The 69895-nt window shown below is 51.8% G+C and overlaps 2 protein-coding genes across 5 annotated transcripts; one reads left to right on the top strand and one right to left on the bottom strand.

Annotated features, from left to right (window-relative positions):
* Nucleotides 1-1247: 1247 nt before the first annotated feature.
* On the top strand, nucleotides 1248-21654 carry SEC22C (SEC22 homolog C, vesicle trafficking protein). 3 transcript variants are annotated; one of them, XM_080934091.1, is made up of 7 exons: nucleotides 1248-1315; nucleotides 8533-8739; nucleotides 10527-10690; nucleotides 11913-12092; nucleotides 14657-14775; nucleotides 16514-16579; nucleotides 17559-21654. In XM_080934091.1, the coding sequence occupies exons 2-7, from the start codon at nucleotides 8558-8560 to the stop codon at nucleotides 17757-17759; spliced, it is 912 nt and encodes a 303-aa protein (XP_080790217.1). In that variant the 5' UTR covers nucleotides 1248-1315; nucleotides 8533-8557; the 3' UTR covers nucleotides 17760-21654. The 3 variants fall into 3 exon arrangements, with proteins under 3 accessions (XP_080790217.1, XP_080790218.1, XP_080790216.1); XM_080934092.1 differs by having other exon boundaries at nucleotides 1312-1421; nucleotides 17712-21654; XM_080934090.1 differs by having other exon boundaries at nucleotides 1312-1421.
* Nucleotides 21655-31421: 9767 nt separating this feature from the next.
* VIPR1 (vasoactive intestinal peptide receptor 1) lies at nucleotides 31422-56035 on the bottom strand (the record flags this gene model as incomplete). Of its 2 annotated transcripts, none has more annotated exons than XM_080934166.1 (13): nucleotides 55937-56035; nucleotides 46219-46324; nucleotides 42224-42331; nucleotides 40202-40308; nucleotides 39518-39624; nucleotides 39103-39235; nucleotides 36196-36349; nucleotides 35654-35714; nucleotides 35339-35408; nucleotides 34949-35040; nucleotides 32371-32500; nucleotides 32129-32170; nucleotides 31422-31613 (listed from the first exon to the last, which is right to left on the bottom strand). In XM_080934166.1, the coding sequence occupies exons 1-13, from the start codon at nucleotides 56012-56014 to the stop codon at nucleotides 31422-31424; spliced, it is 1380 nt and encodes a 459-aa protein (XP_080790292.1). In that variant the 5' UTR covers nucleotides 56015-56035. The 2 variants fall into 2 exon arrangements, with proteins under 2 accessions (XP_080790292.1, XP_080790293.1); XM_080934167.1 differs by having other exon boundaries at nucleotides 39518-39621.
* Between the last annotated feature and the right edge of the window lie 13860 nt (nucleotides 56036-69895).

Raw genomic sequence — 69895 nt, 5'->3', positions numbered from 1 at the left:
TAGGAGAACGTGCTCACGTGGTGACTGAGGCTGAGAACCAGGGGAGCCAGTTCTGGGGTTCACTGACTTGCATTTGGCCTCAGAATCAGGAAAGCTGGGACTGGGGATGTTGCTCAGTTGGTAGTGCTCTTGTCTAGAAAGCAGGAAACCCTGGGGTTGAGCTCCAGTACCACACAAGCTGGCTGTGGAAGCACACATCAGTAATCCCAGCACCCAGGAAATGGAGACAGTGGGGTCACCTTAAGATTCACAACCTTCTACACAGTGAAGTCAAGGTCAGCTTGGGATACATAACATCCTGTCTCAAGGAATAGAAATGAAGTATCCGCGAAGCTGAAGGTGCAACGTTAGTGAGAAGCTGAGTCCTGGAGAACCAGAGACGGGGTCACTGAAGCGAGTTCCAAGGAGAGCCTGGAGTTCGGATGTATGGAGAGGGTGGCAGGGCTGACCCGGGGTTTTGTAGTTCAGGTATTCTATCAACAGAGATACATCCTCAGCCCCACAGGGTACTGTGCACAAGTCAATGTCTCTGAAACGCATCAATTCTCCTTTGCCAACCGCCTGAGACTCGGGGAAGCTTCCCCTGAGCCCGAACTCCAAGCCAAGTATTCCTGTAAATTCTCTTTGGAACCTATGCTTTTGGGAAGCATGACTCGTGTTTAGACACCCGCTTTCCTGCCTGGTCCCCTGCCCCCTTCTCTCGATTTGGTTTCTGTGCTTCCACTTGCTGTGTACACAGTGAGAGGCACACAGCATTTCTCAGAAACAGTAAGGGCTTAACTTTGCTACTCAGTCTTCCTCCAGTAGCGAGGGTGTGTTGCCCGGGGATCGGACTTTGGCACTTTCTCCAGGCTGGCAGAAGGCTATGCTCTTCGGATCCTCTATCTCGGGCCTCCAGCGTAGCCTGCAAGAACCCACGCCCAGGGTGTGTCACTCAGTCAAGGGGCCTGGACGCCTCTGGAGAACAGCCCTGTCCGCTCCTGGCCAGGCATCGAGGGGATATCGGAGCCTCTTCACGCCGCTGCAGGTGAGACTCACACGGGGGCTAGAGGAGACGCGGGCCGTGGGGAGAAAACGGGGCACTAGCCCTGGACGATTCACTCAATTTCCGAGTCCGAACAACCAGACAGCAGAGGCGCCCCACGATTGGTCTGTTTGGGTGTGAGCGTCGCTTAGCAGCAGCGAATGGGAGCTCACGGTGTGCGCATGCGTACTACACCCTACCTCCTGCAGCCCGGCCGCGGGTAAACCTGCGCCCCGCCGGCCGCCGGGGTGGGCTGCGGTGGCCGAGGCGGAGGTCGGCCGCGGGGGCGAGGTGAGGCTAGCGGGCCAGGAGGGCGTGGAGAGGTAGGGTCGGGGTCCAGGCCACCGGGCTGCAGCCCGGGCGGGTGGGACTCCGCCGAGGCCCGGCCCCCTGCACGGTGCGTACCTGCTGGGATGCGCTGCCGGCTGTGCCCGCTGCTCGGGGCGGGGTCGGGGCGTGTCTCGGGAGGGCGGGGCGGTGGTTCCCTTATTCGTAGACCTGTGCTCTCTAGTTCTGGCGCTTGCTTCTTTTGAGAGCAAACTTTCCTTAGCCTACTGGTCTTGCTGGTCTTGCAGGACTTGGTTTCTTCAAGGCCTGGTCACCCCTGCATCAACTTTCCAGGACTTGGATAACCCGGGACAAAGAACCTGCAGAGCGGGTGTGGGTGTGGGGCTCAAGCTTGCAAAAAGCCAAATTCAGGGAAGGAACAGTGTTGCCTCTGATGAAAGAAGTTGGTACAATTTGCGGTTTTGTGAGACAGGGCCCCATGTAACTCGACTTTGGCCTTGAGCTTGGTATCCTCCTGCCTCCACACACCACCCTCACCCCCAAGTTCTGGGATCACAAGTGTGTGGCCTCCATGCCCAGCTCAGTTGGTGTAGATGGTGACAAGATCAGAGAAACTAAAGCAGCCCTCAGCGCAGAGCCAATGGCAGGGCAAAGTGTCTGTAAAAGTCTACACAGAGAGTTTATTCAGGTAAAGAACCTGTCAGGGAAATGAAAACAGGGACAGCTTTGAGTGATTCAGTCCCACCACAGCGTTCTCAGGAAGACAGTTGTAGACAGGTCCCTAGAGGTTCCATTTAGATGTTTTATGGCAACTTGAGAGAAGATCTTGATGTCCCATAAAGAATTTCAGATCAAGCTGGGGTTGGCGGTGTACGTCTTTAATCCCAGCACCCAGGTGGCAGAGATAAAGGCAGCATAGCCAGACGAGACAGCTGCTTTAGAGTATAATACACTAGGTACAGAGAGGTGGTTTTTACTTTACTTTAGAGACAGGGTCTCACTGTGTAGCCCTGGCTGGTCTGAAACTTACTGTGTAGACCATGCTGGCCTGGAGGTCTGCCTGCCTCTAAGTACTGGGCTTAAAGCTGTGTGCCACTGAGCTCACTGCAGCAGTTCACCCACCCCCTTGGCTCATTTTTTTAGACAGGGTGTCCTGTAGCCTAAACTGACCTTTAACATGCCCCTTAGCTGGGGGTGACTTTGAACTCCTGACCTTCCTGCCTCTGCCCAGCAAGTGCTGGTATTATAAGCATGAGCTACCACACTCTGCTTTTTAAGGGGCACTTGTACAAGTGTAGCCCTGGCCCCCTCCCTCTCTCAGCAAGTCTGATTAGGGGGTGCTTTGTTTGCTTGTTTAGCCCTGGCTCTCCAGTGCTGGGATCACAGGTTTGAGACCCACACCCGCCCCTGCGTAGGTGTTGGTCCTGCGGTAGAGGAGGATGTCTTTAGAGAGATGATAGCTGTGAACTCAAAAGTTTGGTTTAGAGGTCCACAGGCCAAGGAGAGACTATGGAAGTCAGAGATTGAAACCTACTTCTACCTCCTGATCCTTAGTGTTTTCCTCACCCATGGGTTCAAGGAAGCTCTGAACACTAAGTGGCATTGCCCACACGAAGTTCCTAGTCCCTTTGCACCCTTGGGAGGCTGGGCTGGATCCATTGCATACAGAGGCTTTGCGTTTTTTGTAATCTGTGCACAAGCCCCGGTGTGCCTCAGATAATATCTGCATTAATTACAGCATTGACATAGTGTGCTCCGTGTGCGGTTGCTGCATATTGTTTGGGAAATCATTACAAGTCAGTACATACTCAGAACAGATGCAGTTATTTAAAAAATGTTTTCCATCTGGGGTTGGTTGCATCTGCAGGTGCAGCGCCCACAGATACAGAAGGTGGGTTGTGCTGCTGCTCGGCCTCCTGACTAAGACCAAGTGCAAAGGGAGCTCCCGGTCCCGTGCAGCTTCCTTCTGTTTTCAGCTCTTAGAGATGCTGCAGCTGGCCCCTGTATGCCATCCACAACTCGGAGCCCAGAGGATCCCAAGCTGGGAATCGGGTCTCAAACCTTAGATCAGAGAGTGAATCCGTCACGGGCTCACTGTACCCTTGGCATACTTTCCTCAGCACTGTGCCTATGATGGGGGCTTGTACTTGACTGTACTAAATCCAACACCTTTTGCTAATTTAAATCTATTTTGCGCCTTGCCTAGGTCCTTATATTGGGGGGATTTGATGGGAAGTTAAAGAGTAAATGTGAGAGGAAAATGAGAATAAAAGAGTTGCTTCGGTTATAGGAACCAAGTGTGGGTACAGCAGGGGCAGTCTGTGCTGTACACACAGTAGGACAGTCTGTGTTGTATACACAGTAGGACAGTCTGATGTACACACAGTAGGGCAGTCTGCTGTATACACAGCAGGACAGTCTGCTGTTTACACAGCAGGACAGTCTGTGCTGTATACATATAAGGACAGCCTGTGATGTATGACAGGGCAGGACAGCCTGTGATGTATGACAGGACAGGACAGCCTGTGATGTATGACAGGACAGGACACTTGCAAACCTGGTAAAGAGAATTTAGGGAGTGTGGGAAGAAGATTAAGATGTGTATGTAAGTTAGGCATTGGTGGCGAACACGATTAATCCTAGCACTTGTGAGTCTGAGGCAGGCAGATCTCTATAAGTTCAAGCCCAGCCTGGTCTACAGAGTGAGTTCCAGGGCAGACAAGACTGCACATAAAAACCCTATTTCAAAACAAACAAACAAACATACAAATGAAACAACAAACCAAAAAACAAGCAACCAAACAAAAACCCAAAACAAGGAACAGAACAAACAGTTGTGTTATATAAAACATGGGCATGGGTGTTTGGTCCTCTTCCGTGGGTCCGCTTCCGAAGACAGCGCTGCAGAAACCTTTCTCTCTCTAATCATTGTGTAGAATCTTCAGAGTATGACTCAGAGGTATGGCAAACACCCTGCAGACATACATTTCTTGTTACAGTGAGCAGAAACAAGGTAACTTTCAGTTCCTCTTCTGTCTGCTCAGCAGGTTTATTTTGTTTATGTTATTTGTGTTTCTCTATGTAGCCCTTGGTGTGCTGAAACCCGCTGTGGTCCATCCATCACCACTACCCAGCTAATGTACTTATTGTCACTTGTGCTCCCGGTGGCCAGGCAACAGCAAGCACCTTTATTCTGAGTGAAGTGTCAGGGCTTTGTTCCAGACCATCCTTGAACTCGTCATCCCACCTCCGCCTCTCAACTAGGATGGCCGGCATCCTCTAGCCCTGGTTTGCACCCCTGTCTTAAATTGAACACTGGCTATTTCTGAGGTAGCTTTGTGTAATGAACCCTGGATGTTACCACAGTATCTTCCAATTTAAAAATGCCCTCTAGGCGAGGAGCCGCTGGGAATAAAGGTCTCTCGGCTCTCATAGTCATCTGAGCACAGTTGTGAGCAGAGAGGGCTGTCACATTGATGATCACATTTAACTATGATAAATATTTAATGAAATATGACTCTTATAGAAAGAAGCCCACGATGGAGACCCGGTGCTAAGTTCTGTTTTTTTACAGTTTCTGAAATACAGTCACAGGAAGTTTCAAAGAGAATACAGAGAGAGATACCATAGGTCCTTCACCTGCTTTTACTTAACTTATTTTGTGGTACCGAGGATTGAAACCAAAGCCTTGTGCATCTAATTCTGACCTACATCCCAGCTCCTTGTATTTGTGACAAGGTCTCACTGCATAGCCTAGGCTGGTCTTGAGAACATTATGTAGAGGAGTTTGTGCAGTATGCAGCCCCATTTTTTCTTTTTCTTTGATGATGATGATGGTGGGGTGGTAGTGGCAGTTCTGAAACTCAAATATAAGACCTCACACTGGTGTTATTCAGCATTTCCACCTAGTATGTGTCCTTTGGATACCAGCTTTTTTCAGTCAGCAGAATGCTCTGATGGTTTGTGTGTGTGTGTGTGTGTGTGTGTGTGTGTGTGTGTGTGTGTGTGTGTGTGTGTCCTCTGCCTCTCAAGTGCACCACCACCACGAGGCCCTCTGCATTCTTTTTATTTTAGATGTATTTTATTTTTGCCTGTGTGTGTGTGTGTGTGTGTGTGTGTGTGTGTGTGTGTGTGTCTATGTAAGTATGTGCACATGAAGGCAGAACCTGGAAAAGCCAAAAAATGGGACTGGAGTTAGGTTGCAAGCCACCATGTGATGCTGAGAATTGAATGCAAGAGGGAGCTGGTATTCTTAACTGCCGAGCCATCTCTCCAGCCTCTAGACTGGTTTTTAATGTGACGTTTTTCTGGTTTTTAAGGCTAAACCACTCCAGATTCTGAGTAAAGTGAGCTGGTTTTGTCGTAGCGATGAGAGATGTGCTCTCTCTGTATTGGCTGCTTTGAGGCGCCAATTCTTCCAACACCAGGTCTGAGATGTGTGTCACGGAAGGGCCCTGTGATCCCACCTTTCTGATTCCTTTTAGAACCTCCTGATGTTTGTTCTATACCGGATTTCCAGGGTTTCATTTGCACTTAGTAGGGCCTGGAACAGCCTACTGTGCACTTGAGTACAGAGCATCCATGTCTCCCCCAAGCTCCTGTTTTGTATTCTGAGTTTTGGAGGTAGGGTCTCACTCTGTAGCCTCAGGACACTTCACTCTCAGCCTCTGCGAGGGACAACAGGGCTGTAGGCACACCCTTTTATTAGGCCCTGAGCTTACAAACATCAGTCCTCACAAAGATTAGCCTCCCTTTTTCTTTTTTAAGATTTATTTATTATATATATAACTACACGGTCTCTGTCTTCAGACACACCAGAAGAGGGCATCAGATCTCATTACAGATGGTTGTGAGCCACCCCGTAGTTGCTGGGATTTGAACTCAGGACCTCTGCAAGAGCAGTCAGTGCTCTTCACCACTGAGCCATGTCTCCAGCCCTAGCCTCCCTACTTGGGAACTGTAGTTGTTTGCTTGCTGTGTTGGTCGTTGGCACTGGGGGCTTTGTGCATACTAGGTGAATGTTCTACCACTGAGCTAAAACTGTCTCACCCCAACACACATGTTACTAAAGGAAAACAGTGTTAAAAAGTCCCTGTCTCCATTTTAAAAATTCTTCCTCAGCTGGGTTAAGTCCCTCAGCTCCTCAGGCAGCTGCTGTCTCAGTCCCTCAGACACAGGTGACATACCCACAATGCCACCTTTATTCGGTCATCAGAGGTAGCTTAAAGGATTTAAAGGTTTCAGTCTTGGCTGCTCTGGTACAGCAGGACCGAGCTGGAAGCAGCTAGAACTTTTCATTACAGTATTGAGGAAAAGCAGGTTTGGTCAGTAAAAGCCTTGTGGGTGAAGTCACGGTCTCCTGTGTCCTTCTGATAGTGGCCAAACTGGTTCTTAGGATCACCGTCACTTGGAAACCCATTTCCTCCTTGCAGTCTCAGTGGACAACTGACGCAGGGTGGGTGTTGTACGCTGTGGTGTGCGGGCTGGTCTCAACCCTTCTGCTATAGCTTTAATTCACTGACTCTCATTTTTCCTTCCTTGTGCCATGCGAGTCCACACTGACCACGTGAGGAGTTAGTGTCTTGAACCCCAGAGTTGTTCTGATTTCAAACTGATTTTGTGTTCTAACCAGTTCAGTTGAGCATCTTGCTCAGTGTGCTTTTCTTCCATGTAAGGCTGGGACGCCTACAGTGCCCTCTGGTGGCTGGCCTGGCCCTGCAGGAGCTGCAGGGACTATGAAGCTTGGCTTTTGGTCTTCACAGCTGACTCTAGTGGAAGCGCTAGACCACGGGAGTGAGGAGAAGAGGCTGACAGAGGGCAGGAGTCAGTCTAGTCTGGCAAGCCTGGAAGGTTTTGGGATGAAGGGTTGAGATATCCCTTTGTGTGTGTGTGTCTGTAGTGTGTAGGTGTGTGTGTGTAGATGTGTTTGTGTGCATAGATGCATGTGTAGGCATGTGTGCATAGGTGTGTGTATGAGTATGTGTGTAGGTGTGTGTAAATGTATGTGCCTAGGCGTGTGTGTATAGATGTGTGTGCATAGGTGTGTGTATGGATATGTGTGTAGGTGTGTGTGCATAGGTGTATGTATAGGTGTGTGTATGGATATGTGTGTGTGTGTGTGTGGATATATGTGTAGGTGTGTGAACATAGGTGTGTGCAGATGTGTGTGAATTTAGGTGTGTGTGTGAATGTGTATGTAGGTAGGTGTGTGTATGTGTGCATAGGTGTGTATATAGGTGTGTGTCCAGGTATGTGTTTACCTGCCCCTGCAGAAGGGAACATGTAACTAGAAACCAGGAGTGGTGTGGATTGACGCTGTCTTCCTGAGCCTGAGCCACTAGTGTAGCCGTGAATCCCACTAAACAGCCCAGCAGCCAGGACCACAAAGAGGGTGTGCAGCATAGAAGGTCTACACACTTTTATGTGCAGCATAGAAGACCAGCCAGAGCTGTGCTGGCCCCCGGGCTCGTCCTTGGAGGCCTGCCCTTGCTGGGCTGACTCACAGATGTACGGTGAAGTCAGCGGGAAGCACACCCCCTGCCGGCTCTGTGGCCTGCTAATGTGGGTTTCCTTCTGTCCTGACAGGTACACGGCCCAGATCTATTTCCTTTTTGTTTCTTAATGTGTTCACACAGTGTGGCCAAATGTTTAGTATCTTGCCATGATGTGATTTGCTAACTGACTCCCTTCAGCCATCTGTAGGGCTTATTCATCATCCCGAAGACCGACTGTCTTAGTGTCAGCGAACAGAAGTTCCAGAGGATGTGCTCTCTCAGCTCTGCCACTCCCTGCTGCCACCACCACAGTGCCCAGACTCTGGCACACCCTCCATTTTCTAGTGTGGCCTGCATTGCACCTTCTTCACTGGGAAACCTGAGACACATACTCACACATACACACACACTCACTCACACACACACACACACACACACACACACACACACACACCCTGCTGCTGGGTCAGACACTTCCTGTCCCTTTAGGACCTTCAGCTCTATAATTTGCTGCTGCTGCTGCTGCTGCTGCTGCTTTGACCCCTGCTGGCCCCACCTCTTTCTCCATCCCTTTGTCCCTCATCCCAGTTTGCTTAGTTCCGGGAAGGGACGTCTTCAGTAAAGAGGAGGGAAAGGTTACAAATAAGGGAGGGAGAGCACTGGAAGAACATAGGAGAAAGTTTGCATTTCCTGGCCTCACTGACGAAGGATCGTTCCTTTCCTCAGGTGTCCTCATGACCTCCCTCGGACCATGTCCATGATCCTTTTTGCCAGCATAGTACGTGTGAGGGATGGAATGCCCCTCTCAGCCTCCACTGACTTCTACCACGCCCAGGAGTTTCTGGAATGCAGGAGGCAGCTCAAGACCTTAGCCCAGAGGCTAGCTCAGCATCCAGGCCGAGGCTGTGCAGAAAGTTGTGACTTCCGTATCTAGTAAGTAAACACGTCTCCAGGACCTGAGCGTCAAGGTGGCATTGCTAAAGGCAGCTTGGGTAAAGGAAGGTTTGGTCCCCGCAGCCAGAGGCTGTGCATGCTTGGAACAGACTAGGGAAGAAGACGCATCCATTCAGAGCCCCTGCACAGCACTGGTCATTCCTCTGCTGTCAGAGAGCACCCACTAGTGCACTGCCCCCATGGGTACGCCGGTCACTTTATTTTCCACGTAGGTACACTAGAAGGAAGAAGAGAGAAAGCTACGTTAACATGCCAGCAAGGGAAAAGGACAGAGTGGAAGAGCCCAGACACAGGATTTCCCTCAGCTGTGTGCTTAGACTGTAGCCGAGGACGACCTTGAACTTCTGATCCTCCTTGGAGGAACAGAGGAGTGGAAACGGGCGAGGGTGGATCTCTCATTCCAGAGACTTAAAGTGAGCCGTAGATTTCTGTGTTAGTACAGCAGGGGAAGCCCCACCGCAGGGTGGGTGCTGGCGAAGCTGCTGCTAGACGCTGCAGATGCTTCATGCCCTGACAGCTTTCCTGTGCTTCCAGCGGCCCACGGCACACTTGACAGGATCAGGCAGGGCAGGCAGGGTCATGTGTTTTACAGAGAGGAATTGAGGTCAAGCAACTTAGCCCAGGCTCCAGCGAGCTAGTGGCAGAGCCGGGACTTGAGGGCAGCCAATGGTCCCCAGGTGTGCTGCTCATGGGTTTAGTCCTTCCTCAATGTTGAGACTTGAAGCAAGAAGCCCTTGGGGACAAGGCAGGCTTAAATAGCAGAATTGTTTGTTACAAACTTCACACCTGGGAGCCTACTTTGTTCACCAAGTCCCTCTCTTTCCCTTTTTATAAGTCTTGTAAGTGGCAAGAGAAGTTGGGGTCAGTTTAGACATTTTAGGGCCATTTGGTCTCAAAACCATAAAAGGAAGGTGTCAGCCATGCTGGTGGCAGGCTGATGGTGGCTGGAGACATGAGCTGTCTGTCACCCATAGTGCAGACTCCTCTGAGTTACTGCCTCCTTCTCCTGTTCTCCCTTCTCTTCCTCCTCCACCTCCTCTGAGAGCCTTCTTTTTGGAGCTCCGAGAAGCTGGTCTGGGCAGGACATTCTTTTCCTGGAAGAACTCTATGCTGTCTCAAACAAATATAAAAAGGCAGGGTGGTAAAATGTTCTACTGTTGCTTTTTCTTGTGTTGCTTGTTTTTATGGTGTCAGTGGTGGACCCCAGTGGCTTGTGCACACTAGAAAATGTGTGTGCACATGCACACATATGTACACAGAAATGTGTGGTGCACATGCACACATTTACACATAACTGAGGCCATTCAAATGACACGGTGTGTGCGGGGAGGTCTGATTTCAACTTTCAGGATCTTGTACTGTCCACTCACCTTGTGAGGTCAGGCATCTCTTGTTTCTATAGCACTGCATATTATGGGCTAGCTTGCCTACGACCTTCTGAGCAATTCTGTCTCTGTCTCCCGTCTTGCTCCAGATTCATTTAATTTTTTATTTTATGTGTATGAATGCTTTGCCTGCATGTGTACGGCTGCACCAAGTCTATCCTACAATCCAAAGAGGCTGAGGCAGGAAAGCATCAATTTAAGGCTAGCTTGGACTACATAGTTTGATACCAGCCTGGGCTACATAGTTTGACACCAGCCTGACCTACAGAGAGGTCTTGTCTTTAAAGCAAAGGAAATCTAAAGGCAAATGATAACGAGGAAGATGAGGTGGGGTCACTCAAGCCTGTGTCCCGGCAGCTCAGACGTCTCCTTCTCTTCCAGTTTTTCGTCTTCGGGGGCCGTGGCTTGTATGGCCATATGCTCACGCCAGTGCCCGGCAGCCATGGCCTTCTGCTTCTTGGAGGCTCTGTGCTGGGACTTCATAGCTTCCTACGACACCACCCGCATCGGCCTGGCCTCCCGGCCCTACGCTTTTCTTGAGTTTGGTTTGTATCTGCCTTCCTTGTGTTTCTTCTCTTGTATGGTGTTGTGTGTGTAGAAATTGAAGTTAAGGTTGGGCTTAGCCATCCAGGAAACCTGTGGGAGGTGCGAGCCCATGCCATTGAGTTCATAGCAATTCCAGTAGCCATGACACTCACCACAGTGGCTTTCTGGCTCTCCAGAGACTGTGAGGAGGTAGAGGAAGGGCACTGATAGGTCTGACAGGAGACCTTCCCTACCACCACCTTCGAGTCGGAGAACTGTGCGACTGGGCCTCCATTTCAAAGCTTGTTAGGCCAGGCATGGAGTTGCCCCAGAATCCTAGTGGTTGGCACATCAGGAGTTCAAGGCCATCACTGGCTACATAGCAAGTTTGAGGACTAGACTATATATGAGCCCTTAATTTTAAACAAACGAACAAAATCATGCTATGATTTGTTGAAGTGGGCTAATAGTAATGTAACTAAAAGAATCAAAGCTGACACTTCTGTCCTGCTTTGTTTCCTGTCCCTGCGGTAAACACTGCGATCAAAGGCCACTCAGAAGAAAAGGGTTACTCAGCTTACAGCATACATCTCCAACCATGAAGGGAAGTCAGCACAGGAACTCAAAGCAGGCACTGAGGCAGTGCTGTGGAGGGCGCGTACTGCTTTCTTAGAAGCCCTGGACCACCTCTTCAGGCTGGCACCGAGCACAGTGGACCCTGCCCTCCGTATCCATCATAACTTAAGACAGTACCTCATAGGTTTGCCTACCGGCCAGTCTCATAGAAGCATTTCTCAACTGTAAAGTTCCTTCTTCCCAGATGACTCTAGCTCATGTCAAGTTGGCAAACATAACCGGCACACCTTCCAAATATGCCTTCCCAGCTTGTACAACAGAGTCATATTTATTTGTGATTTTTTTTTAATGAAAGCTTTTGATATGAGACTGTCAGGAATAGCTATTCCTGTTTCCAAGCTTAGAGACAGCCTGAAGGGGCAGGCCCGGTGCTTCCTGCCAACTCTGGGATCCCCGAGGGTTGGCGGCTTCTCTGCAGCCACACTTTAATTATTCCTCTTTGAAGAAGTGGATCACACGAGCGTTAATACGTAGCAGTCACCTGACCTCCGATAACTGACTCTGTTCAGAATCTGACTTACTGGTTGCTTAGCAACGGGTGCCTCACTTCCCCATCTGCCCCATTCCGATGTTGCTCAACTTGCGCCCCGCCACCTCTCTCTGCAGACAGTGTCATTCAGAAAACAAAGTGGCATTTTAACCACATGAGCTCTTCCCAGATGAAGAGTGGCTTAGAAAAGGTTCAAGAGGAGCTGCAGTTCCAGCCTCCAGCAGTCCTGTCTCTGGAGGACACAGATGTGGCAAACAGCGTGCTGAATGGCCACACCCCGGTGCACTCTGAACCTGGTAAGTACCCGCTGTTCTCTGACGAAGACAACAGGTTGCGTGTCAAATAGGAATCCCCCAGCACTAGAAATGAGCTGGTTGGGTAGGGGCGTATAAATAATGTTGGGAAGAATACGGATGGATCCTATTTTCAGACGGTTTGTTAAAAAGAACAAAACCAAGCTGAGCCTTACTGTTGTGATAGAGGCTTGCATTAAGGAAGCAGTTGGTGACAGTCTAGAGTCCCCAGACTGAACAGCCAGGCAGGTTGTTCAAGGTTAAGTTGAGGGGTTCTGGTATTCTCAGAAGCCGCTCAATGGATCGTGTGGCCCCTCCTTGAGTCAAGCTTCACTGGAACCTGCTCTGGGAAGCCCTGACCCTCCTGTTGGAGGAAGGCTGCAGGGAACGTGTTTATGTAGCATCCAGAAATCCTGCAGTGGGGGCAGTGACGTGGCTCTGCATAAGCACTAGTCGTCAAACCTGAGGCCCTTGGTTTGATCTCTGGGAACTCTCCCCAGTTGACCCTTGACCTCTGCAGACGGGCCAGGGTACATCTACTGCCAGAGATGTCTACGTCATAACAGTCTAACTTTTTAAAAACTCCTGTACTAAACTCATGGCTTGAAATTTAAGTGGCATATTAAATTTGTGTTTGTGGCATATTAAATTACCTGTGGCCAATTAAAGTGGTTTTGGCTTAATGTGTTTAAACCAGTAAATCTCAAGATTGGCTCACCTGCCAGCCAGAAGGCTGTTCCAGTTTATGTTGGGGGACACTGGGCCTTGGCAGGAGGTGACTGGATAACTGAGCCCAAGTTTCTCCCTTGCCTCGCATGAGCCCAGGACACCTTTGTGATGTTGTTTTTGTTTTTGTTTTTAAACACTTAGACAAGAGGAGCAACCCTGAAAGTGCCAACTTGCTCGTCTGTCTAAGACGTTTTACTGTGGTTTCCCTCAACTTACTGTCCCGAGGCTAGAGGCCTCACAGGTAGCATGTTCTGTTGTAACAGGAACTGGAATTGCTCTGTAGGAACTAACACACTAACAGTAGCATTAGCTGGGCTGTGGTTCACAGGGTGTGCACATGCATATATGTGTGCATCTGTGTGAGAGTGTGTCTGTGTGAGTGTGTGTGTCTGTGTGTTTGTGTGAGTGTATGTGTCTATGTGAGTGTGTGTGTCTGAGTGTGTGTCTGTGTGAGTGTGTGTCTGTGTGAGTATGTGTGTTTGTGTGTGTGAGTGTGTGTGTCTGTGTGAGTGTGTGTGTCTGTGTGAGTGTCTCTGTATGAGTGTGTGTTTCTTTGTGAGTGAGTGTGTGTGTATGTGTGTGTATGTGTGGGAGTGCACTGTGTGAGCATGTATGTGTATGTGTGCGTCTGTGTATGTGAGTGTATCTGTGTGTGTGAGTGTGCATGTGTATGAGCATGTGTGTGCGTGTGTGTGTGTCTGTGTAAGTACAAGTGTGAGTGTGTCTGTGTGTGGGTGTGTTTTGTGTTGGGAAATGTCAGGACCAGAAAGGATGCTCAGGAAGGAGCAGGCAAGAAGACTGGGCTGGAAAGCATCTGTGAACCAGAATTCATTTCAATTGTGACCTTTGGGAAACAGCAAGTCTGTTCCCATTATCAGCCTGCAGCCTGCTCTAGATTACACACCTCCTCGTCCTGAGTATTGTAGAATTTAAAGTTATCTGCTGTGAATAGTTCTGGATGCCCACATGACACTGAACAGTCTGTATTGGAAAAGGAGTGGAGCAGTTTGCAGACTGGAGACTGAGGCAGACGGCAGGGGTGCTGGAGAAAGAGTGGAGCAGTTTGCAGACTAGAGACTGAGGCAGACGGCAGGGGTGCTGGAGAAAGAGTGGAGCAGTTTGCAGACTGGAGACTGAGGCAGACGGCAGGGGTGCTGGAGAAAGAGTGGAGCAGTTTGCAGACTGGAGACTGAGGCAGACGGCAGGGGTGCTGGAGAAAGAGTGGAGCAGTTTGCAGACTAGAGACTGAGGCAGACGGCAGGGGTGCTGGAGAAAGAGTGGAGCAGTTTGCAGACTGGAGACTGAGGCAGACGGCAGGGGTGCTGGAGAAAGAGTGGAGCAGTTTGCAGACTAGAGACTGAGGCAGATGGCAGGGGTGCTTCTAGAGTCTTGATCATCTCTACCCTCATCACCTCAGCCTGGCCTGGTGGCCTCCAGCAGCGGCTGATTCTGTGTTGGGACCTTGTGTCCAGAGGGACACTCCCCAGCATTACTGATGCTCATGTCACCCGCTGGTGATCTCAGGTATCTCAGAACCTCATTCCAGGAGCAAGTCACCCCTGGTTAAAATTAAAAGGGGGATTAAGTACTTGCAAGTCTATGTTTGACACCAAAAGGCCTGTTTATTTATCTATCTATCTATTTATTTTTCCCAGAAGTTTGCCTCCGTTTCTGAGATCCATTCATTTCTCGCTTGCCCCATAATTTCTGCCACTTTGTAGACTGTGCGTTTGTGGTCTGTGTTTACTGTGTGAGCCCATTAGGTCTAGTTAGTGGTCTTGTTCACCTTTATGCCAGACGATTCTCACACGACACTCTTCTTTCTGTTCCTTGTGAAGCTCCGAAGCTCCGTATGCAGCCAGTGACAGCTCTGGGTGTCCTCTCTCTTGTCCTCAACATCATGTGTGCGGCCCTGAACCTCATCCGCGGAGTTCACCTCGCAGAGCATTCTTTACAGGTGACTCTCTTTACTGGTTTCGTTTGTTTGTTTTGGGCGGTGTTAGGGATTTATCCCAGGACCTTGTGAGTACCTTTTAGCCTGGAGCTACATCTCCAGCTCTTCTTTACAAGTGACAGAAGCCAATGATGGGAGACATTTTATTTTTCAGATTGTTAGTGTTTGGTTTTTGTTATATTTTTTGGGACAGGGTTTCTCTGTGTAGCTGTGCTGGAACTCACTCTGTTGGCCTTAAACTCATCCACCTGCCTTTGCTTGGCGTGTGCCACCGCTGCCCAGTGCAGGTGGGTTTTATGAATGTTAAAAATTGAAATATGACAGTTTAGAAATTTAAATCCATAAGCTGGACATGGCTCCCCTGCCATCCCTGCGCTGGGGTGGTGGAGGCAGGAGGATCAGGAGTTCAAGCTCATCCTCAGTTGCATCAGAGTTCTGGGCCAGCATAGGGTATCAAATAAAAAAATAAAACAAAAATTTACACTTTGTAGTAAGTTGAACAAATCTGGAAGGATCCCTTTTGTGACTGTCCTTGGGAGTTCTGGAGTGTTGCTAAGATGCAGACAGCTTTGCTGCAGGAGCTCTGGGCTGCCTCTTACCTTTAGGAATCTAGGATGTGTCAGCAGCAGGATGCAGGTTGGATTCTGACACTGTCAGGTTCTAGGAAAAGATGTTACCACGGTGTGATGTGTGGAAACAGAAACCTCTTCTATCGGAGAGCCACGTCCTGGGCCCCAGTGAACATCCCTTTAGTTGGCCACTGATGGTGAAACCACCTTCTATTTCAAGGCATTTAAAAATATTTCTTTAAAAATAGTTTTAGAAGTATTTCAAATATTTGACAAAGGAATAGGATTATTATCAGCTCAAGCAGGTGGTTGTTGTTTTTAAAGGTAGATTTGTTTTTTGTCTCATATTGCTTTGTTTGGGCTGGTTTTTTTTTTATTTTAAATCTTACTTGTCTTTGCTTATATATTATGGTTTCTGTGTGTGTGTGTGTGTGTGTGTGTGTGTGTGTGTGTGTGTATGTGTGCCTGTGTGTCCATGAATGTGTGAGTGTGTATGTGTTTACTGTGCTTTTTGTTTTTTTTCTCCCCCCACCCACTTTTCTTCTGCATGTTTGTTTTTTCAGAGAGAAAGAAAGTATGGAGTTGGGTGGGGGAGGTAGGAGGGTCTGGGAGAGGGGAAATTGTGATTAGAGTATATTGTATGAATTTTCCGTGGTGGTTTCCGGTGTTGAACCGAGGACGCTGATGTAGACAGACTCCTTTGAGAGCAGCGTCAGGCCTGTGTTAGGAGAGTGCCAGTGTTAGGCTGGTTTCCACATCTCATCTCTGACGTGCATGGTGTGGATCAGGCGCTCACCAGCTGTTTGTAGAACTGAGGCCTGGCCGGCAAGGTGGTTACGACCGACCCTGCCTTGAGTTCTCATGGCTCAGGACAGGGGCAGCACTGAGGCACTGAAGAGGAGACAGGGCCCAGGGTAGGTGCTGAGAGAAACTTCACATTAGCAGATGACCAGGATTTTGAGGGGTGCGGGTGTGGGAGCTTATTCCCTGTGAGGATGGATCATGGAGGCCTGGGGAGTGTACAAGGTCCCTCTAATCATTGAAAATGGTCACACGCCAATGCTGGCTCTGGCTACGCACCACTGTAATGTCAGCCACACCAGAGAAAGGAGGGCAAAGACGCGGTGCCACTGTGGTTCCATTCAAGCCTTTCTTTGTCCCAATGTATTCAGGTTGCCCAGGAGGAGGTTGGAAACATCCTGGCTTTCTTTGTTCCTTCTGTGGCCTGCATTGCACAGGTAGGTGCAGCCCCTGAGTGGGGGCTTTTCAAAATGTCAGGCTGTTGCCTGAGGGAACAGTGACACTCAGTTGGCTGTGACTCAAGAACCCTTGGCTTCCCCCCACAGCAGGAATGCATAGCTTTCCACACTAGCTCACTCAGCTATCATGGTTTCCCCAAGGAGGACCTTATAGGGAGGCCACTCCGTCTTGGGAGGGTCTCCCTGCCTGGTCTGCTTCCTGCTACATATCTCTCTTTCCTGCATCTGCAGTCTGGACATCTGCTTGTGTGTTCTAACATCCTTCCTCCTGTGACACCTGTTGCATTCTCTTTTGAATCTTCTGCTCATCCAGTGATTAGCAGCAGCTAGTCCTGGCTTTGCTGCAGCAAATTCAGTTAATAAGGAAATGCATGCAGCTGTCAGTAAGGAATGCATGCAGGTGTCCGTTAATAAGGGAATGCATGTAGGTGTCAGTTAATAATAAATGCAGGTGTCAGTTAAGGGAATGCATGCAGCTGTCAGTAAGGAATGCATACAGATGTCAGTTAATAAGGGATGCACACAGCTGTCAGTAAGGAAATGCATGCAGGTGTCAGTTAAGGAAATGCATGCAGCTGTCAGTAAGGAATGCATACAGATGTCAGTTAATAAGGGATGCATGCAGCTGTCAGTAAGGCAAATGCATGCAGGTGTCAGTTAAGGAAATGCATGCAGCTGTCAGTAAGGAATGCATACAGATGTCAGTTAATAAGGGATGCATGCAGCTGTCAGTAAGGAAATGCATGCAGCTGTCCATAAGGAAATGCACGCTGCTGTCAGTAAGGAAATGCATGCTGCTGTCAGTAAGGAAATGCATGCAGCTGTCAGTAAGGAAATGCGTGCAGCTGTCATAAGGAATGCACGCAGCTGTCAGTCAGCAAGGGGATGCATGCTGCCATCTGCCAGGTCTGACTTGAGGCTGTTGCTGTCTGACGGTTGTGCTGTGGTCTCATTTCAGTGTTATCTGTACCTGTTCTACAGTCCAGCCCGGACTCTGAAGGTGCTGCTGATGCTGGCCTCCATCTGCCTGGGCAATGCGTACCTGCACGGGCTGAGGAACACCTGGCAGATTCTCTTTCATGTGGGGGTGGCTTTTCTGTCTTCATATCAGATCCTGACCAGGCAGCTACAGGAGAGGCAGTCCGACTACGGAGTGTGAGGGGAGCATCGTGCAATGGATGGCACCTTTGATCCCACCCCTCTGGAAGGCCAGTCTGTTTCCACTCCTGCTTCTCAACTTCACCTCAAACCTCCATCCTCGACGCTCCCGAGGTCACAGATTCTGGCAGGTGTAAACGGAGGACCCGGGGCTGCTGGTTGCCAGTCCTGGTCTGTGTGGAACATTTGTGTAGAATCACCAGCAGAGCGCAGGACAGGGCAGCTGGAGCCGGGGCTTGCTCAGAGAGCATCTCTGATGGTCAGAGTAGCTGTATCTTGGTCTCCTAATCAACAATAACTGCAAACTACTAGATTCCATATGGGAGGTTTAGTAAATGAAATGTATCTGTGAGGAAACTTCAAAGTTGCCGTCAGGTTGCGGGTTTGGTGTAACATCAGTTTTCCTTATCAGGACAGGGTAAATTAGAACTTGGAAATATAGTTCACCAATATAAGCTAGGTAAATTTCGTTTACATTTTTTGATAACTTGGGTTCGATAAACTTTTGGAATATTTAAATATATTTTGGATATAAATTGAAGCTTACTCAGAATGAAGCAAACTTAGGCTGAGAAAGGAAATCCGGGTTTATTTAAATTACAGAGACCTTTTATGGCGGTGGGACTTTATGGATACAGATGTGATTTATATTTATCTGCAGAACTGATCTGAATTATGTTTGGATTAATAACCAGTATCACTGGGTCATAATCACATAGGCATGAGTAGGCCCCTCAGAGGGGCTGAGTGGAAGGGAAATGCCAGGGTTTCAGAGGTCCTCAACAGAAGCAGGGGAGGCTGCTTTACCTGCCTTTGTTGTGGTAGCTGGGTGCTCTTCACTGTAGCCTTGCTGGGGATGTGGCCTGTGCACCTCCTCCTGGAGAGGCCCTGAGTTAATGACTCCTTTGCACCTCCCTCGAGCATCTGAATTAGATCATGGCCTTGTTTTATGCACAGGTATTAAGTAGGTGTTAATGCTCGAAAGCTCTGTGTGACTGGCACGTGCTCTGTAAAGCCACTTCCGGTGTGCTTCTGAGTAAGATCCCGTCCCTCTATCCCCTCCCCCGTATTTCCAGTGTGAATATAGTGGTTCTCAAGAGGCCATGTTGGAGTTCACCCCTCTGGCTCGTTCTTGGAGTGTACCCACAATTTTATGGGTTGGCTCATGAGACTATTTTGGTAGTTTTTAAAGGAGAAAACCATCCCAAAGCCACAGAGTAGTGGGGAAAGCCAGAGCGCAGAGTTAGAGAATTCTGTTAAATTTGGCTGTCAGCCACCGGGCATCGTTTCCGGAACACGGTTATGTCACCCAGACTGGATTGAAAACTATATCCATTGTAACTTTCTTTCCTTATGAGAGAATTTTTTAATCAAATCTGCAATGTTTTGGTATCAGTGTTGTATTGGCAGCATCCTTAGACGTGAACTTCAGCCTTGTGTCACTGTTTTTCTAACACCTGTGTGTGTACTGTGCAGGCTAATGCTCACTCTTTCCGACAGAATTCTGAAGTGGAAAAGAGAAAGGCAGAGGAGGAGGGAAATTCTTTTAATTCAAAGCACACATTAAAAAGAAAAAACTTTTTAAGGTAATTTTAAAAAAGTCAGCCTAAAACTGTATTGTTTTCGTCCTAAGCCTGTGTGGTTTTATGTTGCTCTACATCTGGACACACTCTAGGGTCTCAGATGAGTTGTCAACCCACAAGCAGTACTGAAGCAGTCCCTGAGGGCACACTGGTTACAGACACTTCACACTTCGTAGATGCTAGTGGAGGCGTCATCCACGCTTGGTGGCACGGCTCGTGACTTATCGTCTAGACAGGGTTCCAAACTGACTCTTCCAAGTGGAAGGAAAAGGCATCCTCAGTGGAAACAGAACACCCTGGTGCAAAGCCCAACCATGAGAAGCCTCACCTACCTGAGGATGAAGCTAGCGGCAGGGAAGAAGTCCCAGGGACACCCAGGCATCAGGTGCCTTGGGTCAGTCTTAGATACTTGTATCCCAGTGGGATTCTTCATGCCCTTCGCTGGCTGTTCTTCTGGGGGGTGTTTCGTGCCCAGCCGGCTCACAGACAGGGCTGCAAACAGTTTTTATTGAAGGTGTGTCCTGTTCAGTGCTGTTAGCCGGTGGGCGCAGCCCGGCATAGGCTTAGGCAGAAAGCATTTGGTTTGGGTTGTTTTTCCCTCAGGGAACCTCATCTTGACTGGAACTCTACCTGGCTCTTTTTTTTCCAAAGTGGAGACAGCTGGGCGGTCTGAGGGTGGCTTCCCTCTCAGTCCCAGACCCTGCACAGACCCTGCAGGAGTAGTAGGGTTGTGGTTCTTGCTGTCCATGAACCCTGTTGACCTTTTACTTGACCCTCTTTCTTTCCTAGTCACCGTGAGTTCCCCCTCCCCCGCCTGTTTCCACTCTGTCTCGGACATTCCTGCCTCCAGATGGAGATGCAGGCTAGAGTCTGTGGAGAGACCGGAAGCCTCGCATCAGCGATGGAGAGGGAGGCAGCTTTGGAATCCTACTCTCCACCCTGCCTTGGTTCAGCATTCAGGGGAAGCAGCGCTTTGGTTGTCAGCATTGTTTGGGGTCAAAGGTCACAGCCAGCTTGCCTAAGCCGGTGGCTGTTGGAAGCATAGGAGACGCCTGAGGTGGGGAGGAAGAGTGTTTACTCGGCTGCAGGCCACACTTTCATTTGTTCCTGTCCTGTGCTGCTCCCCAAGGGAGTCACTGTAACAGGAACACTTCAAGCTCTCTCCTGCGTGTGTGACCCAAGCTGTCCATGAGCAGGGGTGCTCACGTCTAAGCTTGTTGCTCACATCTGACTGTCTCCCCCAGGTCTGGGGTCACTCCACCTGTGTGCTGTGAGAGCCCAGCATGGTGGAGAAAGAGAAACCAGGGTGCCCTTGAGAGATGAGGTGGGGGGAAAGCAACGCACAGGTCAGTCAACCCAGTGTCCTGGAGATCAGCTTGGTTCTTCTACTCAGTCCTGAGTCACAGTCTCTGCCCGCCCTCCTCAGTGAGGATGTGACAGGAACGAGTTACGAGGCCACTGGGGTGTGAGCAGCAGGCAGTAGGCTGCACCAGCGTTCAAGCATCTACACGGTGGCATTTTATGCTGCTGCAGTAGAAAGGCCCCATGCCTTCAGTCCAGAAAGGAAACGGCTCCTTTCATTCCTCCGTCTGCCTCAAGTTTTCTGTGTGTGGAGCCCCTGATATAGTCAGCACCAGTAGACCTGCTCCAGGATCCAAGGAAGCTGGTTTTGTAGGTGTCTCCAATCTCAACAAGGAAAGCCCTTATGCCCCACCACGCCCGGCCCAGAACAGGGTATTAGTTACCCTTCTTCCTCCTTTGTTGTTTTTTTTCAGTACTTGCTCTGTAGACCAGGCTGGCCTTGAACTCATGGAGATCCACCTGCCTCTGCGTCCCCAGTGCCGAGATTAAAGGCGTGTGCTACCAGCACCTATCACTCTTGTGTTGCTGGGGAGGCAGATGCCAGCGGGCAGCTGTGGAAAAGGGCTTTGTATTCACATCTGGGGATAGTGGGACAGGGAAATGTCTGCACATGTGGAGTCCTGAGCAGGGCTGAGGCCCCGAGTTGCCTTTTTAAGGTAAAATGAGACCCACTCTTTCCCCTTAGAGCCGAGTTTGCTGCGAGCACGTGACCTGGGTCCTTACACCAATAAGATCCTTCGACTGCTTCCGGAATGTCATGAGTTCCTTGTATAACTCAGCCTCTAGGGTTTGATTTGACTTAATGGGCTTTTCTACTAAGAGCATAAAAACAGGCTAGTTTCAGCAAAACCAGTCACCCCTCAGTTACCCTCAGCGTTCAATGCCCACATTATGAGCTACTTTTCCATTGACAACAAAGATCTACCTTGAGTACATGACAGGCACATTCTAACTTTCACACGCTCAAACTGACCCGTGCGTCGATACAGCTGTTTGTATACTGTGTATATTAAAATTAAAACGACATGAGGTGGCTTAAGTGTGTAGAGAATAAATCTAAAGTTTTACTAATATGTGTGTGAGAGAGAGAGCAACTCTGAATCTGTCTGTTTTCCTGTGGGTCTGAGGTGGTCTGTGGGAGGGGTTTGGGGGGATGTGACATTCCTGGTTTGAACAGGTCTGAGGACTTGGGCCCAAACCAGAAGTGGCAGGGTTGGGACTGTTCTATAGGCTGGGCAGCCTGCAGACCCTGTAGCCACCACCTCCTGTGTGCCTGAGAGGGACCGGGGTGAAGGTTTATTTCCACTGGTCAGCCCTATCAAAGAATGGCCACCAGGAGGCGCAGCAACTGGCCACATCACCTAGTCCCACCCCAGGCTGCTGCCTTTCTCAGAGGTTGTTTTGAAACAGCTGATAGAATTCCCAGGAATGGTGGAAAGTCCAAACAGCCTCTTTGGACCAGCCTCCTAAACCTTTGGGGAGGTGGGGGGTAGGGAGAGGGAGTGTTCTCAGCATCTCCTTTGTCTAGCTAGAGTCCCAGCCATTGCAGGGGACCATTTTCCAATAAGACTTTGAGTTGCTGAATTGGGATTTGAAGGTGTACAAGCCCTGTTGCTCAGGTGAAGAAGCTGAGGCCTGTCTTGAGCCATCAAGATGCCTCTTCTGTGCCAGGCAGGGTTGGGGCTGATGAGTCTTCTTTCCCTTGAGTTCTTGCAGGGGGCCTAATGACAGCTGCCAAGCTTGCTCTGTGCCCGCAGAGGAGAGGCCAAGAAGGAAGGCCTGGCAGAGGCTTTGTGAGCAAAGTCTGGAGTTTGCCAAATGCCGAAGGGAAGACCCTCAGATCTGAGAGGGGAGATACTTTACCTAAAGTTTCAGGCACAACCCTTAAAAAGGAGACAGGTTTGGGGCTGGAGAGACGGCTCAGTAGTTAAGGGCATTGGCTGCTCTTCCAGAGGACCTAGATTTGGTTTCCAGCATTTGCGTGGCCGGTCACAGCGTCTATGACTATAGGTATAGGGCTTCTGATGCCTTCTGGCCTCTGCAGGCACCAGGCATGCGCTGATGCACACACGGTAAACCCCTAGAAATACAAAAAAAAAAAAAAAAAAAAAAAAAAAAAAAAAAAAAGCTAAAGAAAAGGACTGCAGTGGAAAGTGTGAGGAGAAGAGACTTCAAGAACTGGAGCCTCAGGTCAGAAGCTGCACGGGTCGGGGTGGAAACAGTTTGCGTGGATCAGCAACAAACCACAGTCACAATTAAAAACCCAAAGAAAAAGCCTGACAGTGGGCAAGCAACAGAGCGTGTGGCCAGCAGGGCATGGGTACACGTTACAACAGCAGGAAGACGTCACCTTCCACCTGTGGACTTTGCAGAAACAGTAGGCTGAATGGTAGAGCTGGGGTGTGGCTGAGTCCATAGAATGCCTGGCGTACCAGAAGCCCTAATACCTCATCCGCCAGGTATGTGGCTCAAGACTGTGGTCCCGGCACTCAGGAAGAAGAGGCGGGGATCTGAAGTTGTTCTTGGCACTACTTAGGGGTTCAAGGCCAGCCTTGACTAAATGAGACCCTGTGTCAAAACAATGAAAAGGGCTGCTTTGGGGTCCAAAGGAGAGCCAAAACAGAGGCTAGGGGCTGGAGTATTAAGGGTGTGTTTCTGGGGACCATGTGGGATGGGGTAAGTGGGGAGCAGAAAGTAGGAGATCTCAAGGAGAGAAAAGGAGTGGGCACTAAATAGCCCCCCCCACCCCATCCCTGAACTGACCTCCCCAGATCCAGGCTGACTGAGGTAGTTTTCTGGCTGAGACTTTCCCACAAGAGGCTGAAAGGCTCTCATGAGGACAAGGGACAGCTGTAGGGGGACAGAGGTGTCCCAAAGCCAGCCCTTCCTCCTACCCCAGAAATAGCCTTGAGTCCAGAGTGTGAGCCTGAGGAAGTGAAGCCAGGGTGATGGGGGCTTGGTGAAGTGGACCAGGACCACCATGGCCCTGGGGGCTTGTTCCAGGCACATTTTCCAAGGCCCCAGGGATCAGTGCAAGGGCCAGAGGCAAGGAACGTGGGGCCGGTCAGAATGAACTTTCTCACGGGACCGTCCAGCGGGCCTCACAAAGGCCGGAAGCTCACTGTCCTGGAGGTGTGCAGGCTGAGGGCTTGGGTGCAAGGGGACCTCGGAACACGCTGTCTCCGTCACACAGACATCATCTTGTCTCATTGCTGGTATCTGAGGGGACATCTGCTCGTCTCCTTTTGTGTCCATCCTCGGGTGACCCAGCCACCAGCCACAGGAAACAGCCTGTGCCAGCTTCTGTTTGAAGAGTAAATATTAGTCTTTTCAAAAGCTGCCTGTTCTCTGTCACTTGGCACAGAGGATGTTGAACTTAGGGTAGGGGACCTCTTGGTCTACACATGCTTGAGGGGGTCTGTGTTCCTCGGTCACTACTGCAATGGAGGGCTTAAGAAAGACTCACCCCTGCTTCCAGTAGCTGCACCTGCAGAAGCCCACCCCAGACCCTACGCCCTACCTCATCCCGAACCCCTCTCTCCTAGACACTGTTCAAGCTGCTTATACTGAAGGGGTCTGGGAAGCTTGACTTGACCTTGGAACACTGCTTACCACAAAGGGAAACAGCCTGCTCACGTCTTCCTGTCAGTGCCTAGAGGAGGCCTGAAAGCAGCCGACCTGACCAGTGGCTAGCCTGGTTATTTCCTCTGTGATTTTCTTCATATGTCTCTGTTATCACTCCTGGGGATATGGTCTCTCACCCCCATCCTCAGTGTCAGCTGCTGTGCACAGGGTGAGCAGTGAGTCCATGTAATGGCCACCCCTCGTCACCACGGTAGTATCCATAATCACAAGCCTTTGGGTATCTCTGTGAGGACAGTCACAGAAAGGATCAACTGAGGAGGGGACGCCCATGTCCTTAGAATGTGGGTTCCTCCGTCCCATGGGCTGCAGCCTCGGGCTGATTAAAGAGGAGAAAGCAAGCTGGACACCAGCCTCTGTCTCTCCACGCATCATCAGTTGCACCGTGAGTGAGATCTTCCGAGACTTTGTCACCATCATGACGCTGCTGAGTGTACGTGAGCTTGGATTCTGAACCCACACTCCCAAAAGCCATGCCCTTTTCTGTCCCAGGGAAAGGTGAAAAAAGGGGGGCTCTTCCATCCCCAGAAGATGTGTCGGGGGAGATGCAGTAGGGAAGGAGGGGACTCCGATACAGGTGGCCCTGTCTCATGATCTGGGACATCTTCAGGCAGCAACTGAAAACTGCTACAAGACAGATTATTGCCGATTCCCATGAAACAAGAGCCCCTTCCCCAGCCCCTGGCAGCCTTCAGGGACAAAGGAAGCTACAGACTGAATAGGAGTGTGCTGGAGAGAAGGTGAGTTTGGAAAGCCTAGTTCCTGGGAAGCTGGGCAAGAGGATTCAAGGTCAAGGCTAACCTCAGCTGCTTCGTCAGATCCTTCTTCAAAAAGTTCATATTAGAATGTGTAAGCTGGTGGGAGGAGGCAGCTCCATGGGTAGCAGTGTGATGGTTTGCATATGCTTGGCCCAGGGAGTGGCACTATTAGGTGTGGCCTTGTTGGAGGAAGTGTGCCACTCTGGGGATGGGCTTGGAGTCACTCCTCCTAGCTGCCTGAGGATGCTCAGCTGTTCCTGGTTTCCTCTGGATGAAGATGTAAAACTCTTAAGCTCCTCCTGCACCATGCCTGCCTGGATGCTGCCATGCTTCTGCCTTGATACTGGAATGAACCTCTGAACCTGTAAGCCAGCCTCAATTAAATGTTGTCCTTATAAGACTTGTCTTGGTCATGGTGTCTGTTCATAGCAATAAAACCCTAAGACAGCATGCTTGCCTAGAATGCCTGAAGCCCTCGGTTTGGTTCTCACCACAGCAGAAACAGGGTGTGATGGTGCACACACCCTGTTACACTAGCACTTGAAAGCTAGAAACTGGAGGATCTGAAGTTCAAGGTCGTCCTCAGCTACACTGTGAGTTCAAGGCCAGCCTGGGTCACATGAGGTTCTTTCTGACCCCTGCCCCCACAGATACCCCTTAAAAAGAGAGGGAAGGAATGAAATAAATGCATGAACGTCGTCCGGCCCATCGGCTCCCAGAGGGCCTGGAACCTCCAGAGAGCCACGGGGCACAAGCAAACTGGGTCTTGTAGGCCTGTGCACGAGCCACCTGGTGCATGATGGGATTCCTCTAGAGGCTGTGGTAAGACAGCTCACAATGGACACGGTGGGGGTGGGGCTGAGACTGGAGGGGATCTGGAGTTCCCAGGGGAGGTGGGTCTGTGAACAATGGCCTCAATCTTGCCTAGCAAAGCTGGGGAGTGCCTCCAAAGACCTCTTACTCGGTGCCAGGTTGTTCTCTGCCCAGACAGACACCTTGGTAGGCTTTGCCCACCTCTTCCTTAAGTTTCCGTAGCAATGCGGTGTGGCGAGTATGGGGCACCAGGAGGGCTCTGCCAGCTCCTGTGCAGCCTGTGTTAGCTTAAATGTGAACTGCCCACCACAGCCTCACGTATTTGAGCACTCTGTCCCCAGCTGACGACACTGTTTTGGAAGGTGTTTAAGAAGTAGGGCCTCATGGGAGGAAGTGGGCCACAGGGTGTGAAACTTCAGGCTGACCACCTTCGCTTCCTCACGGTTAACAACCAACTGCCTCCTGCTCTGGCCATTGTACCTTCTCTTCTGTGATAAACTGTACTCTTTATTTAAAAGGTGTTCTTAAATGAGTTATTTAGGTGTATGTGTGCGTGCGGAACTGAATTCCGCACGTGCGCAGGTACCTGCAGAGGCCAGAAAAGGGCATCAGATTGCCTTAAAAATGGAGTCACAGGCAGCTGTGAACAGCTGGGGTGAGTGCTAGGGACCGAACTCAGGTCCTCAGAAGGATCATCTGTTTTACTGCAGCAATAGGAGGAGGAATTAATCAGAACCCTCGCCTGGAGCCTGACATGGCCACACCTTGGGCAACAGGCAAAGACAGCCATGGGCTGACCCTTCTTTCCTGCTCCTCAGGCATGCTCTGTCAGCCCCTCAGAAGTCAGCCCTGTGGTAGCAGGCTCCACCAGACGTTTATCTAGGCTTTCTCCACTTCCAAGCTCTGATCCTGCTTCCTGCTCATAGGCACTTCCGGCTTTGCTGTGGAGAGTGTGCACTGTGAAGCCGCCACACTGCCGCATTAGAACCCAGCCTTTCCTCGAGACCCCTCTGTGTTCCTCTGTGTTGCCAGGTCTGGATGACTCTAGGAAAGCCTCCCAGATTCTGCACCCTGGATTCCGCTAGAGGGAGGCGTTGGCAATGACTGGACGATCCCAGCCAGGTGGGGCAGTTCCTGCCGCAGCACGGTGGCCGGTGGCCACTGGCAGACTCTGCCTGCTCACGTGGCTTTCACTACCTTAATAACGAGCAACAAGGACTTGGGAAGGAATTCTCTTGGGGTGCTGTCTACGAGCTTAGAAGTGTGCCCTGACTTCTATTCTCCTACCCGCACCCCACTATTGACTCTCATTCTGCGTAAAATGCCCAAAGCATTCCCCTGCCCCCAGCCATGGCAGACTTGGTGCCTTCAGCTCTAACACATACACCAAGTAGCTCAAGTGAAGCCAGCCAAAGACCACACATGTCCCCAGAGAGCCGCAAAAGGAGACGGAGCTAGATTTAAAAAGATGAGTCAACTTGCTTTATGGAAGTTTGGTTGTCCTAGTTTGCTTTCTGTGGTGGTGATAAAACACCCAAAAGCAACTTGGGGACGAAAGGGCTTATTTCATCTTACACTTTAAAATCTGTCACTGGGGGAAGCCCAGACAGGAACTCAAGGGGGAATCAGAGGCAGGAACTGAAATCACAGAGGAATGACGCTCACTAGCTTGGTTTGCTCAGCCAGCTTCTGTATGCAGCCTAGGCCCATGGCCCAGGGGGGAAATGCCCCCACAGACACACATGCCATCTGATGGAGGCAGCCGAGGCTCTCTCTTCCCGAGTGTGTCTAGTTTCCGTCAAGTAAAATCCCTCCTCTTGACACCCATCATCCCTCGTGTCCTGTGTGGACGTTGGTGAGGTGACCTCGTGACCTATCCTCCTCATCCTTGTGCTCTGTAGAAGGTAAGTCCTAGACGGGCCATCTTTCTGGATGAGGGTGTTCTTCCTTCTGGGGACATGAGCTCGGGGCATTGGCAGGCATGTTACAGACCAGAGAGAGCTAACTGAGAAGGAGCTCGGAACACGGGGGTCTACACTGACCTGAACCTCTGGGTTAGCTCTGAGGCTGTCCCGTCTAGGTGGCATCACCAAGGCCCTTTGTGGAAACACAGAGGACAGCTCGCAGCTCTTCAGTGCCTATACTGCAGTGGCATCCTGGAACTCGGGGACGCTGAGACTCCTGGACTGAGACCAGGGCTTGGGTGGCACGAGAAGGGCAGTCCTGAGGGTGTGGCATCTAATCGGGCACACAAGACAGGAGCTGGGGATTCGAAGTAAATCATATTTTAATGCAGTATTTTAAAATATCAAAATTAATGCAAAAATACAGGATAAACGATCTGTCAAGACGTAATCAGGATCGCTAACCGGATCAACTCTTTTTGTGTCTCCAGGTAGGGCACAGCCAAATGACCCGTCTTTGACAATATATATATAGACTGTCTGAGGCACGGCTATGGGATTTGGGAAGTTGGGTTCAACATCTGTCTCCACTATGACTTTCCTTCTCTATTTTCTGGTTATCCCATCTGCCTTGTGTGGAGGCTGGGGCATTGCCAAGATGGCCTCCTGACGCATCCCTCTGGCCTGCTGTGGTTGCTCTGTCCTTTTCCTGGGAGGCCGGGTCTTCAGGGCCATAGACTCCCGGGGCTATTAATATCTTGGCCATCCCTGCCTAGAGCCGGGTGTTTAATGACTACCGGCTGTGGTTCCACCCCTTCCCCTTCCCCCAGAGAGATAAGAGCTGTTCTTGTTCCCACATGGGGGTAGGGAAGCTGGCCACTGCTCATTAAAACAGACCTTGCATGGCAGCGAGGATGGAGGGGTGGAGTCAGCCTCCTCTGCAGACTGTGCCCAACACAACCCATGGGGTGTCTGGGGACTTGTCCGAATACTCACTGTTCATTCCAAGGGGGCTGCCTTGGTCTTCACACCTTCTGTCCCTTTAAGTCATATTTCTCACAGCCTTAGAGGGGATCTTCTCAGACATAACATTCAACATGCCCCAAACCAGGCCATTGTCTCACCGGCTGACCTCCCTTTCCAGACCTGGGTCCTTCTGTGTTAACTCACCCCTTCCCGATCTCTCAAATACCTCAGAGCAGGTAAATCAGTCTCCTCAGACCGGCTGTGTCCAGAGTGGGTGGACTACCTGTGGGCAAGCCCTTATCACAGAATAAATGGGCTTCTCTGGGCTCAGCTGGTACAGCCCCCTATCCACTTCCGTTAACTGAACTTTGTCCTTGGAGACTATGGGTAGGGTTCAGGTCTAAGGAGCCAGGGGCTAGGTTCCATCAGGTTCTTTTGGGTCAAGGCAAGATTCACACGGGGCCAGCGGTTTGATCTGAGGGGGAGATGCTTGGGGCTAGCCCTCGGTATGGCCCACATGTCACTCTTGGGAACTCAGTACGGAGCCCTGCTTTCTGTGTTGCTTGTCTCCCAGTGTGAGACCTACTTGACAGTCTTAAGCCCTAAGGTGGCCAAAGTTGGTACAGTCTTTGAAGTGTCCACCAGGTGGCGATAGAGATGAGTTCACTGGGCTAGACAGGTGCCTGGCAGGGCCAGAAGGTCATGGGTGTTGGCAGAGGATCTTGATAACCCAGCCTGTCACTAGCCTAGGATGCCTGCACAAGTTTTCTTAGCTCCTTATCAAAGCCTTCTAGTCTCTCTCTATCCCAGAATGCCCTCCACTGAGCCTCTTCCCTCTTAACCTTAGAGCAGCGCCTCAACTCTGTCCTTCCTCACTTGAACACACTGAGTTTTACTCACTTTGTCCTTTTGGCTGGTTCCTGTTCCCCTCTCTGTGCCTTCCACTGGTGCCACAACACAGCACTGCCGGAGGAATCTCGGGTGGGTGCTGAAGGCAGCAGCCTTTGAACAGGGAGGGTATTGCAGGCGGATCTGAACCTCTGCTAGCTCATTCCGGCTTCTTTACACCAGCCTGGCATCCACTTCTGGCTTCACCAGCAAAACAACTCCACAAGTTTACACAAGTGTGTTTGCCCAAACCCTTGGAAACTCTCTCTCACTGACTGACCAATGACACCTGCTTTGCCCCACTGCTGTGTCTACACCTTTCTGTTACCCACACGGCCTCTCCTCACTGGCTTTTGCTGAGCAATCTCCGATGATCAGACCCTCTTGGTTGACTTGTAGGCAGCAGTGACCTGGTTGCTGCATTTCCTGGTTGCCGAGTTTTGGGGAATGATTGTAAACCCTTGCTGTCTGTGGTGGCTCTGTTGACTGTTCTGATTCGGTCTGAGGCATCTGTCTCCTTCCTGATGGGTTTAGGGGAGAGGGTCACAATGGGACCTCTGTCACAATGTCACACTCATGTGGAAGTGCGGGCTCCTGTCCAAAGCCGGAAGGGTGGTAGTTTTAGTTATCTCTCTACAGAGCATGGTACAGCTGCTTAGAAGCAGGAGACCCACAGTAGCCAGGGGACTACGCCTGTAAGAGCCAACGTTTGTTGTCATACAAGCCTGGTGCAGCTCTGCGGGTGAGGGGGGGGGGGTTCTGCGACACCAGCTTGGGTTAGAAACCATATCGCCATGGGGTGAAGGGAGGCATTAGATGCATTGACCCTAGGCTTTTACGTCAGCGACATAATCAGTCACTCCCCAGGGCAGCAGGAACTAGAGACTGTGGGGGCTACAGCATCTGTCACAATACAGCCCCAAGAGAATCCAGCAGATACTTTAAAAAACAAAAACATGTTCTCACTGGCGACAGAAAAAGGATACCTGCTCTCACCGAGTCGGCGTCACTGCCAGCAATATTAGGGTGACCTCAGGATCAAGGGGCCTGTGTGTTCCTGCCCCCGACCTTTGCAGCAGTAGTTGGGGTGTAGATGAGCGCCCAGAGTGGGCCGCTTGCTATTGCTTTGGTTGTACATAAGGCTAGTGGGACTGAGCCTACTTGTTGGACAAAGTCACTTGGTGAGCACTGGCGGGGGCTGTCTTCTCCCTCCCCGGAGGAGGGAGGTCCCTGAGCTCCCAGGTCTGAGCATACACTGGGACAATTCCATCCTGAGAGAGGACCACAACACAGCTGTGATCCCCGAACTGAAACTCCAGGTCATAACCATATCTGCCTGAGGTAGAAGAACTCATCCACCCGGAAGAGCCGACAGATAAAACCCAGGGACGGGGCTGCGGCCTCAGAGAGGAGTCTCAATGGCAACGCTTAACCCAAAGCGACTTGAACGCCCCAGTGAGGTTCTAGGCACCGACAAGGCGGAACCTTTTGCCCTCAGGGTTCAAAAGCTTTGAGGGCAGGCGGTTGCTTTCCAGGAGGTGTGTGCAGATTCTGTGCGCAAGTCTGGCAGAGCGGCCTTGGGAGGTGGAGTCTGATGCCGGGTCGTCCTAGCATCCTCCAGAGTTGGAGCTTTCTGCAGCAAAGGAGTGTGTCCCTACGAAAAGCTGGAGCCAGCGGCGTCGCTGCAGACCTCTGCTCCGGGGGCCCGCGTGGGGAGGGTGTGAAGGGGCCTGGCGGCCTCTGGCGGTCAGACCAGGGAGACCTCCGCTTGGAAGCTGGAGGAGCGGCGTGCGCTCGGGCTGACGCGGGTCAGCATGGACACCTGAGTGCTGCATGTGGCGCCATTGCTGCCTCCCCACGGGTGCTGGGATTTGGAGCTCCAGCCCAGCACGCCCTGCAGATGCCAACGCCGCCACTTCCGCCGCAGCTCCGCCTGCACCTAGGGGTGGGAAGGGTGGTCAGCCTCCAGCGCAGCGCTGTTAAGCAGGCCATAGATGGTCCCTAACTTAAACTGAGAGTCCTGGATATTATCTTAGGAGGCGTGGGACAGGGCTGGGAGCCAGGGAATCAACTCTGGATCTTGGCGAGAGGCAAGATGGGTTGCAGAAGGTCACAAAATGCAGTATAGGGAGGCAGAGGGGTGCCAATTCTTCATTCAGGCACCCACTTGAATGTATGGTAGTGGGAGCAACAGCACCTTCCTTGACGTCTTACCCCCAATTTAGCCCACACCCAGGTAGCTGGACTTACTCTTCACCTCTGATAAGCGCATAGGAGCCTGTCTCCTAAACCCACCCAGGGCTTGTAAAAGTGCAGGCTTTAAGACCTTGGGTTCTTGGAGCAATCAGGGTGCATTTTAAAATGAGATCACGGGCAACTAGAGTGCTGCTCTCTGAGAACCACCCTGGAGAGAGGCAAGCTTTTAGCCACACTTGCTCCTCAGGAGGTGCTCACCTCGCCATTGAAGAAGCAGTAGAGGATGGCCACCACAAAACCCTGAGAAGGAAGAGGACAGCAGAGGTGAGGCAAAGGGACTGCGGGCACTCCAGCCCCACCCAGCCCACCCTGCTCCCCCACAGCCCTTTAACCCCCTGCTTAAGGAAAGCACTGAGCGCAGAGGGAGTGCTTATCAAGAAAAGACCGGAATGGAGAGCCCACAGCAGCCCTGGGCAAATTCCTCAAGGCCATCTTCATACCTGGAAAGACCCCACGACAAGTTCGAAGACCATTTTCACCTGGGCCTTAAAGTTGTCGGGGAAGAAGGCAAACATGATATAGTGAACTCCAAACAGGGGGATGAGCAGAAGCGTGGACTTGGCCAGCCTCCTGGGGACAGGGAGAGACAGGGTACGCACAGCCACACGTGTAGACGGGTGTGGCCATACCAAATGCCGATAGTGACCAGACCCTGTGAGGAGGAACAGTGGCACGCCATGTCCACTCCTGCCCGTCTGTCAGTGTTGCTGCCTTCCTGTTCCTCTACCCTTGCCTGGGGGAAGCACATGAGAGAATTAAACTCCCTTCTTTCTCTCCCTTATGGAGGAAGGCCACTGAGGATGATGTGTTATGTTAGACTTAGGAGAAACTTCTCAGTTCGGCCCCCTCCCCTTGGTCTGTGTCCCCAGCTGAAGAGCGAGGCGACGTCAGAAGTGCTGTGGGTGTCTTCACAGACACTAGCTCCTAGAAATGAAGTCTTCCCAGCCCCAGGGCTGTCCGGGCCCAGTGTGCAGGAGGGTGAAGAGCGCTCGGCGCTATGCCTGCTTGTCAGGTTGCTTTATGCAGACTTGCAGCTCCTTCTCTGCTGCCTAGGCCCTGTCTCTGCAGTTACCACTTTCCCTGAGCCTGCATCCCTCCCGCATCTCAAAGCAGTACACAGAATCCTGCTCCAAAAGACCACAGTTTGTCTGTCCGCTGCCCTGGTGCCAGAGGGGCCAGCAACTCCTCCAGGCACGCCTATGTCCCTTAAAGGACCTCATGGCTGGTCCAGGCAGTGAGGGCCATGGTTTCCTAATTTCTTGGCAGAGAATAGGTCAGGGTATATGTGGTTGGGTAGAACCATGTTTGCCCCTGCCTCCCCTGCCTTGATCCTGAGATTCCACCCCATGCAGGGGTACCCTAGCCCGCCCCTCCTTCTTGGGCCTGGCTCCTAACCACACCTCTTTGGCCATGAACCCATCCCATACTCAGAGGCGGACAGATGGAGGTTTTCTTTAAATTGAGAGTGGGAACTGACAGCCCCTCCTTGGGGACCGCCAGCTCCAGCTACCCCTTCTGTCTCTGACAGATGTTCCTTTCCATGTCACCCACACAGACCTGGCCATGACCAGTTTGGGTTCTGTCCCCCAGACTCTAGCCCATTGCAGCTGGAATTCTGGGAAGCAAGGCTGCTGAGGTGAAGGACACCAGTGTGTGAGGGGCAGGAGTGCTGCCTCTCGGCAGTGGGCGAGCCCCACACGTCTCCTTCTGGAAAGGAGAGGGATGTTCTGCCCACGCAGCCTGCTGTCACACCAGGAATGGGAGGAAGCGTCAGCCTCAGGCCTGACAGTCACGGGGCTCCAGAACAGAATCCCAAATCCAGCAGCTCGTGACTCTCTAGTGGGGAGTCTTCCAGCCACAGCTGAGATTCCCCTAACCAGTTTAAGAATCCCAGTTTAGGATTCCATTACTAAATGTCCCTTGTGGGATTGTCAGGCTTGTGTGGCTTGCCAGTCACGATGGGACTGTTCTCCATCACCATCGTGAGCGTGAAGGTTCGATGGTCTTTGCGTGGGAACCCTCGTCATGTCTGTGTTTCCTTCACTTGCCTGCGAGCTCTGGTTTCCATAGAAACTTGCTGGTTCTCCCAGTGCCCAGTACAGGGAACAGCGCCCCTCCTCTTCTAAGTAATGAATTACAGCCCTTGGGACAGTTAATATCAGTTGTCAACTCAACAAGACTTAGAATCACAGACCTCTGGGCGTGCCTGAGAGGTGATATCTAGATGGAGTTGAGGTGGGAAGACCCAGACTGACTATCGGTGGCACCATTCCATGGGCCGGGGTCCCAGACTGAATAAAAAGGAAGAAGTCAGCTGCGCGCCAGCATTCAAGACGAGGTGCAGGATGACCAGCTTACGCTTCTGCAGCCCCGTCTCCACCACGATGGATGGTACCCTGAACCACGAGCTAAAGCACGACTTTTAATTTCTTTCTTAAATTGCCTGTCAGGCATTTTGTTACAGCAATGGGGAAGGAAAATACCTCCTCTCTCCCTGCCCATAATGGTGTACCCCAACCTTGGGGAAGGAAAATACCTCCTCTCTCCCTGCCCAACCTTGGATAGTGAGGAAGCATCTGTCTTTGGTACAGTTGAGCATTTTTACTCGGGATCCTGAGTGAGGCATGGAGACCCGTCATCCTGTACCTGGTATTATCTCTGAGAGACTGAATTATCACGGGGGAGTACGAACATGGTGGCCTCAGTGTGAAATGGGGTCTCCCAAGACACCCCTGCTGGGCATCTATTGTGTCCTCTCCTCTACCAGGCCCAGGTCAGACCAAACACAAGGCAGGCACAGGGTTCGCACTCCCTTCAAGCTCTCTGGGGGGCAGTGGTTTGAACCTGAAGGACACTGAGTATCAACCAGGATAGCAGATGTAGGGCAGATGCTGAGCCTGGGTGTGGGGAGAGTAATGTCTGGCTTTCGGTAAGTGTAGGGGTGTGAGGTGATGTGTAGGGGGGTGATATGAAGACCCAGATGGGAGCTTGGAGCTGGGGTGCTGGGCCCACACTTACGAGTATGGGCTGCTGTCATTCTTCCCAGTGTCGGGAGGCCGTAGTTTCTGAACCAGGATCCGGATGATGCAGATAAACAGGATGAAGTTCACCTGTTGAATGAGAGGCCCCCAGTGTTGGTCACGCAGAGAGAGGAAGCTGGGGTGGGTTGCTTTCTTCTCCATTGCTCTGTCACTCCCCCATTGTACCTCTTGGCAGCTCTTCCCTTTGGGGCAAATCATCTGGGACTCTCCTTTGCACCCCTGAGGACCCACCCTCCAACTTACCTGCCCTAGAGGAAGAGCTGGAGGCACGGGTAGGTGGTGGAAACCTTAAGGTTCTTTTCTGACCTAAACCTCATTTGCTACGCGTTCTGAGGTTGGTTGCCAACCCTGGGCTCAGAGAGCTTACCAAGATGGAGATGAGGATGGGAGCCTTTATGATCCACCACAGTGAGGAGTTAACGATGGTGTCCCAGCACCTGAACATGGAGATTTGGGTGACAGAAGTCCTCAGCCTGAGGGTGACCCATCCCCCAGGTGTCTTTGGCTTTGCTCCCAAGCCCAGAATCTGCTACTCCCAGCAGCTCCCTCTGGTCTCTTACTTTGGGCTTGATGCTGCGGTCTGTTTACCTGCCAAACCTTGGCAGCAGCATCATACCCAGACACTCCGACCCCAAGTGATAGCAGCCGGGGGGGGGGGGGAAGAGATGGGATAACAGCTCACCCGAAATCCTCAAAATGGATCCTGACAATTGTCCATATCATGATGAATACACTGGGCACTCCTGTCGGGGCCAAAGAAGAAAGGAAGAGAAGGAAATGGGCAGAGAACACAGGGAGGGTTTGGAGGAGGAACGAAAGAGAGGGGGGAAGAAGGAAGGGTGGACGGGGGGAAGAAGGAAGGGTGGACATTTAGGGCTTCTACCTACAGTGTGCAATTTGTTCAAGATATAAAGACCCTCTAAGAGCCGATGATGCTATATGCCTTAAGCCTGTGACCACTTAGACAGTCTTTTTTTTTTCTAAATTTTTAACCCCTTTATAGATTGACAGTATCTCTCAGTGTCAGGATCAGAAAAGGGGAAATAGATGTTTTTGTTCAGGCTTTGCACCATAGAGCCGCCGCAGGAGATTGGGAGGCCCTCAGGGTCATACGTTCTGGAGACATTCATGAGTGTCAGCGGAGAACCTCATAAGCAGGCTAGGGTTGTACCCTCCCGCCTCCCGGGGAGCTTCCCCAGCCCTGTTCCCTCCCTGGTACCATACCCCAGCCGATGAGTATGTACCCCCAGAAGTACTTCCGCTCGGAGAAGAAGGAGACAGCCAGCAGTGTGTGTAGGTAGAGGCCCTCTACCAGCAGCCAGAAGAAGTTGGCCATGACACAGTACTGGAAGAAAACCACCGCTGCTTTGCAGCCCACCTGTGGGGAGGGGCAGAGGGAGGTTCAGGGTCCACAGATCCCTTTGCTGCCCAGCCCCTGGTTGTGGGGGAATGGGGGCAAACGCAGTTGTGCTGGGCCAAGTTGGCCGCTGTCAGTTCCCAATCAGGCTCTTGGAATCAGGTGCACAGTGGATTTTCCTGTGATCTTGACTTTACATCCTTGGGCACTTTGGCCGAGCTGTTAATTTAAGTTATCCATCTGTCAGTGTGTTTTCCACATGTCTTCTGTGTCTCTGGGCATGTCCAATCCTCAGCTTGTGTCTGGCTGTGTGTGGCTGAGAATAACCATGGGTGTAGTCCAACACAAAATGGTAAGCTTGTTTAAAATGTTAAGTTTTTCTTTTTTGCCATATTTTTGGTAACTGCATTTTGAGGTTCTCCAGCACGAACTCGACAGGTAACAACCTGGTGTCACAATGCCAAAGGTTGACAAAAGCTGAGGACACACTTCCTGTCCACCTATCCACCTGCCCATTTGCCAGACATTTGTTTATTCGTGCTTGAGTGGGTTTTCAGTCAACCTCACAACGTAACCAGGCTGGTCTAGAACTCACTGTGTTACCTCAGCCTTCTGCATCCAGGGTTATAGGTGTGAACTACTATGCCCGGCCATATTTATCCATTTAATGACCTCCCCTCTCATGACAACTCATCCATTTGCCACCTAAGCATCCACTCATCAACTATGTCTGCTCATCCATCAACCCACCCACTCACTTAAGCTGCCTGTCCGCTCACCCACACAGCACCCATTTTCCCATTCATCTGTCTATCCACTTTTGAGCCACCCAGGACTCACACAGCCCCGCCTATATAACCTCCTTCTTGCTCCCTCCCTCCTCCTGCTCCCTCCAAAGGCCTTCTTTCCCCTCTCCACATTGTTCTCTGCTCACTCACCACCCCTTCCCTTCCTCACAGCCAGCCCTCTGATCCCTCTTCTTCTGTGAGTACTGGGAGGAGCTAGGAACCCAAGGGTGAGTTCTTACTGGAGACTTCAGGAGCTCCCTGACCATAAGGTGTGGGTTGAGGCTTTGGAGGGGACCCAGAGACAGTGTGGAGAAGGCTGAAAGGAGGGTAGAACCAGTGTGCTGGCTGGTTCCCTGTCAGCTCTACACATGCTGGTATCTGTCTGGAAGAGGAAACCTCAATTGGTAAAGTGTCCCTACTGGTCTGGCCTGTAAGGCTGTAGGGCATTTTCTGGATTGATGGCTGATGGGGGAGAGCTCAGCTCACCATAGCGGTGCCAGGGCAGGCTGGGCAGCTCATGAGGGGCAAACCATAGGCAGCATTCTGCCATGACCTCTGCTTCTGTTCCTGCCTCCAGGTTCCTGCCCTGACTTCCCTGGGTGACTGTGAGCTGTGGTGAAATGACCCTTTTCTCAAGTTGCTTTTGGTCATGGTGTTTATCACAGTGTTAGAGAAGATAGAGAGGGGAGGGGGTGGGGGGAGGGGATCCTCCTCCTGGGGGTGCTGGTGGGGGAGGGCCAGGCAGGTGAGGACAACTGGAGACTCCTGAGACACACGGGGGCGATGAGGGGCTCTGAGTGGTTAAGTTAACATAGCCTGAATAAAGGTCTCCTCAGAGAAGCACTCACTTGTTCTAGAGCTGCAAGTCACCCTCTCATGGGCACTCCCCCTAAACACAGAATCTGGGCTGCCCCCCCCCCCCGCCTCCCACCCCAGGCCTTCGTCTTCTCTCTCCCGTCCATGATCGGAAAGTCCTTTCCCGGGTCACATTCTAGCCCTGCCTGCTTTACAAGCTCTCCGGAGGTTGCAGGCCTCTCTCTGGTCCTCTCTTGGCCCCCAGCTTGTGGAGTCACCCTGGGCTTTTCTCTCCACTTGGGATCCCATTATCCTGGGAATCCCACTACTGATCTGGAAGCTCACTTGGGGGCCATTCGTCCTTAGAACACAGCACAGGAGTCTTGCTTCAAGCCGTGTCCTAGGGCGAAGTCCTTTGAGTTCTGTAGAGACTATGGTGGCTAATGTCATTCCTGAGAGGGAGTTCTTAGATTTTGCTAATTAGGAGGTGGCCAGTACTTGTCCATGGGCCGAGGTCCCAGACTGGATAAAAAGAAGACAGTGATAATGAGCCAGAGATGAACCCTGTTCATCTCTCTTTGCTGCCCATCTGTGGGTGCCAAGTGACCCACTGCCTCCCCAGTCCTGCTTCCATTGCTTTCCCGCCATGTTGGGCTGCAGCTTGCACCATGAGCCAAACAAAACCTCTTTCCTTCCATTGTGCTCGTTGGGTGTCTTGTCACAGCATGAAAAAAATAGCAAACAAGGAGACAGATTCTACAGTGCCTGGCAACATTCCTCTGAGGGTCTCTGAGCCTCCTGTCACCGGGAAAGCCCAGGACAGGGCTGAGGGAGGCAAGCAGCAAGAGCAGGTAGGGAATGACAGTGGTGTGGGGAGCAACATCTTGGCTGAGCTGGGAGCAATGTGGGGAGGACTTGTACAGGTGGGGAAACTGAGGCAGGGAGTGGCCTGAGGTCAGATCAGAAACTTGTGATGAGGCTGGATGGGGGCTCTGGGCACTGACTATGAGGAACCCACTGTATTTCTTACTAACTAACTAATAGATGAACCCCGAAATGGCCCAGAGACCTGAAAGGGAGGTGCAGTTGGTAAACAGTCAAGGTGTGTCTGTTTCTGTCCTTAAGGAGAGAGGAGGGGCAAGGAGGTGGGGAGGATAAGGAGGAAGTGTGTGGGGTCAGGTGGGTCCTCACCGAGCCCTCAGAACAGTGGTCCATCTCCCCGCTGTTGAAGAGGGTCATGTCCTTGATGAACACAGCAGTGGCCCTCAGGATGAAGGACATGAAGAGATGCATGTGGATGTAGTTTCGGGTACAGTGCAGCTTCCTGGAAGGGGGCAGGCACATCTGGGATGCAGAGCGGCCTTGGACCACCCCATCCTAGGCCTCCAGGTTACAGGCCCCGCCTCTAAGGTCACACATGCCCAGTTCCCAACCTCCCATGCATGCAGAACATTTGGGCAGGCTCTACCTCTGGTGCCCAATATACAGGAAAAAAGACAAAGACTTCTCTAGAGACCACATCTTGGCCACCCTCTGTGAGGGTTGGGATGGCTGGCCTAGCAGAGGCAAGGGCAGAGACTGTGAGCTGCCTGGGGCTGGACCTCACCTGAAAAGGCTCAAGATAGCCATAGCAACAAGGAGGCTGGCAAGGGACAAGCTGTAACCGATGGTGTAGCCGGTCTTCACGGCACTGAAGAACTCGGTCTGTTGTTGCTGCGGGAAGGCAGGCAAGAGTCTTGGGTAGGAGTTGGAGGAGGCTCAAAACTGGGGCTGCTGATGGGAATGGGCCAGCCATATGCTTTGCCCACTGCCCCTGCCTCACGTAAGGAAGATGTGCTTAGGACTCCCAAGAGCAGCTGAGCGGTACTTACTAAGCCCCAGTTTTTGTGGACAGACACTGCCCAGAGGATGATAGGAGGGGAATGGATCGTCTATCTGCCGTGCATGACAAATATCAGCGCCGGAACTGAGTGGAGACCTCACAACTCCCGCCCGTCAATCACTCATGTCTCAAATAGAATCGAGAGAGTCTCCCTGCATAGCCCAGGCTAGCCTCAAACTCATGGTCTTCTTCCCCAGCTTCCCAAGGGCTGGGATTTCAGATCTAGAGAGGCCAACCAGCTCAGGGGGTTCTGTTTCAGTCTGGCTCCTTGGGGACTAGCCACCCTTGGGTGTGATCCATGTGAAAAGTCCTGTGTGTGCCCTGTTGGAGGAGCCAGGGGATGGGTCCTGGGAGATGTGAACTTGACGAGGGTGTGTCCCAGGATTTACGGAGGCACAGGACCCTCACCTCATCCAGACTAGATGCCCTGTCATTCAGGCCGCAGGCAATGTGGTAGGGGCCGGGCTCCAGTTGTGACCAGCCTTCTTCAGTGCAGCTACGGCTGATGTTGTATCCTGGACGAAGAGACAGTGAGTCTAGAGCCAGCAGGCAGACCAGAGCCGCCCGGCTCCCGCACCTTGAAGTGAGGAGAAGCTCTTGCAGGGCTGCTGGGGGCTCTGCTGTCCGGGGACAGACTCAGCAGATGCCATTTCGACTCCATTTTGCAAAACAGAATTTGGCTCCTTTTTCCCCCCTCAAACATAGAGGCAGAGAGACTGTGGTCTGTGCACAGTCACCACCTGTCCAGCCCCAGCTGAAGGCACAGACGGATGAGTGACTTAGTCGTGCAAACAGTTGTGCAAACACTTATCAGAGAACATTAGGAACATGTGGGCCTGTGGCTTTACTAAGTCAGAAGAGCCAGGCAAGAGATTGTAAAACACACCAGACCAATGGAGGGTATAAAACCCCCCCTCACCCGAGCCCTGTAAAGACCTGGGATCCCTAACTCTACAATGGCCCCACTGACCCATCATCTGACAGAGAATGCCTTATTGTCTCTGGGCCTGCTGTTCAGCATGTTTCCCATCGCTCGCTCGGCATGGCCCATTAGAATTCCCATTTCTCCATCTGCCCATTTATCCACTTGTTTGTCTGTCCATCCGTCTGTACCTGGTCCTGTGCCTTGCCTCAATGATGCCTATGCCAGACTGGGTGCTGTGTCTCAGCTCCGTACCTCTACCAACTGAGATCCTTATTAACGTATCTAACCACTGGACTTTCTTTCCGCCATCTGTCAGCTCTGCCTTTAACTGGAGTCCCTGTCTTGAGAATACGGGGATTGCAGATGCACCCCAGGTGTCTGTATTTACAGGGGTGCTGAGGATCTGAACTCTGGGCTCCTCAAGCATGCACAGCAAGAGTTTTGCCCATGGAACTCTCCCCAGGGTTCCTGCAGGCATCTTATCTGGCCACAGTAGAATACTTCCTTCTTACCCTCTGATTTTTTTAGTCTCCTATAGGAACCAGGACTCTTTGTCCTGCTTTCCTCAGCCCCGTTTACCCAAAGCACAGGAGTGGGGGTAGGCATCAACCTTATCCACTCTTGGCTAAGGATGCTCTTGAGATGGAAGGCCGAGAACCCATCCTCTCCTTCATTCAGACTCTCCATATGTCCAGTCACTAGTGCTAGTCTCCCATTTCTCTCCATCAGCCTCAGAGCTGGACCCTCGGAGTGCAGACTGCTCACTTCACAAGGTCATCTCCCAAGGTCATCCAGCTGTTGGAGACCGAGGGCCAGGATCTCCATACTCAGATACACTCTGGGGCTAGGATGCTGAGGTGCTGGTACCCATGGAAAAGCGAGTTTGTTCACATTCCCTCAGCTCCTCACCTCAGAGAGCACCTCTTTCTTCCTCCCAGGGACTCTGCCCATTTATTATACATTTGTTTACTGTCTCACTCAAAGGTGTCCCCCGCTAACACTGGGGCTCCCAGAGGGCAGGCCGGCGGCAGTTTCCAATGTCTCTTCCCACGGTTTGTGTGTGGTGGAAGCCATTGTGTTCATACTGACCGAACGCGGTCTAGAGGTCCCCCTTTGTCTGACGTGTGAATGTTTGATCAAACAGAACACGACAAGGTGTGTAAGCTGAGCTGTGCGACGGTTGCCCAGGGCCCCAAAGGTCATCTGTTCCAATCCTTGACAGACTGAGTCACAACCAAGACAACAAGAACATGGGAGCCATAACTCAACTGACCTGCCCGTCAATCAGTTATCAATTGCTGAGCAAATATTTAGTGAGCCCTTCCCACATGCTTATCTCTATGTGAGGAGCAAATCACATCCCACAACTCTTCTTCAGACGCAGTGTTATTCTTGGCCACGAAGCCCTCAGCTTCCTCTAGTCCCTCAGACAGCTTTCCCGCTTCTTTAAGTGGAGAAGATCCCCCCGACCACCACCATGGCCCCCTTCAGACCAGAGCTCTTACCGTGGATGGGGGAAAACAGTTGAAAGATGAGGGGACAGTCCAGGACTACTGCATGGCCCCGAGGGGTCGTGGGCCAGCAGGTGAGGTTGTCCCACATCTTGCTACAGCCTGTGGGTGAAGGCAGAGGGCATGTGTCACCAAATGAGCATAGTGAGGACTCTCTCTCCTCCTTTCCTTAGAGGGGCACTTGTCTGAGTGGAGGCCATGTCTGCTCAGGACGCACAGGTCCTGTGCTGAAGGGAAGGGAAGAGTGTCCTCTCTCCATAAGGGACAGAACTTCCCTACATGACATCATTTGTTTACTTTAGCTGGGGTCTTGTGTAGCCCAGGCTGGCCCTGAGGGAGACCTTGGACTTCCGGTCCTCCTGTCTGTGTCTTGAGTTCTACTGAGATTACAGGTGTGCACCACGATGCCCAGTTTATCCAGTGCGGAGATTAGACCCAGGACTCGTTCCGCACACTAACTGAGCGACATCCCCATTTGATGGCCAAGCAGCAGATATGCCAGGCAGGGATCCGCGCTGGTTCTGCTCCATGGGGAACTGTCTCTCATTCTGGATGAACTACTGAACCCTTGAATGGGTGTCAGTCTTTTCGAATGACAAGGGCGGAGGCTCTGGCATCCGAGTCCTCAGAGCTGTGGCTTTAGTTCTGAGGAGCGTCCCGGAAAAAAGGGAGCACAGCCCGTGCTTCGCTTTGTCCCGAACTTTAATGAGAGTTAGTTAAAGTCTCAGAAGCTGTGTCGCTTGCTGCAGTGCCGTGGTATCTGAGTCAGAGGCGAGCACAGCTTAGAGCTCAATCTACGTTTATAGCTCTCTCATTCTCAGGGCTTATATTTATAGGCACAACCTTCAGACTGTCCCCTCTTATCTTTTACTGCCGTCACACCTGCACATGCCCACGGCATTTGATTATAAATCACCCTCCATCCTGTGCTTTCTTTTATAGAGCGTCGTACATCGTATTTCCAGCAGCCCAGTGAGAGGCCCTCATTTTTACGGTTTGTGAGAAAACAGACATTTAGATTTCAGAATCTTATATTACCAAATTACCGGCAGCACTTTCGAGCAATTCAGCCCTGCTGTTTGGGCCCGCCTTCTCGACACAAACAAGGCTATTAATCCTCATTCAAAGAAAGCAGGATCTATCCCCAAGAGGCTCTGTCAGAGACCGTCACTGTTTAAAAACAGGAGTGTGCGCCATTTGGATCTTGTTTTATAATAGTAAAGGCAGCGCCAGAGATGTCTGCTGTAGAATTCTGGGTACAGGAGAGCATACCGTGGGAGCTGGCTCTTCAAGCACTGCAGTCTGGCGGTGAGTGAAGACTGATTAGTGTTTGAGACTGGCTGGTGAGGATGCTAAGGGGTGTCTCCAGCGGTTCTAAAAGATGGGTGCCCCTGTGGTGAGAAGACTCCTCCAGACCCCTCTCTTGAGGACGCCAGTCCCTTTGCAATGCCGCCAGCCCTACAGATTTGCTCAGGAAACCCAACCCCAGAGTCAAAGTCAGTGCCAGCTGGGCCAAGCCCAGACCAGCCCAGGTCCGAAGGTTCAAAAGTTCTCAAGATGGGGGCCTGGGAAGAGGAGGTGAAGCAATGAACCTACTGGGGGACCAGCAGGACTCTGAGTGCCTTGGTTAGGCACCAAGTGTGGCAGCCAAGGAGGAGAGTGAGGCGAGAGAGGGTGAGCCCTCCAGGTGGCACCTGCACCCAAGGGTAACAAAGTCACACAGAGAGCAGCCTTTCTTCCTGTGCCCCTCCCACTCCATGTTAACATTTCCCCTCAGTCTCTCCCAAGTCTCACAGTTTGCTTTGGCTGATGGTCCGTCCTCATCCTCTGCTCCTAGGAGGACATACAAGACCTCCCTCCCCCAAGGCTGTGCAAACCTGCCCAGGATTTATGACCTGTTTCAATTAACATCAGTAAGCACTAGCTTTGGAATGTCGCAACATTGTTTCAACCTCTAAATCAGTAGCTTATATAACCAGTCCATTTCACAGATGAGGAAACTGAGGCAGGATGAGGTGTGGCAAGTCTCTCGACTATTCACACATTCCTCTCCTGGACTGCAGGGCTCAGTAGCACTTCGCTGGGAATTTGGCTGCCGCTGGACTTTATGCACCCTTGATGACAGTGCCCGGCACACTCTGTTTTGCAGGTCAGCTATTGTGTCTGTCTGGGTCTCCGCCAGGCCTCAGGCTTTCAGGGTTGCCAGTCTGAGCTAAAGAGGTGTGTGTGTGTGTGTGTGTGTGTGTGGCAGGGGCTGGGGTGTGCTGAGTCCTGTGCTCAGCTCCATCAGAGGGCTCTGCCCAGTGGGGAGGCAGCATTTGGCCTCAATTAAGTGAGGCACCGCCAATGGCATGCTGTGAACTGGTTCTGGGCCCAGGTCAGCAAACGGGCAGGGAGAAAAGAGGCCTGTGGGGTGCAGGTTGGGAGGCTCCTTGCAGGGGGGACCTCAGGGCTGGGACCCCACGGAGTAATGCAAGTGTTTAGTTTTTAGAAATGACTGTGTCTGGGAGATTTCCCCAGTCAGGGCTCAGACCCCAACAGGAAACCCCCACCAAGAAGCCAGATGAAGGGAGAGGCAGGTGGCACCAAGGCCCCGGCAAGTCCATTTTCAGAATCTCCTGTACATAATGACACACACTCGCATGGACTCCCAGGCATACTGAGCCTAGACATCCATGCAAATCTACATGCATGCATGCAGGAAGGCCACTGTGTGGGTGGACAGAGTGACGGAACAGGCAGGTTTAAACAGACACAGACCTCCGTCTTACAGAGGTACTCAGAGGCAGGCAGAGGGGTAGACTCAGGAAGGCCGGGCACAGCCTCCGTCAGGGTCAGACCAGGAGTGCCCACCTGCATCCGCGTGACCTGCATCCCGTGAACATCTGCGTGACCAGCAGTAGTCAGGGCAGACACACAGTTTGCACACCTATGCCTGCTCTCTTCCAGGTGCCAGTCTGGTTGCTGTGTATGGGGCGTTGGCACTCCACAGGCACCCTGTGCCAGCAGTGACCTCATTGGGATCCTGCTCTGGGGACTGGTTTGGAGAGAAGCTGCAATGGGGCCCAGGGTCTGGAGTCTGAGCTTCTTGGGCTTCGCCCATGATCTTGAGGCCTGCTGAGGCCAGTCTGCAGCCTGGCAGCACAGAGTTGGGGCATGTAGGCAGGAGGTAGGTCCAGTCACACAGTGACCCAGACCTCGGTCTCAGGAGTGAGGGGGCCAGCCCGCCACAAAGTGTGGCTCAGACCAGGCCCATCCGTGAGACTATGAATCCACATCCACTCATGGGCACAGGAGGTCTGTGCACCAGGGTTTAGGAGGGGCCCAAAAAGATTACATAACCGCTTCAGAGTGCTGTTGGGAGCCAGGAGCCAGCAAGCTGGACAGGTGTGCCCTGCTCCCATTATGTAACCGTAGCCCAGCCTGGGGAGATGCCCTGGAATGGAGACCCAGCTGCCTGTCTGCCCCACCATGCTAGCTCTCTCCCGGGACAGTTCCCATCCCCCCAGCTGCTCTGCTTCCCTACACCGAACAAGCCAAGCAGACAGAGCTCTCTCTCCTTTGTCCTGACAGGCTTCTGCAGGGTCTGGCCAACTGGTCTCTTCTAAGCTCTACGTAAGTCAAGGGTTGAAGGAAGTTGATTTGGGGTGCCAACCATGGTGAGTGTGAGAGGCTGGGGCTCATGGAAGCCACTAGTCTCACCAGGAGCCTCTACCATTGAGTCCCCTCTTTCTCCCTCCTCAAGTAGCCCAGTAACCACGGCTGGACCCTTTAAGGCAAGTCCCAGAGAAGAGCTGGGAACTCCCCAGATGTGAGTGGGGTCAGGAAAGTGTGGTGGCCTTGTGGCCCTTCTGCTGTGTCTGAGGCCCAGAGCTCTGGAGGGTGACCTGTGCCCTTGATCCCCATCTGACCACTGTGGGAGCCACATGCTTTGGACGGGGCTGGTGACATGAGGGAACGTGGGACTCCTCCGCTCACACCTGCCTCACCTGTGGTTTCGTTCTCCAGCTGAGCCTCCTCCAGGCACTGCTGACGCTGTTTCTCGATCATGTGCATGTATTCACACTCCTGGTGTGGGCTGGCGGCCCGGCTTCCCTGAGGACAAAGCAGACAGAAGGTGTCAGCCTCGACCATGGACTTGAGGGCCAGGGGACCAAGCTGGGTCAGCCAAGGTTGAACCAGCTCTCAGCCTGGGGGTCTGAGTTCCACACCGGTGTCCACTCCGGCCAAGGTCTTTATCCTAGCCTCATTCTGAACTCCAACCGCGACCCAGCCTATAACCTATCCTGGGCCCAGATGAACCCTTATCTTAGTTCTAATTTATACTTCACAAACCCCAGACAGAGCATCATCCCAAACCCATGCTGTATCTCTGCCTCAGCCCTAGACAGCACCCTGATCCCAACCTGTGGGCTCCAAATGTCCTCACCCCAAATGGCTCCCACACAGTGCTGCTAATGTAAGGATTCTGACCCTGGAAAGAGCTTTTCCCTCGAGTCTTAAGCTGATCACTAGGCTCTGCTGCTCTGGCCCTGCCTCAGTCTCCCCTGCATGGGTAGTGATGCTGTTATAGGATGTTGGATACCAGCCTCCCACTCCTGGGGCCAAGCCCAGGCAGAGCAAAGGAGCCCGGCTGCAGCACCTCCTTCACGGAAGGAGCCTCTGCTTGTTCTTTCTCAGGAGACAGGAAGGCAATGCCAACCCTTTTTGCCGGACCTCACTATGTCTTTCACCACAAAAAAAAAAAAATCAAAACAAAATGGGTTCCACTAGGACCAGGAAGGCTTAAGCAAGTTAGCAGGGCCTCACAAGACATCTGCGGAGCCCAGGCAGCCTCCCAAACCTCTGCACAGTGGGAAAGGGGACAATGGAGAAGCCCCGATTCCCCCCTGTCCTCTAGCAGGCTCTGAAACCAGGGTAGGGTGAGGTGGGCAGGCATCACAAGACATGGCACTGGGGTAGATATGAGTCTGAGTGGCGGCTGTCTGGGACCAAGGGGAGAATGTCAGGCCTGGCGGGGGTTGTGGTGTGGAGAAGGTAAAGGCCTCCGTGGTATAAGCAGCTGGACCGGGATAGCTTCGGTCTGCTTCTGACATTAGGAAGTAGCTGCTATTCTTGGCAATCTGCTGTCAGTTTCCTCTTGTCTGCCCGGGCTGGAGAAGATCAGCCTCCACCAGCGCCTCAGGTAAAGCTTCAGCGACCTCAGGGACAGAGGCTCTGAGTCTACCTAGCAGTGCTCACACCCGGGACTCAGTCTCTGCCTGGAAAACGGACATCACCCCCACCCGCCACCTTCACTCTCCCGCTGACGCAACGCCTTGCTGAAGTAACACAGACCTAGGGGCGTCCCTGTATGTCCTCCCTCTAAGGGTCCCCCTGGCCGACAGCATCGAGGGACATAGAACTCAACCAGTGGTCTATGTGAGTCAACATCAGCGACCGACCTGCACCCAGGCAGCCGGGAGCTCTTCACTTCCATCGAGAGAAAAGGTCCCTTCCACCACAATAAGGGTGTTCCTATGAGCCTCATCATGCCCCGGATCTACGGGAGGACCTCACTGGTCCAGGTCTGGATGTCACAGGGAACACAGGTACCCAGCCAGCTGGGGTCCAGACATGAGCTGCTCAGTCCTTTCCCTCCTGGCACACAGAAAGCAGCATGGTGCTGTCACGGGGCATCGTTCCGCACAGCCGCTTAAAGAAGCAAAAGGCAGCGTGAAGGAGACCCGGTGCCTCCGTATCCTCTTGGGGAATCACACGCTCCACCTTTCCAGTTAGAGTACTTGTAGCCATGTGTGGCTTCGGGGAATCTGTGACCAGCTCATCCCCCGGTGTGGGGTAGTTTGGGGAACCTCTGAAAGAGGAAGTCAGGCTGACTGTTTGTCACCTCGTCACCACTGCACCTCGCCGGGTCCCCTCCTGAGCACCAGTCTACGACAGCTGGATGCCTATGTATGGACTTGCAGCCTCCCCACACTGTCACCGTGTGTCACACCGTGCAGTGGTGTGAAAGCAGGACAGGCTGCACGAATACCAGCTGTGTCTGTGCACGTGCCGCACGAACAGGCTTTCCTCTCCTCAGGTGCCAGGCTCTCATTTGGGAAGATCCCCACTTCAATCTCTCTTGTGGGACATTGGTGTGACCAAGCCTTAAGTCAGTCAGTATTCCCAGCCACAGAGCCTGGCACCCAGCCCAAGGCAGGCTCCTCAGAGGCAGCAGGCTCGCACGCCTGGGACTTTGGATTAAGCTAGTCAAAGAGGTTTAATTCTCCCCACTGGATTGGAAAAACCTCAAAGGATCAGAGGCTGGGGCTTCTGTGGTAATGTTGTTGACAAACAAGATGAAGATGAGGCCACTGAGGGTTGGCAGGATGGACTCAGAGAAAACCCAGAGCTGCTTGACAGGGAAGGCGAGCCATGCCTGAAACCAGATCTTCCCACAACTCGAGCCAATAGCCTTGTTTATGGCTCAAGATAGTTAATTTTTCTATCTGAGGGACCCAACTGTCCATTCTTGTAGACTGAGGACAGAACAGTGGCTGCCCCTTGGTTTTAGGGTCCCTCTTAAGTCAGAGTAACAACCATAAGGTCTGCCAAGTGGTGTGCCATACATATATGGAAGAATGGTATGCCATACATATATGGACGAACAGTGGTATGCCATACATATATGGACGAACAGTGGTATGCCATACATATATGGACGAACAGTGGTATGCCATACATATATGGACGAACAGTGGTATGCCATACATATATGGACGAACAGTGGTATGCCATACATATATGGACGAACAGGTGGTATGCCATACATATATGGACGAACAGAGCCAGGGCAGCTCCCTCGGGCCCTTACCGCTGAGGAATTCAGGCAGACCTTGAATCTCCTCTCCCATTTTTTCCCTTTTTCTAAGCATCTAAACATGTATGTGTGTATACACACACACACACACACACACACACACACACACACACACACACACTCACATATGCACATATACGCACATTACATACACATACATATAAGTGTGTATGTGGGGCACCTAGTTCTGAGCTACATTTGCCTCCTACTCTTTAATAGCATTCTGGCTGACATCATGCAATTATCTCTCCAGGAGCACTACCCCAGAGCATGGTTTTGGGTCAGGGAGAGGAGAGGGGCATGGATCCTAGAGTCCCCAGAATAATCTAGAATTCTGGAGAGCTGTGAACCACAAAGAGGTATGATATCCAGTAGTTAAACTGTCTTTGTCAAAATTTAGTTGAATAAAATACCCGTTTGAAGGAATGTAGAAGAAATAGTGACCCAGAGAGGTCACCCAGTAAGTCACATCCCCAGATAGGACCCAAGTCTCTGACTCTAGTCTGTGTAGGATCAATCTGTTGCCAGAGATTTGCCTTGGGCCATCTGGTCAACCATGGCCCTTGGGAGGACAGAGCAAGGGCAGCTCCCTCTGGCCCTTATCACTGAGGAATTCAGGCAGACCTTGGACTTCCTCTCCCATTTGCTTCCTTTTTCTAAACATCCGAATTATCCTTCTGGACGTCAGACACACAGTGGACATTGGAAAATTCCTTGGCCAAATACAGCCAAACTTGCTGATCACTGGATGAGCTCCAGGGTGGGATCTAGGTGGACAGTGAGCATCAGGGTGGGTCACAGAGAGAGTTTATACAGAATGAGGAAAGAGTTAGACAATAAGGGGTGGTCAGCATCCCAGGGTACAAACACAGACAGGCAGACATGAAAGCCCATTGGAGGTTGTAGAAGCTTTGTGTAAATATGGTGAGGAGTTCTAGGAATATCTTGTGAGGAGTCATGGAGAGAAGTTGGGGTTAGGCCTGGGAATAATGCCAGTTTTGATTCCTAGGCTATGAAAGACCCTCAAACATGTGGCCCATAAGCTGAGGGTAAGGGACACATACTTTACAAAGGACTGTCATATTATAGGTGGTTAGATATAGGGAAACAAGAGTCTTTTGGGGTACAGGTGGCCTCTGAAGAGTAGGAGGTGGATCAATCCAGGGAGAGTGTGTTGTCTGCAGAATTCTAAACTCTAAGAACCACTATGAATGACTTGTGCCGTTGTGACCTGTCACAGAATTTGGGACAAGCAGAGGAGATGGGAAGTTGGCAGCAGTTGGTAGCACACCATGGTACTACTTGATGTCTTCCCTATGGCACTAGCCCCATCTAGAAACCACCACAATGTTGCTGTCCATTTATGTGTCCCCACTGCCCTGAGCCCAGGATCATGTGATGATAGGCACAGAGAAACTCTGAGGCCCGGAAGAAGGGAGAAGCTCTATAGAAGACTAAATAAAGACCATGTCTTCTTGCTGAGGGCACGAGAAAGCCTGGCAGAAAGGTGGGAAGGTGTGGTAAGTTAACCTGTGCTGCCACACCAACACACACACACTCAAGAGCACATATATCACAACTCCACACCCCCCACACACAAACATAACACACACTCCATGCATACACACATACACACATACATACATACACACAAACACACCACACACACACACACCATACATACACACACACACAAAACACAGCATACACATACACCATGCATACACACATACACACAAAACACACCACACACACACATACACACATACAGAACAGCTTGTTTAGCTGCCACTTCAATCTGTAAGGTTTTCTAATAAAAAACAATTTTTTTTGTAAGCAGTGGGGAGGAACATGGTACAGCCACATTCCCCAAGGAGGAAGCAGTCTTGAGAAGGGGGCAGAGCCTTGTGAGGACCACAGATTCTGAATCAGACAGGGGGCCACTACTGGCTGAGTGGCTGGGTGATTTACTCAGGCAGATCTGTACACAGCCCCTAACACACTCTTGTTCCCAACAGCACGAGCCTATCACGTCTGGCTTCACATGCTGAGGACCCATGCTGCACAGTAGGGGATGCTGTAAGTAGGTCGCAATTATGACCAAAGCCCTATCCCAGTTCCCATGCCAGGCCAGGCTTGTCCCTGTCATATGCCTTTCAAATGTGCAGCCAGTCTGAGTGCCTGACCCACTGGTAAGTGGCAGCCAAACAGGGGAGGTTTGAGTTGCCTGCTCCTTTCATCTCTAGCTTGTCTGGTCCCTTTCCCCTTCCTGGTATCTTCCCTCTCTGCTGACCCACGTTTTGTGGATTGTAGCTCCTCCTGAGTTCAGCTATATGCTCAGAGTGAGAAAAGTATAACCTGTACTGGTGTGTGTGTGTGTGCGCGTGTGTGTGTGTGCATGTGTGTGTGCACACGCATGTGTGTGCTAAGTGAGGAAAGTGGAGAAATCAGGCTGCAGAGCTACATTTTGGGGTTAAAGACTTTCCAGGGGGTTGTAGGGACGCCCGCATCTGTAAAGTATTTACGTGTGAGCACAAGAAGCTGGTTTGGATCCTTAGCACCCAGGAAAAAACCATGCACAGTGCTGTAATCTGGCTAGCCGACCTAGGCATTTACCCAAGAAAACAAAAGAGATGCCCCTACACAAAGTTTTCTGTGAATGTATATGACCACTTATTTACAATAGCCCTAATCTGGCAATCCTCCTGCCCCAGCCTACTCAGTGCTGAGATTACATGCATGTCACCAGGCCTAGCTCTATTCAACAATAACGACAACACTACTATTACTACTACTACTACTCTCTCTCTCTCTCTCTCTCTCTCTCTCTCTCTCTCTCTCTCACACACACACACACACACACACACACACACAGAGAGAGAGAGAGAGAGAGAGAGAGAGAGAGAGAGAGAGAGAGCACACTTTAAGAGCTCTTACAATTATTGGAATCTCAGCCCAGCCAACCTGCTTCATCTCAGTGCACTGGTTGGGAAGTTTCCTGTGGAGCAGAAAACCTTTCCGGCACATGCTCCATTTACAGCTCCTGTTGTCCTGGGCACTCCTGGGCAGAGGGACCAGGATCTGTGGTGCTGCTGTATTGATGACCACCTGCAGAATGCTCTGTACCAACCACCCAAGAAGCCCAAGGCTGCAAGTCTTTGATTTGTTGATGCCAGCCTGTGGACTCTTCCCCTCCCCCAATGACCTGTTATGCAGGAAGAACTTGTTTTTGAAGGTAGCTAGGAGGAGGTACTTCCTGAGAGATGCGGATCTTAGACTCTTGAACCACCTAAGATAGAGCGCACAGAGGGCTGGTCCTGCCGGGGAAGCCCTGCGTAGTGCTCACTGAGAGCGCACCTCACTCTCACCCCAAGCGCCGGCCAGCTGGCTATCTGACCCCATGACGACAGACAAGAGAGCCATGGTAACAAGACAACCCTCTGAGGATGCCACTGCTCATCCCGTGGTGCTTAAGTGTGGTTGGAGCATATTTAAATATGGGACCGAGGGAGACTACCATTAGGTGTGACCAGAATGTCGCAGCACACAGGGAAGGGGACACTGGTTTTAGAGATGCATTTTGAACCAAGGAGGTAAAGGTCAACATTCCTCTAATTGACTCAAATACATTTTAGCCAAAATAAACAAATGACGTAGATATTAAACGTTGAAACTAGCCGATGTCAAACCTAGGAGATATCTGTATATTCATTATACTATCGTTTTACAAAGATTTAAAATAAGTTTTATATGCATGCGTGTGCATCTTCATACATGTGAGTACACCATATACCTGCAGGTTCCCAAGAAGGCCACAGGAGGGTGCTCTGGAGCCGAGTTATGGGTGGTGGGGAATGTACGGTCCTCTAAAGAGCAGGATGTTGCTCTTAACCCCAGAGCCATTTCTCCCGTCCCTTATTATGCGATTCCTATTTATTTATCACTGAGGAGCCCAGGCCAGCACTGAATTCACTCCTACTACCTCAGCCTCTTGAGTGCTGGAATGCAGGCAGGGGCCACCGCTCAAGCTTTATCAGAATATTCTTTCTGCATGCTTGTTTTCATGTTGGAAGGGCAAAGCCTCAGAGACTGAGAGTAGGGTGAGGCTCACATTTGCCTCCAGCCTCCAGCCCTCGTCCATGAACCAAGAGGCCACGCTTGGGACCAAGGAGCAGAGATGACCTGTCACATGGGCCACCCGACCTAATCACTATCGTCTCCTCCTTCAGAGTCCATGGAAGGTCCTGTCTGGACACCCAACCCTGTCTCACTTGAGACCTGAGTAGGTCAGGTCTCAGCCAAAAAGTGGAGCTGGTTCCAGCCCAGCCCTGCTTTCTGCTGCTCCTTCACTCTGGGCCAAGGGTTCTCTTGTCCCTTCAGAGATGAGGAAACCAGGTCCTTCCATGGATATTAAAGATGTTTCCTAAGCCAACTAGCCATGGCTGTGGGGAGGGGCAGGGTCCAAGGCTTTTGTTCCAAGCTTTGACTCCCACACAAGCTATGGAAGCCTCAGAGGAGGCTAGGTCGCCAGACTCCAGAGTGGGGAGACATACATGTTTAGAGAGAATTCTGTCTTTCAGCGTGCCCCGGGGGATCCTGGGACATCTTTCTATTCCAAAAGGTTTTCTGTCCCAGTGGCCACCATGATTCCTAAAGGTCATGGTGTGGCCTGCTGAGGCCAGAAGACTGGGAAGTAGTGGGGGCAGACCGTAGAAAAGCTAGCAGTCGTGTCCAGAAAGGACTGCTCTAGTGAGGTGTGGCCTCCATCTTCCTGGGGATCACTCAGAGGGGCCAGAGTTGCCCTTCACCCCAGCCATCCAGGTTCTGATAGAAACCAGGCTACAAAGGCTGTTTTCATAGTTTGCAGCTGAAGGTTGACCAGTGTAGACAAACTTCAGAACATTGCCTTTCCTCTTCCTCTGGGTTTCTCAGTCTGTCTGTCACAGCAGGCCTGGCCCTCAGTTTGCACTCCACATCGATCTAAGGTTGTGACATGTTCCTCCAGGGGAGTCTCTTGCAAGGTAGGGCCTCAGACTGTCTCTAGTCAGAGTGTCCCCACCAGCCTGGCACTGTGTACCTGTCTGCTGCCCAGGGGGAGGAGCTATGGAAGGCCTTGGGACACACTTCACTTCCTCCTCTGGGACACTGGAAGTTTTCTTCCTTTTTTTTTTTTTTTTTTTTTTTTTTGGCTTCTCCGTTCAAAGATTTCCCTTCCTAGGCCAAGGCAGGGCCCCATAAACAGAGTGATAAGGCTCTCTGCCTTCAATGTGAACTCCGCAGCTGCCATTTTATGACTCTGATAACATGTCCCCCCCAAGTCCGGCTGGAGCAGGAACACTGAGTGTCCATTCCAGGAGAGGGCAAGCAAGGACACAGAGAGAGAATAGCAGGAGCTGGGACCCTCCTCCCGTCCCCTTGTTTTGTGGAGCAAGGGGACAATGAGTCTCACTTCCCATGATGGATATGACATCTGAGGCTGGGAGGCTAGAGAACCTGAGATGGGGTTGGAGTGGAAAGATCAGGTGCAACCAGGGAAGGCTCTGTGGAGGAGGAGCCAGAGTTGGCACCTAATAAGTGGGAAGGTGGGATGGTGGATATTGGAGGGACTGGGCTCGACCTGTCTATAGATGGACGGTGACTTGGGGCCAGAGGTCTCCATTGTCTCCAAAACGCCTGGCTTATCTAAAATGGAGTCGCTGGAACACAGAGTTGGGGCAGGTGGAGGGTTACCTGTGTGGCCTGAAGACTGTGACACTGAGAGCCAGAGTCTGATGAAGCCTGGAGTGTGGGGAGGGACCGTGAACAGGGGAAGGGCCAACACTTGCCAGTTCTCAGAGGGCAGTGCCTTCTGCAGGGGGTGAGCGTTCCCAGGGCAGGGTGTGCCAGACACCAGCTAGGTGGAAACAGATTCATGTCCTGACCCCTGCCCTGGTGGAGGTGGTGATAAGGGAGGAACCATGGGATAGACCCCACTAGGTGACCAAGGTTCCCCACTCGCCTCCAGGCCACAATCCACTAGGAAAAAACAATCTTGAAGCTCCACAGGCCTGGAGCAAAGGGAAGGGAAGATCACCCCTGTCCAAGTGTGGCTGGCAGGGACAGGTGTGGCCCCTGTGGCCTCATTTTGCCCTTCTGTTAAATGGGCTTAGGAGGACTCTGAGTCTTGAGGTAGTTGGTGACCAGGAGTCGGCCCCATGGCCCTGGTGAGTCTGCCACGGCCACAGGAGCATACCCGCACACATGTCGGTGCAAGAGGAAGCAGAGGTCGAAGGTAGAGCAAGCCCCCCACCCATCCCCAGCTTTTTCCAGCACATACCTGTTCCTGCCACCAACTCTGACCTGTATTCCCACCATCGTCCTATAGTTAGAGGAGGTAGGGTAGGAGGAGAGTCTCACCAGATCCCAAGGATCCCTTCCCAGGGTACAGGCACTAACGTTGGTCGGTCGCTGTGCTGTCTTCATCCCACAAGTTCACAAAACACCCAGAAAGGCTTCCAGACACTCACAGCCTCCTTCCCAGCATACAGTCTACAGGATCTCACATCTCACCGGATCGTGCCACCCACTGCCTCCCTCCCCACGTACCCCCAACAAGCACTCCTTGCAAGGGCAAGTCTGGGGCTCCTTCTCGCCCCCAACCTCTCCACCGCTCCGTGGGATCACCTCCCAGTGAACGCTCTAGGCTGAGCTATTAGGGACCCAGCGCCCACGCCTCTGGGCTAGATCCGGTACCAGGAGAAGAGAGAACTGCGCTCTTGCTGCCCCCCGATGGCCAGATGGTCCCGGATCAGCCGCCCCCGCAGTTCCCCCATCCCTGGGATCTGGGTGGAGGGGCGCACACTCACCGTGGGTCCGAGGGCGCAGGCGAGGGTTCCTGCCAGCACGCAGAGCCAGCGGGCATGCGGTGGGCTCGGAGGGCGCATGGTCCGCCCTGAGCCCGCGGCAGGCGGCCGGGAGCTGCTATGGGGTCTGTGGCTGGTGCAGCGCGGGAGAGTGGCGCGGGCCAGCGGCCCGGGCGCTAAGAGGCGCAGCTCCAGGCCCGGGGAGGGCGGCGGGGGCTCGTCTGACGGGCGGCGGGGCCAGCCAATGGCGAGGCGGAGGCGGTGCCTCGGCGCAGGTAGGGGGCGGAGCCTGAGCGCCCCGGGGGCGTGAGCGCCGAGTCCGGCTGGAGGTGCGCGTCGTCCGGAGCTGCTAGCTATCGAGCATCCTCTGGGCTCTGCTCCCGCGCCTCCTCTCCCATCCCGGCCGCGCCCTCGGTCCCCGGCAGTGAGCTCCTCCAGTCGTCGGCTCCAGGGGCTCCAGCGGCCGGCTCCCGGGTTCCCACGCCGGTTTACAGCCCAGATTCCTGGACGAGAAGGGCTGCAGCTTTCCCGGGCTGCAGGCTGGGCTCCGATGGGGTCCGGCGTATCACGCTGTTGGAACCGTCTGCCACAAGGGAGAAACCGAGGGGAGCGCAGCCGGAGTCTGGGAGTACCGACTCGGGGTTCCTCCAGGCTGTTCCCGGGGCAGGGTGCACTCAGCTGGACACGTCTCGGCCCGCGCAGCTCGTGAGGGACACGAAGTCAATGCTTCAGCGCCCCCGTGTGGGGACCGACGCCCGTACCCTTTCGTGGGTTCAGACAGACCTGGAGTCCCCAGGAGCTAGTGCCAAGTGTCCCGCGCTGCGTCTCCAAGATCGGGCGGGCCAGCAGCGGGCGATCTGAAGCTGCGCTCCCTCCGGCGCTTGTCTTTAGGGCTCGGATTATTCGGTGCTAGCGTGGGGCGCCGGGTCAGCGACTCGGAGCCCTCTGCGCGCGACGTTTTAGTGTTCCGAGAACTGGAATGGTCCTGGTGAGAAGGTGATGGCGCGGTGGGATAGAAGGTGGGAGGAGGGGCGGAGTTCGGTGCAGAGGTGGAGAGGGACGCGTGTCCCTAAGCGAAGTAGGGTGTGCGATCCGCTTGAAGGAAGTCGGTCTCCGGGCGCTTTCTGGCCAGCAGGGGCGCGGGAATTTCCCCGAGGACTCTCCAGCCTTCCCAACCTGCAACGTGGGAAACTAGGGCTATGGGCGTGGCCTTGAGGTCGGTTACAAACTTTGGAAGCGACCCCTGGCCTTCCTCCTTCCTCTCCTTCTTGGTCTCGGCACTTCCCATGTTCTCTCTCCCCGGATCCTGAACCTCTGTTACACATCAGGGCATAGAGAGGTAAGAGGCACTCCCTGCAATTTCTGCTTCCGTATAAAGAATGAGCTAGTTGGCACAGGCCGTTCTACAGACACAGGGTGTCAGAAGAGGGAGCTGTTTAGTACTTGCCATCCAGCACTTCAGGGCCAGGATTTCGGGAGCCACTGTGAGCGCAGGAATCAGGGGTTTGCCTCCCTTGTAGCCATGGGCACTCTCCTCTCAGGCCTCTTGAGGTGGTATGTTCAAGTCCCAGATGTGAGCTTCGGCTCTGCCTACCCCCATATGTCACCTAGGCAGCTGCAGAATGCTGATCTCCCATCAGCAAATGGGGCATGGTGGCACGTGCCTGTGATACCACTTCTCTGGAGGCCAAGGAAGGAGATATCCTGTGGAGTTCAGATCAGCCTGAGCAAATTGCTCAGGCTTCACCTTATGGACAGAGATCTTGGGGGGCTTTCGGGTACATGGAAGAGAGTGGGAGGCCAGACTCTCCACCTTCTGTGAGCCTCACTAGGTAGAAGAAGTAAATACACGGGTGGGAAGTAGAGGCCACCAATGGTGATGGCTGTCCTGTCTACTCTGATCCTTCTTCTGATGGAGGTTGGAAGGCTGCTGCTAGGCTACAGCCCAGAGCTTCGGTAGGAGCCCCTGGCGTCTTCCCCACCCAACCCCCAGGAGAGGAAGATGGCTCAGGGAGAATAGCTTCTCTTTCAGTTTTCTGCTGTGACACTTACTCTTGGTTATCTCTGGTGACTCCCTGGGGATCCTTTCTTCCTTCCATCAAAGGACACAAGGCACACTCAGAAACAAAAGGAGCAGGAAAACAAACGAACAAACAAAAACCAAACCCAAAACCTTAAAAAAAATGCAACCCAGGTTACCTAGGGTCAGCTCCTGCCTCTTGAAGTCTGTGTTCTGAGACACTGGGATGTCAACCATGTGCCTACTCTTGGGGGAGCCTTGTGGAATCCAAGGGGGAGGTCACTGGTGTTCACCTAGGTAATAGGAAAGGCTTCAGGGGGGAAGGGATGTAAGAAGCAGAGATGGGGGCAGGTGTAACTAAGGCTGTGGTGATGGTTGTAATTACCTTCCCCACCATGTCCTGAGAAGGGGTTCCCTTACCGCCTGCCTTTTCCTCACAGTCTATGTTGGAACTGTCACAGGAGAGCCTGAGCCACAGTCTGCCCCTATTTCTGAAGCCGTTCTCACTGAGCCCTGTGGTCACCTGATCTCTAATGAGTCCCCGAAACCTGTTCCCAGGTTTGGGCTCAGATTCTAGCTGCCAGAATCACAGGTGTGCAGCTGGTGAGGCGGGGGAGGGGGACAGTCACTTGTCATTCCCTGTGACAACAAAGCTCAGCAGAAAGAATCCGCAGTTACTCATCCCATCCTGCCTGGCTTCCAGCCCGACGCATCCCTGTGGCGTGTGCCACCCTCGCCTCCTCCAGGTCTGCAGCCGCCTCTCAGGATGTCTCAGTCAGTGCCTTGAGCTGTAACTGATGAATCAAGGGGGAGGAGGTTCTGGTGAACGACAAGGGCAGCCGTGAAACACAGAGCTTCCCTGGCCTGCGTAATGGGGCCAAGTCAAGGCCAGATGACAGACGAGGCATGGGGACCCAACAAATCCAGTCACACTGCTGTTTGGGTGACAGCAGCCTTACCTTCCCCGAGCTTCTGAAGAGAGGGAACAAAAGCTTTAGGTCTGTATCAGTGAGGTGTTGTGGGCAGCTGCCCCCACCTCCTCTGTGTGCACCTTCGCTGCTGGCTAGACCTCTCTGAGTGCCAGAGCATTTCAGCTCCATCCGTAGGATGAAGGGTCCCAGGAAGGCCTGAGCAGATGTTCAAAGAATTCTCTCTCTCTCTCCCTCTCTCTCCCTCCCTCTCTCTCTCTCTCTCCCTCTCTCTCTCTCTCTCTCTCTCCCTCTCTCTCTCTCTCTCCCTCTCTCTTATCTACCACCGTGCTCAGCCCTGTGGCGAGGCTAGGCTTGTCGCTGATGGAAATGTGGACACTGCTTTCTGAAGACCCCAACATTGCTTAAGCAGGGGACAGAGGGGTCCTCCTGTGGCTCCACTTAGGAGCTAATCTTGTGGAACTCAGGGTAGGGGACCCCTCACGATGACTGGTGGCCTTAGCAGAGAAGCTCAGGGCCCAGTCAGGAGATAGCCTCCCTGCTTCCTGAAGGCGGGGCTGAGAGTTCTGGGGAAGGCTGGTGTCACTGACACAAGTGTCATTTCAGGGGGCTGACACTGAGATGTGTCTGGAGAATGGGCTTTTATTGCCTTGTGAGAAGGCAGGGAATGGGTAAGATCATTGGGCCGAGATGAAAACAAGATCCCCTCGCCCCTCCCCACCACCTCTTTCTTTGACAGTCTCATGTAGCTCAGGCTGGCCTTGAACTTGCTATATACCTGAGGATGACCCTGAACTCCTGATCCTGTTCCTTCCATCCCCTGAATGCACATGCCATGTCATGCCTGGGTTATAGAGTACTAGGGGTTGAACATGGAGCTTTCGACTGACTGTGTGACCATGCACTCTTAGACATACCAGTGCTTCCTCAAGGCAGGCCCAAGTGTCCACTAAGAGAAAACTGAGGCATGAGGAAGGGCGGGAGTTGGGCAGGTTTAGCTTTACCCCAAGGGACTGAGGAAAAGACACTTGACCCTATCATCAGAGCTCCCAATATGAACAGAGGAACGACTGAGAACGTCCTTCCTCCAAACTCAGGGATCAGCAGTTCATCCTCAGGCCCCTCGGCATGAGGGCCATGGTGTCGGAGCCTAGAGATTCTGGAGGGAGGGGTGCCCTTCACATTTACTGTCCACTGGCAGCTTTGTATGTGCACATGGAAGCACATGTGTCTGTCTGTCCACCAGGGTCACTATTGCTGGAAAGACCTACTTGGCTCACAATCCCACAGTGCTGTTCATCAAAGAAGTCAGGGCAGGAACCTGGAGGCAGGAACTGAGGCAGAGACCCCGGAGGGATGCTGCTCACTGGCTTGCTCCTCATGTCTTGCTCAGCTTGCTTTCTAATGGAACCCAGGACCACCAGCCCAGAGGTGGCTCCGCCCACAATGGGTTGGCTCCTCCCTCATCAAACACTAGTTAAGAAAATGGTGTACAGCCAAAATTACAGAGGCATTTTCGCAGTTGAGGTTCCTCCTCTCAGATAACTCTACCCGTGTCAAGCTGATATGAGACTAGCCAGCGCAGTGAACATGAATATAGTTTTAGTAAGCTCAAGAATGGCACCAGCCTTTCCCAGAACTCTCAGCCCCGCCTTCAGGAAGCAGGGAGGCTATCTCCTGACTGCACCCGAGCTTCACTGCTATGCCCACCAGTCATTGCAAGGTGTCCCCTACTCTGAGTTCCATGAGCATGGCTCCTAAGTGGGGTCACCAGATCCCTCTGTCCCCTGCTTAAGCAATGCTGGGGTCTGAGAGAGACAGCCCCACGTCTCCCTCCCACCTTCTTCATGAGCACTCGCTCCGATCTGAGAGCAGGTTTGTCTTTACTTTCTAAAGTTCATGTTCGTTTTGACCTCATCTTTTCAATACATAAAACCAACAACAACAATGACAAACAACTTCAGCCTTTCCTGGTCCCTGGGTGGTTTGCACCGGTAAGTCAAACCCACCTGGTCCTTTTATGGCTGGCGCCAAGACCTGTATTAGCCAGGAGTAAGATCCCAGCGAGAGCAGAGGCTGACACTTCAGGGCCTGAGAACCGCAGTAAGGTAGAGAGCTGGTGTCCTATGTACGGCTGCTGACTTCCTGAGGCAGGGAAGGAAACAAAAGTCCTGCCCTTCTCAAGGGAGGCTCGCGTGCTCTAGGTTTGGCACTCCAAGTTCCTAGCCTGGACGGGAACGTCTTTAGTCACTTCTGCCTTTCTCCAGCTGCAGTTTTCCTCTGTGGTAGCAATTGTCTAGCCAAGACAGGAACCATCAGCTGTGGTTGCAAAGCTGGGCTGCCCCTTCCTGCCTCCTTACTCCCCTGAGGCTGTTCTGAGGGAGTACTACCCTTCCCAGAGGGCAGATCTGGGAGGGGGCTGGGGTAGGGAGCCTTAGAGACCTCACATTAGAGACGCCTGGTGGTGACCTACCTGCTGGGTGGGGCTCCTTGTCCAGGGCTGGGAGCAGGCCTGGAAGACAAGCAAAGGAAGAGAGATGAGGAAGTAACTATGGGGTGGAGGGAGAGAAAAACAGCAACAGTGCTGGGAAGGAGGGGGAAGCTGGATGCTGGAGCAAGGGGCATGGGGGAGATCTCTCTGTCCCTCCTCCCCTTCGTCTGCATTACCTGCATCTCTGCTCTCTGAGGACCTTTAGCTTCTCTCTGTGCCCACTCTGCATTCACAGTATTGGGTTGAGTATTTATATTGACTTGTGTGTGTGCATTTGTGCATAGATTTAGCTGGTTGCTCCAGCTTGGGGCCGTCTTCTGGCCAGCTCTCTCTTTTGGTCTTCAGTGCTTTTTCCTACCTTGGTCCTGAGGACCAGGGCCTCCTGTGAGGAGGGACCAGGAGCTCCTGTGAGGAGGGACCAGGAGCTCCTGTGAGGAGGGACCTCATACTTTTCCACCAACTCAGCTTGCCTTGACAGGTTCTCCTGGGAGCACCCCTACCCTGCCCCCCAACTGCCCTGTGAGGTTCCGAGTGGGGATCTGTGTCAGGTTTGGCTCTGGGAGGACGAAGGGGCTTTCACTGAGGATGGCAGGCCCACAGTGGCTGTCAGTTAAGAGTGAAGGAACACAAAAAAGGGTTGGGCTGTGAGGTTTTTTCTTAGTGTTGTTCTCTTTGTGACTGGCTCATGGCCAAGCCTCTCTCATGACTGCAGGCTAATCCCCAGGTTGAACCTCAAGCCTCCACCCATGACTTTGAGATCACTTCTGACCCCAGCCTGACCTTTGACCTGATTACAGGCTCCAATTTAGATGGACCCCTGATCCTGATAGTGAGCCTTTCCATTCACACTGACTCATGATCCCAGAACCACACCTGACTATGATCCCTCTACCCACCCTGACTTCTGACCCTGGTACCCCGACTGCAGCCCCACCCACAAGCCTGATATGGGATCTTAGAGGGTTTGGCTGGTTCTATCAGGCAGCAGTAGCTGAGTCTGAGCCCACTGCATCTAGGGAAGCTAGCAGCTCTAGCTAGCTAGCCCTTGGGGGCACTTGGGGCGATTCTAACTGTCTTCTCTCTAGCTGTTCATCCTGCCTCTATGGCTCCTAACTAAGCAGGCACTGCTTACTTGGTAATGGCCCTGTAGGCCAGGTGCCAGGGGAGGGAGAAACTAGCCAGACCAGCCCGCACCTCTGTTTGCACAGGTCTTGGTAAAAATAGTCTCATCTACGCACACCCTTGTCATTTCCTCCACGACCTGGATGGCGCCCCAGGCCCCAGACACTCGCCAGCTGTTTCTGCCCCAAGGCTTCTTTTTGTCTAGAACAGCACGGGGCACAGAAGGGCCCTGTCGGCCTGCTCAGGGCCACCCTTCAACCATCTGGATCCCAGGGTCTGGTTCTCAGAAGTTCCTGCTGTTTCTGCCGCTCTTGGTGGTCCTTCCTCGTGCTAACTAACTCTAGAGAGCCACCACAATAGATTCAGGCGACATCCAAGGGGTAGTAAGTAGAACACTGAGACCCTCAGCATCCTGGCAGGTGACTCCCTGCTCGTTTAGGAACAAAGAAACAAAATTCTAGCTTTACATGAGGTATTTGTTGGTCTCTACCACATGCGGTTGAAACTGTGTTCCGACAAATGCAGCAACTAAAAATGTCCTGCATGTCCCCGAGGGACTCAGGTCCCCCAGACAAAGGCCACACTGGGTGTGGGGAGGCACAGTGTACTATGAACACTAATGCCCTCATTATACTTTGGGTTTTCTCATTTTCTTCTGTGTATGTGTGCACATGGAGTCCAGGACTGAATCTCCGATCCGTTCTTCAGGACCTGTGCAACTTCGCTTTCTGCTGACAGGTTCTGTCACTCTCTGATTTAGCCGTCTGGGCAGGAAACCCTGGGGAGGTGCCCTTCTCTCTCCATCACTGGGGTTCCCAGTGCTCAGCATCTCACTTTGCTTTTTCCCTTTGCTCTGGGGACAAAACGCAGGTCTCTAGTCTTGTGCAACGACACTTTACTGAGGGAGCCATCTTCCTAATTCAACAACACCCTTTTTTATAAGGTTATATTGGATTGAGGCCCACCCTATCATCTCACTTGAACTTGGTTACTTCACCAAAGGCTGTCTCCAAATGCTGTCACGTTCTGAGGTCCTGGGGGTCAAGCAAGAGTCCAACACACGAATTTTGGGAGAATACATTTCAACCCACAATAGTTATTCGATGTAGCAAATGAATAAGACAGAAGAGTTTTAATAACTCATTGTGAGTTTCTTTTTGTCAACCAAGGTGACTTCTAGCAGTGTCTTCTAGAGGCTCCCTGCCTCCCTCAGTGGGTGTCGGAGTCCTCTGAGGGCAAAGCAGCATGGAAGACATATCTCCAAGGAGACTCACTCATGTGCCTGTTGACTGAAGGCCTCCGTTCCCACGCCACAGTGTGGGAGGCAACACCAGAGGGTGTAAATGCCAGGGGGAAGATGCTTGTCCTCATGACCACAGCTGGCTACCACTTCTGCCTTTCAGTCAGGAGGAGAGAGGGCATATCTCTTCCTAGGAATGGGAGGGCTCGAAAGTTCACAGTGACCTCTTCCGAGTCTCACTTGCTGGGAGTGCTCACATGGCCCCCGTGTGGCTTGGAATCACAGCTGAGAAATGCAGCCTTTGTAAGGGACTGGAAAGTATCTCGCCCCGAGGAAGTCGCAGGCTCTTTTGGCACAGTCACTGCTGTTGTCTCACTAAATAGACACAGTGTGCCGGTCAAATTGCCTTCCAAGCACCTATGCTCACGCCCATGGGCTGGTGAGCTGCCATCGTCGGCCAGAGAGGCTTGTTTTTCAATGGGCAGCAGTTCCTGGAGGGACACGTAACTGGCCAGCTTGCTGAGAATAAATGCAGTCAGTGGTGCTCAGCCATAAATAGGACAGACATGTTTATTCTCCTCCGAGGCTTGGGGAACACTGCAGAGGGAGGAAAATGTCAGAGCTGGAGGGAGGAGTGGCCTCCTGTGGAACGCTCTCTCTCTTCCAGGCATGGCCTGGCTTTTGCGCTCTTGAAATCAAAATGTGGTGACTATCTAAACAAGATGGGGCCTGTCAACATTCCCTCTTGGATCAAGAAGGGGCTGCCTCTCCCCAAGGCGTTATAGGCAACTGGTGTTTGCTGGGAAGGATGTTTTCTTTAGGAGTGTAGCCACTGGTAAGCTGCCCACACTCCTGTTCTGGTTTCTGGGATGGCATAAGTTGGGACAGAGGACTGGAGTCAGAGTTCACAAGGGCTTTGGGCTTCGGGGGACTGGAGGAGGGAGAGATCTGTGGAGTCACCTGGGGGAGGTCCAGTGAGGGCCGCAGAAATCTCCCCAAAACAACTGTTAATCCACAGCTCCTGTGTGGGGACATGTTCCTTGCCTTATCTCTACCAGCTGAGATGGGTGGAGGGAGGACTCTTGCGCTTGCAACAAAAACCCAAAAGAGGTGTTTTACATCCCATGGCTGTCCCCTGCTGGGCCATTGAAGAATTAGGGGCGACCTGTCATCCTGATATATAAAGGTTGTGTCAGCCTTTGCCTTTTTGGAGCCGGCACCATAAATTTCCTATAGTGGATGCCAAAGGGTGTTTTCACCAGCCTGAAGGACAACCAGTAGGGTTGCTCTCCAGACTTGTCACTCCTGGTCCCCTGGGAGACTGAGACCCCGCTGTGGCTGTGTGGTTCCAACCCACTACTGGACCTAATCCAGAGAGAGGGAACAGCTTGTGCCTCCAAAGCTCTTCTTACTATCCCTGCACCAGGAGCGTTCTCCTGTTCAACTGAGTGCTGGACGGAGAAGAAACATGCAAAACCTGAGCTATACATACAGACTCCTTAAAAAGGGAGTGAGAACACAGAATGGAACAGCTGCATTTCTGAGCTCCACCCCTGAGCTGCATCCCTGAGTTATATCCCTGCGCTATATTCCTGAGCTGCATCTCTGAGCTGCTTCCCTGAGCTGCTTCCCTGAGCTGCATCCCTGAGTTATATCCCTGCGCTGCATCCCTGAGCTGCTTCCCTGAGCTGCATCCCTGAGTTATATCCCTGCGCTATATTCCTGAACTGCATCCCTGAGCTGCTTCCCTGAGCTGCATCTCTGAGCTGCTTCCCTGAGCTGCATCCCTGAGCTGCATCCCCATCCCAGCATATTTTTAAAATACATATCAAAACAGACATAAAGGATGATAATTAACTGAAAGATAGTCAATAAAAACATTAAAAACAGGCCTGGAGAGTTGGCTCTGCAGTTAAGAGCACTGGCTGTTCTTATGGAGAACCTGGTTCAATTCCCAGCACCCACGTGTTGGTTCACAACAAGTCTCTAGTTCCAGAGGATCTGATGCCCTCTTCTGGCTTCCATGGGCACTGTGCACATGTAGTGCACAGACATGTGAAGGCAAAACACTCATACATAAATTAATATAAAAGTTTTATAAACTTAAGAATAACAAAACTTAAAATTTGGTCATAGTAGGGGCTAGAGGCATTCCACACCCCAAAGTGGCTTTCTAAGAAGCTGTGGACTCAGGGCAGGGGGGCAGGGAAATCAAATTTGAGTCTGAGTTAAACCCGAGAGCACAGGGGGCTTTTCACATTTCTACAGTGAAAGCTGCAATGCAGGGTGGAATCCATCCTTAGCCTGGGCCAGGGATGTTGGTGCTTGCAGGTTTTGCATCCTGAACAGCTTCAATAGAAGCGCAGAGACTGGGTGTGGATTATCCCTGACTCTGGGTAGAGTTCCACATCTCATAGAAAAAGCTGCAGACCCAGGGCAGGGGCCCCTCGGTGTCAAGACAGTTTTTGACCCACAGAGAAAGACCTGAGGCAGAGCCCCAGGGCTTGAATACCACCACAGGGGGAAATGGCACCTCAACCTTATACTCAAGGTGGTGAAAGGAGATGGGGACTCAAAATTTAAAATACAAAATAAAGAAGAAAAACTCAACCAGCTAACTTTAGATGTGCAAGTCTCACCACAGAAATATAAACACTGTGACAAACAGCACAAACAACAATACCCTAGTGAACACATCCATGACAGTGACCCAGCAAAACTATCAGACAAAGAATTCAAAGGGCTGATTATAAGTATGGTCAGACGATTCAAGTCATAAGTATACTCCGAGAGGATAAAAACGGAAAAAGGCATGAGATAAAGCCACCAATCCAAGACAGGAAGATAGAATTCTACAAAGATATGGACTTGCTGAAGATAGCCCAAATGAAGCTGGAAGGGAAGATTTCAACAAGACAGATCAAAACATCAGCTGAAAATCCTTGCCAACAGGATGGGTAGAGCAGGAAACAGAACCGGGATGGAACTGGATCACTCAGTAAAGACGACGAATCTTAAAATATATACAAAATGTACATTTCACCAAATATGAACAGAAAGTGGGAGGACTCTGTGATGCCAGGAAAATCTTTGGGTTATGGGCATAGCATGCCACAGCAAAGTCATCGAGAATATTTTCAATGAAATTGTAGAAGAAAAATTTCCAAACCTAGAGACAAAGGTGTCTGTCTATGTCTAAGAGGTTTATAATCACACCAAATAGAAAAGAACAGGAAAGAAACTCTTCATGACACCATCCAAACATTAAAACCACAGAATAAAGAAAGGGTATTAAAGTCACACAGAGGAGGAGAGGCTGGGGAGATGGCTCAGCGGTTGACAGCACTGGCTGTCCCTATAGAAGGCTGGAGATCAATTTCTAGCACCAACATGGTGCCTCACAACTGTCCGTAACACTAATTCCAGGGATCCAACAGCCTCGTCTGGTCTCTGCAGGCACTGCGTGCATGTGGTGCTCTAACATACATACAGGAACATTTTCATATGTAAGATTAATTAAATAAAAAATTTAACTGTTTCAATAAAGTTCAAGTGACTTATAAAGGTGTTACAGGTGTTACCTGTCAGCCTACTACTTGATCACGTGACATAAGCTTTTAAAGAGCCTAGAAAGATGTGTTCAAAGTTCTAAAGACTATAACTGTCAACCCAGACTATTATACCCAACAAAACTCTCTATTAAAATTGAAGGAGAAATAAAAACTTTCTGTGATAAAAAGAGGTTAAAGAAATTCACAACTACAAGCCTATGGAAGTTTCTCCAAAACCAACCTCATATTAGACTCAAAGCAAGCCTCAACAAATATAATCCTACACCCACACAATTACAGGCAGCACTGAGTTGACTCGGTGACTTTAAAAAACAAAACAGAAGAATGTGTGTAGGGGCGGGGAGAAGGGAGAGTACGGGGAAGGAGTCGGAGGAGACGGAATGAGGAAAGGGTTTTGATCTAAACACATTATATACATGTATAAAAATCTCAAACAATAATATTAAAAGTTTGGTTATATGTGTGTTTCTTTTCCATGTGGCACATAAGCAACACTCAGCAGGAAGGTAACAACTCAGTGGTTTCCAAGCAAGGCGGCCCCTCCTTTTTTGCTCTGCGATTGTGGTTACCTGACGGCTTCGTGCCTCTGACTCAGCGACCCTTCTTCTGACTTAGCACCAGGCCAACAGCAGCTCAAGGCTGTGTCACGACATTCATGGGATCCACCTTGTTTCCTGTTCTGGTGGATATGTTACCATTTCCACACCACCTGAGAAGGAGGAAGATCCCGAACATGGAGTATTGAGACAGACAGACAGAAAGACAAGAGTCAGATTTTATTGTGGTTCATTGTTCTATTAGCATTGCTGATGTCTTACAGTATGTAATTTATAAATTAAGCCTTACCAGAGGTATGTGTGATCAGGTGTGCTTGGCTCTAAGTCACTCCATATTGTGTGAAGGGCTGGCTTCCAGGCTGTGCCTTGCCCCGGGGGACCTCATTTGCCACGCTCCCTCTGTGTTGACTGTCATTGCAGAGGTAGATGACTCTGTACCCCACTGTGCCTGTAGATACCACCACTTGTCCAGCAGTATCCAGGAGGCACAGACTGATAACTTATGCCTTCCAGAAAAGGGTGACGCCTGAAAATCCATCAGAGTGGACTGGGATATGGTGACCCTGCTGTCGGCTCACAACCAAAACAGAAAACCAGGCCTGAGGATTTACCCCCCACAAGACCATAAGGAATGCAGTGTCTCAGGTATGTCCCATAAGGAGAAGGACACCTAGAATGGTCCCATGCCCCTCTTACCTCACAGTGTGCATGTCAAGGGACCAACAGGCAGAGAACTCCCAATGGCACCTGCAACTCTGTTCTTTAACTCAACCCCACAGATTAGGGTGTAACCTAAGAGTTAATATTAGCAACTAAGATCGGGATAAAATAAAATGCGATCGCCTGTGACCAGACATCAAGAAAAATCTGGACTACTTGGTCAGCTTCCGCCAATGAAATCAATGTAGTTTAAGTGTTTGCTGTCATTCGACGACTGCTGACATTGTAGAACGCCTGTGGCACAGGATGCTCATTACAGTGTGTGTGTGTGTGTGTGTGTGTGTGTGTGTGTGTGTGTGTGTGTGTGTGAGATTCTCTCCATGGGGAGCCTTGGACTGCACCCCTGTAAAATAGGGATGCTGCCAGAGAGATGACGGAGATGATGTGACATGCCTTCACTAGTGATAACCAGGTGAAGCTATTTGAGATCTCCTCTGCTCACCAAGTTGCAGCTCTGGCTGGTGTCCTTCTGCCCTGTCGTCTTTCATGTAGGAGAAAATTCTACATAAAGTGACCATTTTCTCACCCAAACACAGGAACCCCCTTTTGTTTTATTTGGGTGTTTCATGAGGTTGGTGGACCAAGCTAAGATCTTACATATGGTAATTTGACTTAAGGTTGGCTGCCTTCGCCGGCCTCGGGGACCCAGTTAGAGAGCCTTCTCCTGCCAGGGCTGGTTGCTGTCGAGTCCAGGGGGTTGGGAACCTGCCAGCACATGGAGTTGGTCTGCAGACCTATGAGATGTTGGAGAACAACAGGGGGCCGCCATCTTAATTCAGGAGCCTTGGCTTCAGGGGAGAGGTGGGCGGGCTGGGAGGGAGGAGCTGTCTCCTGAGCAGGGACTGGGAGGTCCCTAACTCACCCTGACAGAGAGCCGCAGCCTCCCGGGACAGCTTGAGAATGGTTTGGTGGAAGCTCTTTGTACTGACTGAAGGTGGGGTCACCAGGCAGGAGCCCTGAGAGCGAAGGCAGCTCCCAAAGCACATTGCTTGGCTCTTAGAGGTGTTCATGGAGGTGCTTCTCCCTTTCTCTTCGCCAACTTGCTTTCCTCAGCTGCTAACTTTATCCTCATGCCTCAGTCCTAGGCAGCCTGTTGATGATTTGAATAAGGAAAAGGGGGACAGGAAGCCCATCCAGTGGCTGTGACTGGCCTTCACACTCAGCTTCATTGTCAATCCCAGGCCTTTGTCCCAACTACTGTGAAATCCTGCAGGTTTCCTAGAACCAATGTTTATTGTGGACTTGAGACACACACAGAGACACAGAGATACAGAGAGAGACAGAGAGACAGACACACACAGAGGAGAGAGA

The sequence above is a fragment of the Micromys minutus genome (assembly GCF_963924665.1).
Source record: "Micromys minutus genome assembly, chromosome: 21".
NCBI classification, from domain to species: Eukaryota; Metazoa; Chordata; class Mammalia; order Rodentia; family Muridae; genus Micromys; species Micromys minutus.
Note: the sequence above shows the minus strand (reverse complement) of the source record. Positions and strands in the feature narration are given on the sequence as shown.

What these genes read in the sequence shown, in the direction of transcription:
- SEC22C (XM_080934091.1), top strand. Translation starts at nt 8,558, where the DNA reads ATGTCCATGATCCTTTTTGCCAGCATAGTACGTGTGAGGGATGGAATG. An exon ending in CTACGCTTTTCTTGAGTTTG is followed by an intron (nt 10,691 to 11,912) that starts GTTTGTATCTGC and finishes CTCTCTCTGCAG; the next exon opens with ACAGTGTCATTCAGAAAACA. An exon ending in CTGTGGCCTGCATTGCACAG is followed by an intron (nt 16,580 to 17,558) that starts GTAGGTGCAGCC and finishes GTCTCATTTCAG; the next exon opens with TGTTATCTGTACCTGTTCTA.